Below are 71,711 nucleotides of genomic sequence, written 5' to 3'. Positions count from 1 at the left end.
CGTTCATCCACGGTCAATCAGCTGCTGGGTGAAGGCCACCCCAAGTGCCGCCACCGCCTCTCGCGATCCCGCGATGCGACGCGCGACGTAGCCACTCGCACGTGGGCTGATGTCATTGCCCTGTAGCTTCAATCTCTTCATCATCACCGTCATCATCGTCATTATCGTCATCATCGTCATCATCGCCACCTTCAGGTTAATATTTACATAGCGCAATACGTCTCACCTCGCTCTTGTGGGTGTCCATGCCGCCACTTTGTTTCCCCGCCGTATTTATCTCATTTGTTTGTTTATTTATTATGTATTTATTAAGAAATCGGCCTTTCAGATGGTGAAATCATCCGATCCGATGTTGGCTCTGGAATTGCGGTCCAAAGGGTGGGTCCACGACTTCACTTTGCGCCGTGAAATTGTGGGAATGTGATAACTCCGTTTTGGTGAGTTGTCACGTGTTGTGTTGTACGTTGAATTTCTTTCGCAAGGACGAACAAACAAAACGCAGAAAGCAGAGTTCACAACTCGAAACGTTGATCTTTTTTTTTCTTGCCATCGCGGTTCCTCAGGGTAGCGTCTGCAGTGATGTGTTCCGGACCGATGTTTTGAATATTGGGGCTATTAATCGTTATGGACCTCGACAATTTCCAAAATCATCGGGATTCGCCCTCAATCATGACACACCCCCTCAGTGAAGATGTCAGAAGCTAAGCAGGGCCACGTGGATTCTACACCAGGCCCTCCGGTTTCCCCCTCCACGTTTAGAATCAGCATCACACGTTTAGAGTGTTTGGCTGCTATTCATGTCCACGTGGTGATGATGATGATGATCCACTCCATTGAGCCATCGTTTGTGGGTTTTTTTTTTGTGATAGGTCGCTTCTGAGAAAGAGCTACATAGCTCAGTGGGGCCTTACCTGATCAAATAAAATGAATCAAATCAAACTATAGAGTCGTTTTCTCTTTTCAAGAGCGAGCGAATACCATGTGCGGCGGCGTATTTCAAGTTTAAATTCTAATTGTCATTATTATATCATCTGTTAAACTCCGTAGCATTTCTGATGAGACCCAGAAGGTGAAAACCTGTCCAGAAGTGTGCCTGCCAAACAAATGCTGCTGCTGCTGCTGCTGAATAACATTGGTCTAGGAAACCAAAATGCCGGTGGACTTCAAATATTCTTGTTTTATTTACACCTGGCGAGACGAGAGAACGCAACGTAGGTCAGACGACGACGCCCTTGGCGCGTTCAGGAAAGTCGGCGCCGTGGGCTCGGGGCAGGACGGGGGCGCTGGCCGATTGCTGGAAGGGGACGATGCCCTGCGGTCAAGATTTGACAGCGGAGCGACGGCCAAGGAGCGGAGCGACGCGCGACGAGGGAGTCGCCCGTTCGTCCGGGGAGACGGAGCGACGAAATCGGCTCGTCTGCACGTGCTGGGGGCAGCCGTGGTCCCACAGCGGATGATTAGCACGTGGTGCTACGCTCGCTGTCGCGCAGGACCGCGTCGGAGTCTTAAATGGCTCACTCTCGGGGTGGGGGGGGGGGGGCTCCCACGGGTTTTTTTTTATTTTGCAGGAGCTTGCCGATGTTTTTCGACCCCCGTGCGTGATCTCGCTTGGCTGCAGTTGCGGGTGACGTTTCAGCAATTGTGGGATGTTTGGCCAAGTGCCGCTGACATTTTGTGTAGACTTTTGTTTTTTTACGTAACATTATCTACGGGGAAGAAAGTGGAGAACGCAGGAGGGGGAATCTCTGCAAGAGGCGTCCGAGTCTGGTGTTGAACCCTGGGCTCTCTTGCTGCGAGGTACGAGTTTTACCACTGCCCCCTCCCCACCACACCAGTGACGTGCGGTGAGGTCAATGGCTGGGGAGGCACTGGCTCGTGTCAGAGCCAGATTCACACACTGAGGGGGTGTGTCTTCACTGAGGGGGTGTGTCTTCACTGAGGGGGCGTGTCATCACTGAGGGGGGCGTGGTCTCGCCGAGGGGGCGTGTCATCACTGAGGGGGCGTGTCTTCACTGAGGGGGCGTGTCATCACTGAGGGGGCGTGTCATCACTGAGGGGGGCGTGGTCTCGCCGAGGGGGCGTGTCATCACTGAGGGGGCGTGTCATCACTGAGGGGGGCGTGTCCTCACTGAGGGGGCGTGTCCTCACTGAGGGGGCGTGTCATCACTGAGGGGGGCGTGGTCTCGCCGAGGGGGCGTGTCCTCACTTAGGGGGCGTGGTCTCCCTGAGGGGGCGTGGCCTCACTGAGGGGCGTGTCCTCGCTGAGGGGGGCGTGTTAGAGACGTCCCCCTCAGTGAGGCAGATGTGATCGCTGCCTCCCCTAGTGATTTTTTATTTCAGTTTCATGAGACCAGCGAGCCTAAATATCTTTATACACATACGTGAATTAAGTTACCTGGAGTATGGAACGCGAGGACATGTAATTAAGAGCTCTACAAACATTACATTGGTGACATACTGAGATAGTAACAGGCACGCGCTTATTGCCCGCTCTCCATCCAGTTACTGAGGGGTTGCGCAATCAGAGGGGAGGCTGAGCTCGTCGCTGCCTCACCTCTCGTCTCTTCCTGTATTTGCAGCGGAGCTCCGCAAATTTGGCGATTTTGACTAAAAAAATGATTGGAATCGTACAGAAATAACATTTATTACACAGATCAGTGGAAAAATCACAATTTTCAGTTTCTAATGTTTTACTTATCGTAACAGCTATTTTCATTGAAGTATGACAGATGAGGCTGTGCCTCCCCTGCCTCCCCTGACCGCACGTCCCTGCACCACACACACAATGGCCGACTCTCTCCTTCGAGTGACATCGCGGATCTTTAACGTCCACCGTGATGCAGGCGGCGTGTATAATTACTATATGGTTGATACACCCGCAGTATTAACCAGGGCGTCTGTAACAAGCCTGGCTTTAACCGTGAGGTCACCGGGGTCAGAGCCAGTGCCTTAATCGGCCAATGACGGTAGCCGATTGTGACGACGTCGACGACGTTGATGTCACGTGGTGGTGGATGAACGTTTATTTACTCTAACGAACGTGTGGAACCTGTTAAGAAAGTTTGCGATTTCGCCACCGTCCCACTCTCTTGGGAAGTTTCTAGATTTGCTCCGCGGGTGACGCGGAGGGACCAACTCCTGTGCCTGGTTACGAAACGTTGCGGTGAAAACCCGGTCGGCCGCGGGGAGCCGTGCTCGTACTCGGTCCGGCCTGGTGTGATCTGGTCTGGTCCGGTCCGGCCTAGTTCAATCCAGCCCGATCCGGCCCGATCCGGCCTGGTCTGGTCCGATCCGGTCCACTCAGGTCCACTTAGGTCCGGTCCGGCCTGGTCCCGTCCGGCCCGATCCGGTCCGGTCTGGTCCGGGAGGGGGGCCAGAGAGTTCCTCGGTTAGCCGGAGATTTTGTTGCGGCCAAAAAGCTTTTGCCCCCTTTTACGGTAGTGAGATGCAGCAACAGGACACCACCACCGCCACCGCCGTGTGCCGTGTCTCGCCGAGTGAGCGAGGAGCGAGCGATCGGGCTACTCGGCTTTGTCGTCGTTGTTAATGCGCACGGAACGTCGTGGCGACGTCTTCATTAGGCCCGTGGCTATTTTTTTAGCTCGCTCGGTCGTCGCGACGTTTGTTTTCAAGATCGTCGACGGACGCTCGTTTCTTTTTTTATTTAGTGCGTTATTCTGTTCGTCGGGTTATTTATTGATTCATTTGTTCGTTATTTTGACGAGTCCGTTTTCTTCATCACGTTATTTGTTTACCCCCCACCCTCCCTCCAATTGCATGACGACCGGTGCTTGCGCCAAGTTCGGCCGTACACATTTAATAAACATCCCTCACTTTTCCCCTTGGCGTTTGTGCCACGACGATGATGATGATGACGTAATGATGCATTCGACGACGTATCGGCTGCCCGTCCACCACCACCACCACGCGTTCGTGAGGTTCATCTGGGATGGTGGGGGGTGAAGGTGAAGGCGCAGCCCCGCAATTGCCCGCTCACCTCCGCTGCTGGTGGAAGAACCTCCCGCCCCCCACTTCAACCCCCGCCCCGTAGAGGATACTATCTTGGCCTACTCTTCCACAACGGAGGTCCGGACGTCTCTGTTGTAGAGGAGAGACACTTACCAACGCCTTACCCCCCCCCCCCGGCCGCAACCGCACACTCCGAGATCTACCGCTCGACTCGCCGCCGTGGTGACATCACGCGCGTGGTGACACGTGGTGACACGTGGTGACACCACGCGCGTGGTGACACCACGCGCGTTCTGTGTCCACCGCAGCGTGGACGGAGGTTTGGGTTGGGTGCCGGGTGGGTGTGGGGGGGCGGGGGGGAAGGGGGGCATTCTTGATGAGTTCGTTTCAGCTGCATGTGAGGGCGCGGGGGGCGGAGGGGGGGCAGGGGGCGTGGGGGGGTGCAGTCGAATTGGGCCCGACCGTTGAATCGCGAGGTGCCCGGTGCGCTTCGAAGCCACGTGACGCCCAAACGGGGCAGCACCCAAAGCCACTGGCCTCAACAGCCAATCCGCAACAATCAAACAATAGTTGTAACACCTCCTCGTCGTAGTGGTGGGAGGCGGAGGCTTTTGTCACCAAGATTATCCATCATCGAGGGGGGTGTTTTTTGGGGGGGGGAGGTGGATGTTTAGATCGCGTAAATATAAATGTGTCGTTCAACCTGCCACCACCCGACACGGCCAATTAGTAAGGTTTGTCGCGCCTGGTTACGAAACGTTGCGGTGAAAACCCAAAACATTCCAATCAGTAACTAATTGGCAATGCTAACTAATTGCCATGCTAATTAGTTACTAATTTAGTTACTAATAATTGGCACGTTTTGTTCACGTGACAAACCCTTAGTAATTGGCTGTGTCGGGTGGCGGCGGGCTTAACGACACATTAATCTTCACGTGATCCAACCCAACAAATAAACTCCTATTGTAAACAATAATAATAATGATGATCACCACAATCCATGGATGTGCGCGCCCTCCCGCGTTGTGCGTCCGTGCGCAAAATACTCAATAAATAAAGAGCGGCCTCCGCTAATGAACCAAGAAGCGGCGCTCTTATTTAACAAGATCTCCTGCCGCGCAAATCGATAAATTACCATGTGCACCCCCTCCCCCTGCCCCCCCAGAATAGCCGAGCTAAACACGGGGGGGGGGAGAGTGCAGTACCGGATTATCCGATTCTTAGGTGTTTTCGGTAAAGTCACGTAGGTAAAACATTAAAATTAATAAAAGTAAAATAAAATAAAAATCACGACGTTTCGGAGGCAACACAAGTCTCCGTCATCAGAAACGTCGTGATTTTTATTTTATTTTACTTTTATTAATTTTAATGTTTTACCTACGTGACTTTACCGAAAACACCTAAGAATATGAATCCTTGCAGTCACGAAAGCTTCAAATCTAGAACGGTTTATCCTAGTCGCAAAAGTAGCTACATATGCTATGACTACGGGCCCCGCACCTTCAAGGGCCCCGCGCTAAATACTTTCAAACTATCAATTCCGGTTTCAGTGATTCTGCACTTGCGCTATTGCTATAGTACTATACCATCTTAAACTTTTATGAATGACTGTTTAAGGTTAGGGATTTGTCGTATTATTTGGATGTATAGCAAATGAAAAAATACAATTACTTTACTATGCAAGTAAAAAATGTGTGTTTTAATGTGTCTTTTTTAATTTAGGTCCCCTTTATAAAATACTAGCGGGAAGTACCCGGCATTGCCAGGGGGGGAAATATATTTCAAAACTTCTCTTAAAAACATAACATATACATGCACAAATACTAAGCTTTTGTGAAAGCCCGGCATGCCGTTTGTCCATTTGTTCGTCAACAAAATTATAAGAGGCTTGCAGAACTCCAAAAAGTTGTTAAAAAAAGGGGGGTAAATAGTTGATTTAAAAGGTTTCCGAAAATTGTCTACCTCCCCCCCCCCGCCCAATTTATTTTTTACCCCCGCGTAGGTATATATACCTAAACATGCTACATACAATAGTGCTAACATAGGCAGGTAGGAAGGGAACACACAGACAGTTATGACCTAAACTGGTTAAAAACATCCTTCCAATGATTGCTTAGTTTGTACCCATCTTCTCGGTTGAAATCGTGTCTGTGTCTATATATATCTGGATGGCTTCATGAACGAATCTTTGCTGATAGCAAGTGGGTTTGCAGAGTACCTCCGTCTTAGCAAACTCAATTTCGTGTGAGCCCACCGCGTTAAAACAATGATCAGCTACGGCCGAGGTATTGGTCCTACCGTGTTTTAGATCTGCCTTGTGTTCACGAACACGGTCCGAGGCACGTGTAAATTTAACTACTTTAAAGTTGACGGATGGGAAATACGAATAGCGCTGGTTCACCCCCGGGCTTATCACGTGGTATCTGGGTCCTTTTTGTGAACCGTAGACCCCAAGGTTTGTGAGTTAGATCCGTCGCAAGTTGCGTCCACACACAGGCAGACACACAGACAGACAAATATGACTTTCATAATTCTAGATTTGAAGCTTTCATGACTGCAAGGATTCATACTCTTAGTTATTTCGGTAAAGTCACGTAGGTAAAAAAATGAAATTAAATTAATACAAATAAAATAATAAAAAAATCACGACGTTTCCCACCTGATGACGGAGACTTGTGTTGCCTCCGAAACGTCGTGATTTGTTATTATTTAATTTTTATTAATTTTAATTTAGTTTTTTTACCTACGTGACTTTACCGAAAGAACTAAGAGTATGACTTTCATAGCTTAATCCGGCACTTGGGGGGGGCGGGTTGGGTTTTGGTTTGGGGGGGTGGGGGGGAGTCCGCTTCACTCTGGCGCTGACAACGCCGCTCATGCCGAGGGTGCCAGGGAATGTCTTGGTCTTGAAGTCCACCCGCACCCCTCTCTTCCCCCACCTCCGCGCAATGTAAATCGGTCTCGGCTGCGTTCATCTGCGTTGCCCGCAGACCGTTGCATCGGTGGCTATCGGCGGCGGGGGATGGAGGCGGGGGGGGGAGGTCACAGATGTATGAGCCCCTCTGCGGAGACAACGCCCGCTCGAGCCGCCGTGTGAGCCGCTCTCTCACCCGCCCGTGGCACGCGAGACCTTTTGACTCCCGTGGGGACATTTCGTGCTCCATTATTCCGGGTGAGCGAGACCCGCGGTGTAAATCCGCCATCGCCTATCGGTTTATTTTGAGGTTTGTTTTCTTATTATTATTATTATTATTTTGGCTTGCAGTAGGGAAATGTATGTTTTTAGAATCGCAGCAATTTTTCTGTTCGCGATGAGAATCCCTTCCGCAGCAAGGAATGGCGGGGGGGGGGGGGGATGCGTAAATGCCCAAAGGATTAGAAACGCAAACGTGAGCAATGAACTACATTTTTATTTGTATTTTACCAGGTAAGGCCCCACTGAGCTGGATAGCTCCTCCCCAGAAGCGAGATGGCCATCACAAATGACCGCGCAACGAAATGGCTTATCGCGTGGACATTGTTAGCAGTCAAATTAACTATACAAGCGTGATGTTGATTCTAAATGTGGAGGGGAAAACTGGAGGACGCGACCACGGGGAGAGAGATAGAGACCTCTAAATGCCCAAATGTACAGCAGGCGTCAGGGTTGGGATCAAACCCACGACCTCTTGTGTACCAGGTGAGGTAGTTAACGTCTCCTAGCCACCGTGCTGATGATGAGAGAGAGAGAGAGAACATGCCAACACCAAATATACAGCAGGCGTCAGGGTCGGGAGACAACCCACGACCTCCTGTAGACCAGGCGAGGTAGTTAACGTCTCCTAGCCACTGTGCTGATGATGAGAGAGAGACGCAAACTCCAAATATACAGCAGGCATCAGGGTCGGGATCGAACCCACGACCACCTGTATATCCGGCGAGGGAGTCAACATCTCGCCACCGCAGCGTGTCGTCCTGGCAGAGAGGAAGATTTGAACGACTCCTATCCATCCGCACGCCGTGCTCACGTTGTAATACGATGTGGTGGTCACATGTCAGGACGCCGCGTTGTGGTGTAGACGTCAACTACCTCGCCTGGTATACAGGATGTCGTGACGCCTGTATACAGGGTGCTTCAAAAAAATGTTTTTACATTTATATGGGACTATCGTTTTGAATGGAAAAATTCAAAGAGTCTCCATCTTGTCAACGCGTGCTTGGAATCTTTTCCAGGTGGTCTCCAGAGCCCGGAGGCACATTTCTCGTGGTGTTGTTGAAAATTCTAACGAGGGTTAACATTTTTTTTAAGCACCCTCGATTTTGCATGGTCTCCCCGTGGTCGTGTGGGTTTTTCTTGCGGGATCCTCCGGTTTCCCCCTCCACATCACGCGTCGAGAGTGTTTGTCTGCTCTACATTTCCACGCGTGATGATGATGATAAGCCGCCTGTGTTGGTCTATCATTTGTGAGAGCAAGGTCGCTTCTGAAAAAATTAACTCGTAAAAACAAAGTTTTTCACTATAAATTCTTTATATGCGTGGCATCGGTTTTATTTTATTATTCATTTCTGTTTTTCTTGAGTAAGAGTTTCATTTTTATCACATTGGTATTTTAAATTAAATACGAAAAAAAAAATCCTAAAAAGTGGAAAATTTTGGAAAAAATTTTTCACGAAAATAAATTGTCACGCACAACGAGTCTGTGTGCAAAATGTCAGCTCGATTGGATCACGGGAAGTGGGTTAAAAAACGACCGAAAGATTTGCACGGTCGTAAGCGCGCAAGCAAGCAAGCAAGTGAACTTAATATAAAGGATTTTAAAAAGAGCAACAGTATATAAGCTCAGTGGACCTTACATAGTTTAGTTTTTTTAGACACGCATTCAAGACGTGATGGGTTAGGGTCGTGCATTAAAGATGTTTGTGAGCAGATCGCCTTCGTGTTCTTGTTGTTCAAGCCTGCGTACTTTACTACGCGTTCTTCGTACTCATGGACATGTAAATTTTTTCTATAACCCCTCCCTCTCTCTGCCTCCGCCCCCTCGGTCTATTTAAGGCCTCGCTACAGAGACAATCTCCCTCTCTGTGTCTGTGTTACTCTCTCTCTATGTATCTTGGTGATATCTGTCTGCTTATATGTCTGCCTATAGTTTTCTGGTTAGGTTTTTTGTTGCTATTTCATTTATACCTGATGATGATTGCTTGTGTTGCAATCGAAACGTCGTATGCTATTATTTAATTTATTATTTTATCTTCATACGTGACTTTACCGAAAGATCCAAAGAATAATTACTGCAGTCACGAAAGCTCCAAAATTAAGATAGAAGCAACTCGTTTATCTTGCCTTTCGTTGAGTTATTTGCGACGTTTTGCTTCGCTCAACCAAACCAAATTGGCATTATTGTTTGTTGGTGGTGATTTCTCGGGCGGCCATGGCTACTCCGCTGCACGTGACTGCCGCGTAATCCGCCAGCGTCGTGGGGGCAGCAGCAGCAGGGGTTGGTGGTTCACCGCACAGATGGCTGTGCAACTCCTGTCGCACGCGGGCGTCGAGGATGATCCGTAACCCCATGGCTCGCCGGGAGATGGCGGTACAGCAAAGGGTGGCCTCCACCCGTTCCGTCTGGGTGGGATAGAGCGTTGCACCCTCGCACGCGTGGGTTTTCTCACGATGCTGTGCCCCCCCCCCCCCCCCCACATCTAAGCACTCATCACCCCGTTCGTATTGAGTTCACGTGTTCTCTGCAGGCACTGGTGGCCGCTACGTTCAACACATTGCAAAACAAATTAAACAACAACAACAAAACAATTCTTGAATTGTGGCCCCTGAATGGCAACTATTGCATCGCCGGGGTAGTGAACGTCATTTCATCGTTACAGCACCGAATCACCGCACACGAAGTGCTCGCCACAAATGAACCACAATTCCTCGCTGATCTCGTCAAGGACCGTGAACCATCATCACGCGAGCTCAGCTCATCCTCGCAGCAGCAACAGCAGCAACAGCAGCAACAGCAACAGCAGCAACAGCAGCAGCAGCAACAGCAGCAGCAACAGCAGCAGCAGCAGCAACAGCAGCAGCAGCAACAACAGCAGCAGCAACAGCAGCAGCGGCGGCAGCAGCAGCAGCAACAGCAGCGGCAGCAGCAGCAGCAACAGCAGCAGCAACAGCAACAACAGCAGCAGCAGCAACAGCAGCAACAGCAGCGGCAACAGCAACAACAGCAGCAGCAGCAACAGCAGCAACAGCAGCGGCAGCAGCAGCGGCAGCAGCAGAAACAACAGCAGCAGCAACAGCAGCAGCAACGGCAGCAGCAGCGGCAGCAGCAGCAGCAGCAGCAGCATCAGCAACAGCAGCGGCAGCAGCAGCGGCAACAGCAGCAACAACAGCAGCAGCAACAGCAGCAACAACAGCAGCAACAGCAAAAACAGCAGCAGCAGCGGCTTTTTGCTCAGCCATCGAACAAAGGCGGAGGTCACCGCGTCGAGCGGCGCTTTCAAACGCGCTTCTGTGACCGTCCGGAACGCTCTTCCGTCCGACACGAGGAAGCCGCTGAGGGCTATGCGCGCTTTGAAATCGTCATCTTGATTCAAAACTCATTTGTTTACAACTGCTGTTTGCTTTTAGTTTGCTGTTCTTCCCCCGCACCCCCAATTAGCACGGTTGGCTACGTACGTTCCGAACGAAGTTGAACATACACGCAAGTGATGAAATGTGAGTTTCCGAAAATTTCGTTGAGCCGGGTGAGAGCTCAAGCGACCGGGATGAATTGTTCAAGAGGGATCTGGCTCGCGAACGCGACAATAAGGAAAAGGGGAAAAAATACGTCCGAGCAAAGCAACGGCGCCACAGGAGAGAGAGAGAGAGAGCGAGAGACTGGAATGACGCTGAATGCTGGACGTGGGTTTGGAAGGAGTGGTTTAGTCACCGTTTCAGAAGCATTGCCCAATGCAGTGTGTTGGTAGTGTTGGTATCTTTTGCGATTTAAAACGGGTGGCAACTGCCGCGGCAGGAAAGTGGCGTTGGACACAAGCTGCGAATTGTGTTGGGAAATCCTCGCGACGTTTCTGTTTTATTCGCAATTAATTTGCCATCCTAAAGTGTCCAGTCCTCTTTCGCGGATTCATCCCCAATTTTCGTTTCGGACATCTCGTCGCGAGACGCACGTTCCGTTTTGTAACTCCGGCAAAGGAGTGCATCGTCAGCATTATCGTCGTCACCCCTTGCGTTAGACAACCGCATGTGGAAGTCGATATCACATAAACTACTTTCCGAGATCCCTTAAAAACATGGCCAAGATCACCACGGCTTCATTTCTCACCAAACAATGTTGCGGATCGCCGTTAAAGTTCAGTAGGCGGCGCGTTAACTCGCAATGAAGCCACAGACGCAGGCGAGAGGTACCACAACGATGCGCTCTGCTGCTGGGGGCGCAGAAAACATCCCCCGGGGTCACCCGACAAGGGAGCAAAACCCTACACGACTTTAATTCCTACCAAACCTTTCGCTAATTATTTCGCTAATTATCGCTGATAATTATCGCTGATAATTAGCGAAAGGGTTGCTGCAGAAGCTTGCACCGGTGCCGAATGAGGTTGGTAATGGGCAATTATGACCTCCCCCCCCCACCGTAGCCCCCCCCCTCCACGGCCCCCCTCCCCCCCCCCCCCCCCCGTGTTGGGTGGGAGTCTCGGGAGAGGGGCGGCGAGGGGTCGAGGGGGGGGGCATTGAAAGTGGCGACGCCGTCGAAGACGCCCCCATTCTCTGCGCTGGCGAATACCTCTCGAGTCGTGGCTATTTCGAGACTCTTCCGTGGCTCTCAGCGAGGGTTAACCCTACATAGCCATGCCGAAGGGGCGGTGAAACTCGAGAAAGTGAAACAGCTGACGCCCCACTCGCACCCCCTCCGCCGCCCCCCCCCTCTCCGCCACCTCTTCTGATTGTTGACCGTGTGGAGGGGCAGAGGATCTTCACGCCGTGACGTTTGGGGCCGTTCCCTCCGGCTTGCTTTGGAGAAGACGCGGCGCGGTTCGATCCCGGCGGCCGCCCTGACTAATGCTGCCACCCTGTGGTCGTATGAACCCAGCGAGTGTCGTCCGCATTACAACAGTCGCTGTTGAACAAATTAAAGAGTGGGCCGTGCACGCTGGCATCGCGGTGACGATGTGGCACGCACACCCAACACATTTTTTTTTAAATTGCACGTACAAATTACCGAATTGTTTTCGCTCATTACTGCGAAGCTACCGCAGACCGCACCGCGCACCACACATCAGTGAAACGCCGCGCCTTCGCGATGGCCTTGTCGCCAGCTGGTGTGGCGCGAACGCGAAACGTGCTCAATCCGCTCGGTTCGATTCCGCTTACGAATGCCGGATTGCATTTGTTAAAAAAAATATTTATAAAAAAATCACCGCTCGGGTCCACCGACTCCTCTTCAAGGTTCGTTCAACCCTGGGCGAACCGTCGGGACGCGTCCACGTTAGCAACTTAGAGGCCGTGGAAGGGGCAGGTTGTTACTTACTGCCCGCGGGAGGAATGTGAATGCGCCTTTCACTTCCTGATGGGTTTTTTTCTCTCTCTCTCTCCAAGGGGTGGCTTAAATTGGCCAAAATTAGCTTCTCGTGGGGTGGAGAGGGCGGCGGGGGTGGGGGGCAAACCAGGCACCCCACATTTTTTGTTTATTTATATCTAAATCAATTCGATACGCCGAATTTGTTTTACTTGAATCACTTAAATGTGCCGCTTCGTGAGAAGTGATGCCGTCCACGGGTGTGAGTGACCCAGTCACGTGAGGGCATCTCGGATGTAGCTCTGCTGTATCTGCTTCTGCGGACCATTATCTCACGCCGAGAGGGGGTGGGTTGCACTGCTCTGTGATCTCACCACACGGATTCCGCGTTAGCGCAGTCGCAATAGAATCGCAATCGACTGGGATACAGCGTTGCCCCCTCACACGCGTAGGATTTCTCAGGACGCTGCGGTTTCCCCCCATGTGAGCACTCGTCATTAATTGGCGGATAAATAACCTCGACACATTTACCAAAAAAGGCCGAAGCGATGGTATTAGTCGTGCGATGAGTCACTTAACATGCAAATAAATTTATAACATTTTTGACATGCGTTTTTCTGGATTTTGTTGTTGTTATTCTGTCTCTCACTGTTCAAATAAACCTACCATTAAAATTATAGACTGATCATTTCTTTGTCAGTGGGCAAACGTACAAAATCAGCAGGGGATCAAACACTTTGTTCCCTCACTGTACCTTCTCCCACCCATCAACTACGTATGGCGCTTCAGATCAGCAACTGATCGCCCCCTACACCTCCTCCACGAGTGGGGGAACTAAAGGCGACCCACGCAGGGTGACTACGGCCACCCGGACCGGACGATGGACCACCACCGCGTCGCGAACAACTTTGCACCCTCTTCTTGCTTCTTTCGGTAAAGTCACGTAGAAGGAAAATAATAAAATAATAAAAGTAAAACATAATAAAATAATTCTCACCTCAGGCGAGGACGGCTGCTTGCGTTGTGGCCGAAACGTCGTGAGAATTATTTTATTATGTTTTATTTTTATTATTTTATTATTTCCCTTCTACGTGACTTTACCGAAAGAACCAAGAAGATGAATCCCTGCAGTCACGAAAGCTTTAAATCGGAGCTTTGCTCCGCTCCGCCCGCTCTCCGGCGGGCTGAGCGGCGTGGCTCGCGGCAACTCCCGGGGGCTATCGCATGGTGGCTCACGGACTCAAACTCGGACGCGTGCGATGTGCAACGTAGTTCCCATGCGCTAGAGAGAGACATTCATATATGTAGAGGACCGCAGAGCCTGGGGGAGATGCAATGATAACGGTGGAGGGAATTTGCCATCCTCGTCACGGAGGAATGCGCTCGAGGATGGCACTCTGTCGATCAGGTGATGACGATGACACGTTTTTGATAGAGGCACCCTCCTTCAGACCGGCGGTGTCGCAGAGCAAGTGCTTGCACGCGATCAGCGGCCAACGTCGCCATCTCGTCTCGGCACGTCTGAAAGGGGGCACCCCCCCCCCCAGTGGCAGCTGTCTCTGTGCGACACGAGGCGACTCAGGAGCGCGTGGCCTGCAAGCGGGCAGCAGTCACCCAGTAGAGTGCGATGGTCTGCGAAACGTCATCCCCAAAAAGTCATTTGCGGGTCATTTTATTAATATAATTTCGCCATATTTGTGCAGTGATGCCAGCTCACAGTGGCCTGGCTTGCAAATGACGACACAATCTCGAACATCCACTGTGAATCAGCCCGTGAGGTTTGTTTTACGGTTCATCCACCAGCAGTATTAACTATGGTGACGAGATGTTAACTACCTCGGCTGGTGTACAGGAGGTCGTGGGTTCAATCCCGACCCTGGCACCTGCTGTATAATTGTAGTTTGCGTCTCTCTCTCTCATCATCATCACGGTGGCTATGAGATGTTAACTACCTCGGCTGGTATGCAGGAGGACGTGGGTTCAATCCCGACCCTGGCGCCTGCTGTATATTTAGAGTTTGCGTCTCTCTCTCTCTGATCATCATCACGGTGGCTATGATATGTTAACTACCTCGGCTGGTATACAGGAGGTCGTAGGTTCGATCCCGGCCCTGACGCCTGTTGTATATTTGGAGTTTGTGTGTCTTTCTCCCCGTGGTCGCATGGATTTTTCTCCGGGTCCTCCAGTTTTTCCCTTCACATTTAGAATCAACATCACGCGTTTAGAGTATGTGGCTGCTGCTATAAAATGCCACGTGATGATGAGCCACTTCGTTGAGCTGTAATTCGTGATGTCCAGGTCGCTTTTGAGTGGTAAATTACCTGGTAAAATAAATAAAATAGTTTAGTTTTCGTTCCCGACCTTGGCGCCTGCTGTATATTTGGAGTTTGCGTGTCTCTCTCTCTCCCCGCGGTCGCGTGGATTTTCTCCGGTTCCTCCGGGTATTTCCTCCACATTTAGAATCAACATCACGCGTTTAAAATATGTGGCTGCTATAAATTGCCACGTGATGATAAGCCACTTCGTTGAGCTATAATTTGTGTTTGCCAGGTCGCTTCTGAAAAAGAGCTCCCCATAGGTCAGTGGGTCTTACCCGGTAAAATAAAAGTTAATATTCTCAACTTACATAAACAAGGATGTCCGAGTCCTCACGATTACCCAGGGCGGCTTGCCAAAGTCGACCAAACAATCGTGCCACTGATGGGGGCCGTGTCACCGCCCCTCGAGACTTGAAACCCTCTGCCAACCCTCAGTGATGATGGCACGAGATGAGTTGGCAAGGCAGTGGGGCTTGCGTGTACGTTGACCCCCGGAACTGGGCGAGCCATCAAGAGGTCAATCAGACAAAGTCCAATCTCGGATGCCGCCGTGGGGGTGACCTGGACCTGACCTCACCCGTTCGTGTCCAAACAAAAGATTCGTCACGCACCCTCCGACGAGCACGGTCGGCCACGTACGGTGCGAAAGAAGTTCAGCACACATACGGATATACGCGCGTTACCGATGCAAACAACTTGCTTCGACCCGTGGGGTCACGTGTTTGGCTTTGGCCCTGGTTCAAGGAATAAAATGCCCCCCCCCCCCCAACCCTTTCCAATCCCCCACCACCCGCAACTCAGACGTCTTAACTTGGGGCACCTGAGCCCTTCCCACGCGCAGTTGCACTGCCTACACACTCGGACAGCTGCGGCAGCGGGCTTCATCGGGTGTGGGACGCGCGCCGGCAACAGCAAACCTTGACCGGCCGGCGGCTATTATTTCACGAGAGGTGAGGGCCCAGTGTAGTTTCATCGCCATCCTCGTCATCATCATCGTTATGGGCTTTGGGTGGTAATGACCGAAATGATGAGGTCGTAGGTACAAGGGGCAGAAGTGAGGTTTTCATCCGCGTGGTTGACGGGTCTCGCCAACTCTCCGTGCTCGGATGAGGAGTTCGGGAATCCGGGAGAGCCGCAGAGTCGAGCCGCTGCTCCTGCGGATCGAGAGGAGCCAGTCGAGGTGGTTCGGGCACCTGGTGAGGATGCCCCCACCCCGGTAGACCCCCCCCCCCCTGGGACTCTACCGGGCAGCAGCAGCAGCGATGTGGCACCGCTGGCGGAGACCCCCAGGGCCGGCCCAGGACCACGCGGCTGCTGCTGGTGGTGTCGGGACGACGTCGCTCGGCTTGCCTGGGGACGCCTGGGAATTCCCCCAGGAAGAGATAGAGTCTGTGTGTAGTAGTGTATAGTGTAATGTATAGTGTAAAGTAGTGTATAGTGTAGTGTATAGTCGTGTATTGTATAGTGTAGTGTATAGTAGTGTATAGCAGTGTATAGTGTATTGTAGTAGTGTATAGTGTAGTAGTGTAGTGTATAGTAGTGTAGTAGTGTATAGTAGTGTAGTAATGTATAGTGTGTAGTAGTGTATAGTGTATAGTAGTGTAGTGTGTATAGTAGTGGAAAGTGGTGTATAGTAATGTATAGTAGTGTATCGTGTAGTGTATAATGTAGTAGTCTATAGTGGAGTCTAGAATGTAGAAGTGTATAGTGTAGTGTATAGTGTAGTGTATAGTATAGTCTACAGTCTAATAGTGTATAGTGTAGTGTATAGTCGTGTGTAGTAGTGTATAGTAGTGTATAGTATAGTTCTCTATAGCCTCAACAGACTGTTGGGACAAGTGCTGTTAGCGAGTAGCACCTATGAAGGCCGGCACGGCACACGAGGGGGAGGGTGGCCAGCATCACGCCCGGCCCGGCCGTCTTTGTCTCCCCAGTGGCGTGATGTTTACACACCGCACCAGGTACTCATTTGAGGCTGAGCCGACCTAGGCGAAGGCCCATGACCGGCTCGGATATTCCGTCGCCGGTGTTTGCGGCCGTGAGCGAGAATCGAACTCGGCTCTCTGCCGGGTTCGTAGCGCAGCCGCGCTGACCGCGGCACCACCGCTCCGCACGCGCGCGTGCATGCACACACGGGTATAGTGGGGGTGCTGAGCACGGCTTGACATTTTTCCCACCAAATATTTTTTTTTAAAACATTTTGGGGGGGGGGGGGTAGCTGACAAATCCACGAGGTCGCGCTGTGACTCGTGAGCCACAGCCGAGGTTAGATGTATCCTGGACGTGGTGTGCCGGGAGCCTCCATTAATTTTCCCGAGTACCTGTTAAGAGCCACGCGCCGGCACCGTGACTCGTAGCCACAGCAGTCAGAGATACACAGAGACACAGAGAGAGAGAGGAGTATACTTGATGCGGTGTGCCGGGAGCCAGCATTCATGCCCGAGTAGCTGGTAAACCGTGAGCTGGCATCGTGTTCTTCTCTCGTACGGCTGCTGATGTCGTCGACGCAGAGCGACAACCACAATTTCACATTCAGGGTGGTCAAGCCGGGTAACAGCAGCGTCAGGAGCAGCGGCGTGCATCGCCTTCGTGTTTGTGGATCGGGGTTACTCCGTCGTTCCACGTTGCCCGGTCTGTTCTGGATGACCACAGTCGCACCACTACAACTGGGGAGTTCATCTTGGTTCTTTCGGTAAAGTCACGTAGAATGGAAATAATAAAATAATACAAATAAAACATAATAAAATAATTCTCACGACGTTTCGGCCACAACGCAAGCAGCCGTCCTCAGGTGGAGAACATGTCTTCACGACAGACCTGTTGTGGCCGAAACGTCGTGAGAATTATTTTATTATGTTTTACTTTTATTATTTTATTATTTCCATTCTACGTTACTTTACCGAAAGAAGCAAGAAGATGAATCCATGCAGTCACGAAAGCTTTAAATCGAAATTTGACTGTAGAGTTTTTAATTTTCTATTTGTGCATCAGGGTGTCCGCATCTATTGCCACGGTTTGTGCAGCGGATGCGGTTTAGGGTGGACCGTGAGCAGCTTCGTGGAAGATCCAACCCCAGGAGATCGCCTGCGTGGGGTCTTTCACGAAGTGTTTATTTGCGAGTTCCTTTGAACTCCATTCAGCTCAGCAAGCTTCTCCGGGTTTTGATTTCGCATTGTGCCGGCAACGCGCACTGCCCGCACCGGGACCACAGCAGTGGCCGCAGCCGAAGAAGCCACGGATATACTCGATGTGGTGTGCCGGCCGACCCGGAAAGACCCGGCTGAAGCGAAGTCCTGGTGGTGAACGCGGCTGCTGGATCCACATTCCTCCGTGCTTATATCAGCGCGTTAAAGCAGAGGGCAGGGACCCTCCCCGGAGGAGCGAAATTCAATTCACAGTCTTGTGGGTCCCACGACTGCTAATGGACCAACACGGAGATAAACGTTACCTAAACACTTCTCAATGTGTGGATATATATATATACATGTGCGTATATAAATATTGGGCCTAATTTTAGCTGTGCTCCGTAACCCAGAAAAATATTTATACTCCCGGCACACCACGTCGTTCGTGCATCTCGTTATGGCCATGCCTACTCGCCACCGTGCCACTTTGGCTGAACTATTTTTTATTTTTGCCAGATAAGGCCCACGCAGCGAAACGTGGCTCATTTTCAGAAGCCACCTGGCCACAAATGATGGCTCGACGAAGTGGCTTATCAAGTGGAAATGTATAGCAGCCCGAATACTCTAAACGCGTGGTGATGTTGTTTCGAAACGTGGAGGGAAAAACCGGAGGACCCGGAGAAAAATCTACGCGACCACGGGGAAGAACATAACTGCAAATATACAACAGGCGTCAGGGTCGTGATCGAACCCACGACCTCCTGTATACCAGGCGAGGTAGTTAACATCTCCTAGCCACCGTGATGATGATGAGAGAGAGACGCAAACTCCAAATATACAGCAGGTGTCAGAGTCGGGATCGAACTCACGAACTTCTGTATACCAGGCGAGGTAGTTGACATCTCCTAGCCACCGTGATGATGATGAGAGAGAGAGAGAGACACCGCAAACTCCAAATATACACGTTTTAGGGTCGTGATCGAACCCACGACCTCCTGTATACCAGGCGAGGTAGTTAACATCTCCTAGCCACTGTGATGATGATGAGAGAGAGAGAGACACCGCAAACTCTAAATATACAACAAGTGTCAGGGTCGTGATCGAACCCACGACCTCCTGTATACCAGGCGAGGTAGTTAACATCTCGACACCGTGTCGCCCCGACTCCGATCTACCGGGCGACCCATATGCAGCATATCCATTGAAAATCAAGCACCGTGTATGTTTATTTATACGTTTTTATAATCTCTCTGTGTGTACGTCTTCACGTTGAGCATATATTTAGGTGGCCGTATACTCAGCCTATCGATCCAATTAAAAGTAGCGTAGGTTTCAGACATTGCGAGGATTTTCTTTCATTACGAGAGGACATTGGGGAATTTGCGGTTAATGTCCAATAATAATCTTGTGTATATCTTACACGATGGCTGTGTGCCGGCACGAACGACGGCGTTCCAGGGTTCGCATCTAATGCGCAAAGTGGTTGCTTTCGCCTCCGACAGCCAAACTAAGCTCAGACAAATCCACCGCCCCCAGCCACCCAACATAATATCGCCGCCCGCCTTATTCGTTCCGCGCCGTGTGTTCCGTTCTACTGGGCCTGGGTGGTAACATTTTGTATTTCGGATGAGTGTTTGTGTGTCTCTGTGTGTGTGTGTCTGTGTGTGTGTGGAGCGGTGGTGTAGCGGTTAGCGCGCTGCGCTAAGAACCCCGCGACCCGAGTTCGATTCCCGCTCACGGTCAACGCCAGTGACGATTATCCGAACCGGTCCTGGGTCTCCCCTAGGTCGACTCGGCCTCAAACGAGTACCTGGAGCTGTGTGTAAACATCGCCACTGGGGAGACAAAGACGGCCGGGCGTGGTTGCTGGCCACCACACCCCCCTCGTGTGCCGTGCCGGCCTTCATAGGTGCTCGCTAACAGCACTTGCCCCAACAGTCTGTTAAGGCTACACGGGGGATCTTTGTCTTTTTGGGTATGTCACGAACTCTAGCTGGGTGGGGGGTGGTGGTGGTGTCTTGCGGTGGGGGTGGGGGTTGGGGTGGGGGGTGGGGGTTGGGGGTTGGGGGTGGGGGTTAATCTCCAAAATAAATTAGATGTCACAAGTGGAAGGCTTGACGTTTCTCTCTCTATCTCTGTGTGTGCCGGACCCGCAAGATTGGCGTAGCGTTACACGGCCACGATTACACGGCCGCAGTAACACAGACGGGACTCCCTGTGCACGCCGAGGGTCACGGTGCCCCCCCGGGGGGGCGGGGGGGGTCGAGGTAGCGGCCGTCGTGGGGTGGGGATCGGGTGGGGTCGGAACGGTCGGCCGGTTGATTTTGTTGGTTGGGTGGTGGTGCTGGTGGTGTTGGTGCTGGTGGTGGTGCTGTTGGTGGGTTGGCCTCTTGTGCCCGTCAATCAGGACGCACCCACACCCCCCTCCGTTCCGTTTACGGGCACCGCAGCGTCCACTCGCCGACGAAATAGCGCGCAACGCGACCCCGGACGGCGCTCGGGCCCTTTGCCGCATTCCCATAGGCCGGCAGGGCCACTGACGCGGCCACTTCCAAAAATGTCCTTTAGATTTAGGAAGGTGGTGATGGTGGTGGGGGGGGGGCGGTCAGATCAGAGGTCCCCGCCTCCCCACCCTCCCTGCCCTGCGCTTATCTGCACGGCACCTTGGCTTGCTCCGTTCACTCGCCTCGCTGAGCCGCAGCCGGCCAAGTCACGGTCCGAAGCCGTCAATCGTCCCTCATCCTCCTCACTTTCGTCGCGTGAGCACATTGCCCACCATCACCAGCCGCAGCCATGGACGCCATCAAGAAGAAGATGCAGATGCTGAAGCTGGACAAGGAGAACGCCATCGACAGAGCCGAGCAGGCCGAGTCGGACAAGAAGGCGGCGGAGGAGAAGACCAAGCAGGTAGAGTCTCACCTCTTCCCGTCGGGTCGAGCGATCATTTGTGCCAGACCCCCCCACCATTCTTCCAGCTCGTGAGTTGTCTTCATGGTTTCATGCGCTCCGAGCAGAGCCATCGCCCACGTGTTGCGTGAGACCAAAGACGCTGCTCTTTTGGGCCATGATCGTCGACTCTTAGTTATGTATTTGCCGGCAGAGTTGTGCTCGCTTATTGTGCATTGTGTGTGCGTGTGTGTGTACGTGTGTGCGCGTGCGTGTGTGTGCATGTGTGCGTGTGTGTGCGCGTGCGTGTGTGTGTGCGTCTGTGTGCGTGTGTGTGTGCGTGCGTGTGTGCGTGTGTGTGCATGTGTGCGTGTGTGTGCGCGTGCGTGTGTGTGCGTGTGTGTGAGTGTGCGTGTGTGCATGTGTGTGCGTGTGCATGTGTGTGCGTGTGCATGTGTGTGAGTGTGTGTGTGTTTTAAGATATCTTATTACACAGCTATCGGTTGTGATTTCGGGTTTTGTCGCTCAAACGTCGTTCGGGCACGAAATGTTTCCCTCCGCGTGCTGGGGAGCTTGGCGGACTTGAGGTGGGGGGGGAGGTCCTGAAGAAGCTCCCAGCGCGCGTGGAACGAAACGTCGGACACCGTGCCCCGAACGCCGCGCGGTGCAACCTGAAAACACCGCCGGAGGGTCGCGGACGCAAATTTTCAAGGCGAAAGAATCGCAAGCGATTCAAAACGTGGGGACATTTATGTTTTCTCTTCGTCGACTTCTTCTTGCTGAAGAAGTGAAAACAGTGGGCGGTGTAACGCGTACGACGCTGCGTGTCATATTTGCGAAACGATCCTTATTTTATCGCACGCAATTACTTGTTTGCACGTTTATAAATAACCCATCCGTGTGTGTAAGAGTGAATTAGATCGCACAGAGGCCCCTTAGCGTAGGCACATCTGGTCGTCCAGATGGAAGATTTTGTCGTGATATTTTAATTCCCCCCGAAATAAAATTGCGTTCGTTTAGAATTGCTCAACGCAGTAAATATAGAACGTGGGGAGACACCAAGACTGGGGTTTCCAAACAAATCTATCGCAGCCGTGGGATTTCTAAAGATTCGTTTAGAGTCCCTTTTCCAGCGACACTTTCAGGAGACAACGCAAACATTTATCAACGGCGACACAAATATTTTGTGAAGGTTTTTTTCTTTCATAGTTGAGTGGTCGGCTGTAAAGAAAAAAAAACAATCGAATAAATTTAAAGTGACCCATCGGTTTGTCATTTAACGCGATATAAGTTAACGAGGGGGGGGAAATCATCGATGACATTATTTGCATTGGGATGTTCGGTCAATTCTGCTCAAGATCAATTGGCTTCGCGCGGAAGAAATCCAGAGAACCCGTAGAATACCCCACGATCAGATATCACACTCCAAGCCCCGCACGGATAGATGCAACCCAAACATCGACAATTGTCGGTTTGATTTGATTTCGGAAGCGCAAAATTCGTGGCTTTGTTCCACATCACGCCGGTGTGCGCTGCAAAACAACTTATCTCGTGGTGGTTTTATTCCTGACATTGTCTCCATCCCTCCTCCTTCCCTCGCCCGCCGACACGCAGCTCGAGGATGAGCTGGTGGCTCTGCAGAAGAAGCTCAAGGGGACAGAGGACGAGCTGGACAAGTACTCGGAGGCCCTCAAGGACGCCCAGGAGAAGCTTGAGGTCGCCGAGAAGAAAGCGGCTGACGTGAGTAAAAAAATTAACCCGTAAAAACAAAGTTTTTCACTATAAATCCTTTATATGCGTGGCATCGGTTTTATTTTATTATCCATTTCTGTTTTTCTTGAGTAGGGGTTTCATTTTTATCACATTGGTATTTTAAATTAAATATGAACTCGTTTTTTTCCCCTAAAAAGTGGAAAATTATGGAATTTTTTTTCACGAAAATAAATTGTCACGCACAACGAGTCTGTGTGCAAAATGTCAGCTCGATTGGATCACGGGAAGTGGGTTAAAAAACGACCGAAAGATTTGCACGGTCGTAAGCGCGCAAGCAAGCAGGCAAGTGAACTTAATATAAAGGATTTGAAAAAGAAACATCTCCCGAGACTCAGGGGGTTGGGGGGGCTGGGTGGGGGGCTGGGTGGGGGGCTGGGTGGGGGGCTGGGTGTGGTGGGGGGGGGAGTCTTCGCATTCCCGGCTCGGCTACAGCCTTATTTGTCACCGGGGGGGGCGAAAGGGTAGCGCCCGCCCGCTCGTGGCGGAGGTTTCGCCGGTTCAAGCCCGTACGGCTGCCCTGGTTAATACTGCGGGGAGGGAGGGGGGTGTAAGGGTCCCGTGACGTCATTTGAAATAGAGTGAGGCCCACGTGTTGTGGGTGCTGTATCACGGTCGAAATTTGCCGAATTTCAAGATGTGCTCACGTGTTGCGTAATTGGGTCAAACCAGTTGGCAATATCTCTCCCTACTGGGAAACTACGTTGATTGAGACTTGTAGAAGATTTGAAACAACATTTATTCTTTTCTCTCTCTCTCTTTAATTCCTCTCGATTATTTCCGTGGGGATGTGTACACGTGGCCTGTGTGCAGCACCGCGTTACAGGCTACAGGACGAGCAGGTACAAGAGTTGCAGTGTCGGGCACAGGGCTGCCCGCTCGAGTCACAACTTATGACCGACCGCGTGTCGATTTAAGATGGACCGACAAAGCTGGCTCCGCGAGTTGGTTGTCACTCACCGCTACCCCGGGTCTCGTCAGAGCAACTCAGTTATGGGAAGGCGAGGCGGCCGGTGCGCATGTACCCTGGCAGAACTGAATCGGTGGGGGAAATTCCACATTACTGCGGCAAGGATAATTGCCAAGTCTCTCCGTTGGATAACCGTTACGAGTGTTCGTCTTCACCCTGTCATGAATGAATGCCCTATCATGATTTGGGGGGTGGGGGGGGGGGGGGTCACGATTCCTTTAATGACCAGATTTTTTTCCCGCGTTCTTATTTCCTACGTCTCAATTGTATTATTGTTCGTCTCAGGAGCCCCAAAGGTAAGATTCGCAATATAATTACCGGGCATCGTAAAATAATGGATTGTTATGCAACAGATCTTGAGCGTCGAAATCGCTTGCAATCGACGCAATCGTTGCACCCACCTTTGGCGCAGCCTCATTAGGCGGTGAACGTTTTGAAAATTACGACGACGCTGACGATAATATCATCATCATCATAATTTCAAGACACTTCAGTTAACTCTGGCCAGGATTTGAACTTCGATTCCCATCCATACTGGGAGCCCTCTTTCTCAATCAGCTGGGCTGTCTCCCAGGCAGTGTTCAGTTCACTACGTGACAGACCGAGAAGGGCCGTGCAGGTTTTGTTCATATTTGTGTACTGCCAACGCCGTCGCGCAGAGAAAGCCCTCCCTGTGGCCGGTGGCTCTTGCGTGTGAACGCCACAGGCCACTCGCTCGAGAGTGGCGATTTTAGATTTGAAGCTTTCGTGACTGCAAGGATTCATACTGTTAGTTTTTTCGATAAAGTCACGTAGGTAAAAAATGAAATTTAAATTAATAAATAATTATTTTATTTTATTAATTTTAATTTCAATTTTTACCTGCGTGACTTTACCGAAAAAACTAAGAGTAGTGGCGATTTTGTTCAAACTTCTCATTGGAGGCGCGCACGGCTGGCACACCCCACCGAACCGGAAACTCCGTTGTGAGGATTCACGGGGGCACAATTCGATTTTCGAGAATCGATTCGTTGCCAATCTGGACGAGGGCCTCCCGATGACATGGGAGTTGTTGGTTGAGGGAGGGGGGTGAGGAGGGAGGGGTTGTTTGACCACACTTCGCCACGCTGGGCCAGTGCGAGCTGATGAAGGCGGGGAGCCTAGAAGTGGGAGCATAGAAACACAGTACAACAATGGGGGGGTTTTCCCTGCCCTCTGTGGGGGGTGAGGAGGGAGGGGTTATTTGACCACACTTCGCCACGCTGGGCCAGTGCGAGTTGGTGAACGCGGGGAGACTAGGAGTGGGAGCATAGAAACACAGTACAACGACGCGACGCCCAATCCACAAATACGAAGGGGACATCGCGGGCGATGATACAGTCCGCTGCTCCGGACGCGGTCGTTGTCTGGCTTGACCACCCTCAATGTGAAATTGTAGTTGATGCTCTGCGCCTACATCAGCAGCCGTACGAAAGAAGAAGAACAAGTTGTTGAATCTGTGTGTCACCACGTACAAACTTTAATCATAGCACCGTAGCTTATGCGGCTCATGACCCTCCACATGCCGTCCAGGTTGGTTCAAATTGTTGCGTCTGAATCCAGCTTCGGCGGCTCACCCCTAGGTCTCTTTCTCTTCCGCGCAGCCCGACTTTGGCCCCCCCCCCCCCCACCGTGCCCCCCCCCCCACCGTGCCCCCCCCCCCCCACCGTGCCCCCCAAGCTCTCGCAGCAACCTCACTCGATTCAAGAAACGCGGTTCGACTCGAAATCGAAGTCCCAACTTCGACGTTGCTGTGCCGTCTGGCACGTGGGGGCCTTTAAGTCTGAACTCGGCAACAAAATGTTTTTTAATAACAGAAGAGGCTTCGTAATACAATTTTGTTTTTGGGTGGGATCGATTAAATCTAAATGTGTCGTTAAACCCGCCCACCACCCGACACGGCTAATTAGCAAGGCTGTGTCGCGCAAACGCAACGTGCCAATTCGCTACTAGTCCAGCACTAACCGGCGTGTCGGAGAGTAAACCCACTGCAGCATTTACAATTCGTGTAACGACGTTTCGTCGGTGATCGCAACCAGCATCATCAGGCGGCCGCCGGATGATGAGAAGAGGCAGCAGCTCAACTTCCTTGGCGGCCCCCCCCCCCCCAGCCTCGTGTCCTCCAACTGCAAGGGCTGTAATCGGCGACCCAATCTGAACTCACTGTTGATTTATGGCGGCACCTGCCGCCTATGAAGAGGAAACACACCTGTACGCCGCTGTATAATATATTTAACACGGCTAGGTATACAGGGCCGTGAGTCTCGTGGGGACAACGCCGAGGTACGAGAGTGGTGGTGGGGAGGGGAAATTAGACTCGGGGACTTTTGACAGCCGCTCCGAGTAGAGCAAACGCAGAGCAACCCATGCAGTGGATACGCACGAGGAACTAACATACACACAAAAAATACAAAGACCTCCCGTGTAGCCTGTAACAGACTGTAGGGGCAAGTGCTGTTAGCGAGCACCTACGAAGGCCGGCACGGCACACGAGGGGGTGGGTGGCCAGCACCACGTCCGGCTGCCTTTGTCTCCCAAGTGACAAGGTTTACACACCGCACCAGGTACTCATTTGAGGCTAAGTCGACCTAGGAATAAACACACGCTCACACACACGTAATAGTAATACTGATATAAGGGATTTTTTTTGTTGGGTTAGATCGCGTAAATATAAATGTGTCGTGAAGCCACCACCACCATCACCACCCGACAAAGCCTAATTAGTAAGGTTTGTCACGTAAACAGAACGTGCCGATTAGTTACTTGTACAGCACACCGGTGTGTTGGAGAGTAAACCCACAACATTTACAATTCGAGTACGACGTTTCGCTGGCGATTAAAGCCAGAAAATAAACATTTATTACGAATAATATCGCTCGAGAAAGCCTACCGATGGTTACATTGCATCAACACACAGCTCTAAAGCGTAGTGCCCCAAGTGCCCCAAGTAGCTCAAAGGGGGGGGGGGGGGGGGGCGGGGAGCTGGATTCGTGAAACAAAACGAGGGGTGCATCAAATGTCAACTAAAATCCCAACAAACATAAAAGGCTAATGGACATTACAATCCCATTCACCTCTCACGTCCACGATGTCCGCATCTGGCATTTGCCTTCACCCTATCATCTCAATAGAAGTCTGCATGCCTTCTGTGATCTCACTCGCGAAGGTCTTGGTGATGAAGGTGCAGCTCTGCAATTGACTTTACCATTTCTGCCAATAAAACAGGAGGTTTTTAAATTTTGATTTAAAGCTTTCGTGACTGCAGGGATTCAAATTCTTGTTTCTTTCGGTAAAGTCATGTAGAAGGGAAATAATAATAAAATAATTTGATGATTGCTTGTGTTGCAGTCAAAACGTCGTGAGAATATTTTTTATGATTTCATTATTTCCCTTCTACGTGACTTTACCGAAAGAACCAAGAATATAAAAAACAGGAGGTGTTCAGATGTTCAATCGCCAAACAGGCACATTGCAAGGCATCAAGTCTGCATTAACCACTCGTCCCTGTGGCCAAAACATGCAAACAAAACATGTTCTGATAATAATGTGTGCATTACTCTTTGGTTCTTTCGGTAAAGTCACTTTACCGAAAGCTTCGAGTCAATGTACGCATTGTCTTTGAAACTGATTGGCCTGCACCAGAGACGGCCTTCTTTATGGACTTGTCTCACCACCAGTGTTAGACCATAGCTCGGGTTGAGCAGTTATTCATATGGGACCTCTTTTTTTTCACCAGTATCAAAATGGTGAAAAAATAAGAATAGGCTTTAGCCTCTCCGGCAAAAAAAAAAAAGTTACATAGATAGCCCTGCAATTGATTGATCACGTCACTAGAGGGACCTCTGGATAGTCCATCTCGTGGGTGCGTCATCTCACTCGGATATTGATACGTTGACAGGGAGGGCCCTCCAAATATAACTTCTGTTTAGGGCCCCCCCCCCCACCACCCCCCCAATGGACCATCACCGCTTCCCCTCCTTCTTGTCAGGCCTGCATACATCTGGGCGAGCGGGCGTGATGAAGCGGGCCTGCAGAAAGGCGATACGACTTGAGAATGTTGCCCCTTGCAGGCGCAAGGCTCGTATTTTTAGCGCAAGGCTTTACATGGTAATCCTGTCACTGCTGGTCTCCAAGATGAAACAGAAGGGATGGGCATATTTGTAGTGCGTGCGCGCGTGATTTGTTTTTTTTTTTGCTTAATCCGTAACCGTCGCCGATTACAATGGCTTATCTCGTTTTAAACGGCACGGAGTACAAAGCGAAAATGTCACGCAGATAAAGATGCAAGTTGATGTGAATGATGGCCTATGAGTTTAACAAGGTGACAGACGATGAAGAGGTCATACTAATGGGTTTTTTTATACTTTGGAAATCTAGAGGTATATAGTTGACTTCAAATGTTTGTTAATATATCGTTACAAGTACTCTACAAATAGCACGGTGCAACTGAAGGCAACGTTTCTAACCTGACTCTGGAATACGGAACAGCAGTGCAGCGGTCTGCTTTCGGCAATGTATGTCATCTCAGGTTATTTAAGGTGCACATTATATGCACGCCGAGTACGATATCTTCATCATGTTGAACATGCGCTCGCCAATGCAATGGTATTTTAAATGGCGGCTTCGTGATTTTCCAAACACATTCAAAACAACTTAAAAAAACATTTCATCTAAACGTGGCATATTACAATTTAGATTAATGAAACATCCACATGCAACGGTATCTCAACTAAAGGGCACTGCAATGATTTGTTTGACGTCATTCCTCATAGCCAGCCCACGATTATAAATGCCAGGCATGAATCACGTGGATTAATAATAATTATTGTCTACGGGTGATCAGTCCTTCGTGTACTGGCCGCGGTTAATTGTCAAAGTGAACATTTTGCAAGTGGTAGGTGCAAAAAATCCCTTATTAGGCGAAGTGGCTCGCATTTGCAGCAATTGGGGATTTGGAACCCCTGCCGGGAGATTGGAGCGGGTGGGGGGGAGGTAAATTTGTTATCCAAATTGAAAGTCATCCCTCGATTTTAACCCAACAAGGCCCTCTGGTCCGGCAGATGTCGTTGCGGCGAGCCTCCTCTCAAAATTAACTTTCGCATCTCGTAATTGTTATTTACGGTCTATTGAGTGTGCACGGATTATTTATAGCGGCACTCTCTCGGTTTTCGCTGACCACGATGAGAGAGAGAGAGAGAAAAAAAATTGCCCTCCAAGGGAGTGAGCGAGTGCAGGGGTTCAACTCTGCTGCTATTTAAGACGCGGCAAGTGGGTGTGGGGATGGCCTCCTGAGCCGTGCGCGTGTGTGCGCGCAGAGCCCACAGAGGCTCATCCAACTTGACGCGGCCAAAAAGGGCATGCTTGAGCAAAAACCTGGGCACAGGCCGAGGTATTTATAGGAGTGGGTGCAGCGGTGGGTGATGGAGTGGTTATCGCACCGCGCTATGAACCCGGCCACCTGAGTTGAATTCCCCGGCTACGGCCAACATGGGTGGCGAGTGATACGGCTAAACCAGTGCTGGATAACCCTCGCCAAACCCTTTGCTAAACCTAGGGGTGCCGTGGTGGCGAGATGTTTAACTATCTCGCCTGGTATATATGGAGGTCGTAGGTTCGATCCCAACCCTGGCACCTGCTGTATATTTGGAGTTTGCACGTTCTCCCCGTGGTCGCGTGGATTTGTCTCCAGGCCCTCCAGTGTTTCCCTCCACACTTGGAATCCATGCGTTTAGAGCAGTTGGCTGCAATACATTTCCATGTGATAAGCCACTTTTATGAGCTATCGTTTGTGGCCAGGTTGCTTCTGAAAAAGAGCTATATAGCCCAGTGGGCCTTACCTGGTCAAATAAAATAGTTTAGTTAACTTAAAATGTATTAAACCGTGATAATTGGTTCTTTACCCTTCTATCTGGCAACAAAACTGACACCTTTTTGCAAGGTGTCAGTTTTGTTGCCAGATAGAAGGGTAAAGAACCAATTATCATATTTTTACTGGCAAATGAGGTCCCCATAATGTATTAAACCCTTCACCAAACCGTAGTGGCCAGGGTGGTGAAGTATGGTCAAACAACTCCTACGACTGAAACAGCATGAGTCATGGGGGTCATTCATGCCTGCGAAATATTGTGGGAATTACAAACTGTATCAGAATATGATTATTAATCAGCAGTTGATTAATAAGGGCCTGTACATTTAACGATGCTACTGGAATTATTACAATATTTAATACAGTAAATATCATCTGTTTTCCAAAAGTACTTGTATCTATTTTTTTTCGATTTAAAGTTTTCGTGACTGCAGGGATTCATCTTCTTGGTTCTCTCGGTAAAGTCACGTAGAAGGGAAATAATAAAATAATACCAATAAAACATAATAAAATAATTCTCACGACGTTTCGGCCGCAACGCAAGCAGCCGTCCTCAGGTGAAGACCAGGTCTGAGGGCTGCTTGCGTTGTGGCCGAAACGTCGTGAGAATTATTTTATTATGTTTTATTTTTATTACTTTTATCTAGTTATCTTGGATTGTCGAACGCGTGGCATAGAGCAGCGATTCCCAGCTTGTGGTCCACGGACCCCTGGTGGTGTGCGAGGCTACTACAGGGGGGTACCCGCGGAAAAGAGGAATACAATTATAACACATTTTATTACTTCCCTTCTACGTGACTTCACCGAAAGAACCAAGAAGATAAATTATAACACCCTCGCCGAGGCAATGTACACTTTCATTTATGGACGGCCCCTAACCATGTAATTGAATTACACCCCGACCGAATACCTAAGTGAATGAATAACACATTTACTGAATGCCGAAGTGAATTAATTAATGACACCCAAATTTCATACCTAAGTGAGTAAATTAATTAATTACGCCTTGACTGCGTACCTAAGTGCATGGCTTACACCTCAATTGAATACCCCAGTGATTAATTAGACCTCGTGTGAGTTAGTCCGCGAATTGACAACTCGCTTGTATGTATATAGGGGCCGTCCATAAATGACGTCACGCACCTGGGGGGGGGGGGGTCAGACATTTGTGACGATGTGTGACGAGGGGGGGGGGGGGGTTGAGAAATGTGACGCCACATCAAAATGCGCAACTTTAAATAAATATAGACAACACGTTCTACTTAATTAAATAGACTTTTTAATAAATGTTTTCTCCTACAACATCAGAGTGCAGCGCCACATTAAACACGCACTACAATGACAATAGTTTAAAGCGATTTGAAGCTTGTTTTATTTTGGGGGGGGGGCAGAGCTTTGTGACGTCATATTTGAGGGGGGGTCTGACTTTTTGTGACGCCGTGTGACGATGGGGGGGGGGGGTCAAAAATCGTCAAAAATCGCATGACGTCATTTATGGACGGCCCCATATGTATACCTATGTTGAACTTCTTTCGCGCCGTACGTAGCCAAACCTCGCTTTAAATGAATTGGCAAACCTCACTTCAATACAGCACTGAGGTGTGGCGAGGAGTGAATGAATGAACGAACAGCGCCTCACTTTGAAGACCCCGAACGAATGAATGAATGATACCTTTTCGACTGAATTCCTGAGTGGTGACTAATGAATGGGTGTGTGTGTGTGGCTGCGTGTGGGGAGCGGTGGGATAGCGGTTAGCGCGCTGCACTACGAACCCGGCGGACCCGAGTTCGATTCCCGCTCACGGTGACAACGCCGGTGACGATGTATCTGAACCGGTGCTGGGCTCTCCCCTAGGTCGACTCAGCCTCAAATTAGTAATACCTGGTGTGGTGCGTAAAAAAAAACATTGCCACCTGGGGGAGACAAAGGCGGCCGGGCGTGGTGGTGCTGGCCACCCCCCCCCCCCTCGTGTGCCGTGCGGGCCTTCATAGGTGCTCGCCAACAGCACTTGCCCCTACAGTCTGTGAAGGCTACACGTGGTGGATTCTTTTGTCTTTGTGGGTGATGAGGGTTATAGGGCGGGCCCGTGACGTCACCGCATCGAGGCGTTTCCCCCCCCGCCACCCCTCCCCTCCGTCCCAGGTAGCCGTGAGCCACCACCACCACAACCACAGCCACCACAAGGGCATTCATTGCGTTACAGCTTCAAGACGACAACAACCAAACCACCACCACCACCACCAACAACAACTCTGTTAACTTTTTAAAGCAAAACCTACCGAGAAGACCGCCCCAGCTGCACTATAGTGCTCCTGCGAAGGTTTAAAGTTGAATTCCGGGGTCGCGGTGCTTTTGGCCGTGTGGGTTTCTGCTGCTCCTGCTGTTGGTGGTGGTGGTGGCGGAACGTCGCGGCCATGACTACGGTCGTGAACTGCGTGGAGGTGGTGCGCATGAAGATCCGAGCGCTGCAGGAAAGGGCCGACGAGACAGAAGACAACGTGTCGAGACTGCAGAGTTTGTTGGACTCGGAGATTAACGCCAAAGAGAAAGTAAGAGAGGATGGTGATGGTGGTGGTGGTGATGGTGGTGGTGGGAGAAGGAGGAGGGATTTGATGGTGGGTAGGTGGTATTTTCTAAAACGTAAATAGAAGATATCTTGTCTCGCTTAGGGTTGAAGGTGGTGGATAAGTTGCCTAACCAGCGCCCCCCTCGCCCTCCTCCACCTGAGCTCTGTAATGAAGTCCCGTTTCGGGCTACGGGCTCTCCTCGGCATGGCAGGAATATTGGAAGGGAAGGGGTCGGGGGTGAGGGAGAGTTGAGCGAGGCAGTTTGCCCGAAACGTCGCCTGTTTGTACCGTACGTGTGTGTGTGTGTAGTTTCCTCGTCGTGACGTGTTTTGATTCGTGCCGTTGCAACCAACGCAGCATCACATGTCTCGTCTTTAGCAAATTCATCAGCAGCACCATCAGCCGCGGTCGTGTTATGTGGTAGAAGACAACGTGTGGAGGATTTCTTTAGAGTGGAGGAGGAGGGCGGCCTGCGATAGCTAGCCACTTGCTCACCTGGTCCCCTCATAGCCCCATCACCTGGTCTCATAGCCCCCTCATCTGGTCTCCTCATAGCCCCTCACCTGGTCTCATAGCCCCTCATCTGGTCCCCTCATAGCCACTCACCTGGTCTCCTCATAGCCCCCTCACCTGGTCTCATAGCCCCATCACCTAGTCTCATAGCCCCTCATCTAGTCTCCTCATAGCCCACTCACCTGCTCTCATAGCCCCTCACCTGGTCCCCTCATAGCCCCCTCACCTGGTCTCATAGCCCCCTCACCTGGTCTCATAGCCCCCTCACCTGCTCTCATAGCCCCTCACCTGGTCTCATAGCCCCTCACCTGGTCCCCTCATAGCCCCCTCATCTGGTCTCATAGCCCCCTCACCTGGTCCCCTCATAGCCCCATCACCTGGTCTCATAGCCCCCTCATCTGGTCTCCTCATAGCCCCTCACCTGGTCTCATAGCCCCTCTGGTCCCCTCATAGCCACTCACCTGGTCTCTTCATAGCCCCCTCACCTGGTCTCATAGCCCCATCACCTAGTCTCATAGCCCCTCATCTAGTCTCCTCATAGCCCACTCACCTGCTCTCATAGCCCCTCACCTGGTCCCCTCATAGCCCCCTCACCTGGTCTCATAGCCCCCTCACCTGGTCTCATAGCCCCCTCACCTGCTCTCATATCCCCTCACCTGGTCTCATAGCCCCTCACCTGGTCCCCTCATAGCCCCCTCATCTGGTCTCATAGCCCCCTCACCTGGTCTCCTCATAGCCCCCTCACCTGGTCCCCTCATAGCCCCGTCACCTGGTCTCATAGCCCCCTCACCTGGTCTCCTCATAGCCCCCTCACCTGGTCTCCTCATAGCCCCTCACCTGGTCTCCTCATAGCCCCCTCACCTGGTCTCATAGCCCCCTCACCTGGTCTCCTCATAGCCCCTCACCTGGTCTCCTCATAGCCCCTCACCTGGTCTTCTCATAGCCCCCTCACCTGGTCTCCTCATAGCCCCATCACCTGGTCTCATAGCCCCCTCACCTGGTCTCCTCATAGCCCCCTCATCTGGTCTCCTCATAGCCCCTCACCTGGTCTTCTCATAGCCCCCTCACCTGGTCTCCTCATAGCCCCATCACCTGGTCTCATAGCCCCATCACCTAGTCTCATAGCCCCTCATCTGGTCTCCTCATAGCCCCCTCACCTGGTCTCCTCATAGCCCCATCATCTGGTCTCATAGCCCCATCACCTAGTCTCATAGCCCCTCATCTGGTCTCCTCATAGCCCCCTCACCTGGTCTCCTCATAGCCCCATCACCTGGTCTCATAGCCCCATCACCTAGTCTCATAGCCCCTCACCTGGTCTCCTCATAGCCCCTCACCTGGTCTCCTCATAGCCCCCTCATCTGGTCTCCTCATAACCCCCTTACCTGGTCTCATAGCCCCCTCACCTGGTCTCCTCATAGCCCCCTCACCTGGTCCCCTCATAGCCCCCTCACCTGGTCTCCTCATAGCCCCCTCACCTGGTCTCCTCATAGCCCCTCACCTGGTCTCCTCATAGCCTCCTCACCTGGTCTCCTCATAGCCCCCTCACCTGGTCTCATAGCCCCTCACCTGGTCCCCTCATAGCCCCTCACCTGGTCTCATAGCCCCTCACCTGGTCCCCTCATAGCCCCTCACCTGGTCTCATAGCCCCCTCACCTGGTCCCCTCATAGCCCCTCACCTGGTCTCATAGCCCCCTCACCTGGTCTCGTAGCCCCTCACCTGGTCTCATAGCCCCTCACCTGGTCTCATAGCCCCTCACCTGGTCTCATAGCCCCCTCACCTGGTCTCCTCATAGCCCCCTCACCTGGTCTCCTCATAGCCCCCTCACCTGGTCTCCTCATAGCCCCTCACCTGGTCTCATAGCCCCTCACCTGGTCTCCTCATAGCCCCATCACCTGGTCTCATAGCCCCTTCACCTGGTCTCCTCATAGCCCCTCACCTAGTCTCATAGCCCCTTCACCTAGTCTCATAGCCCCCTCACCTGGTCCCCTCATAGCCCCTCACCTGGTCTCCTCATAGCCCCCTCACCTGGTCTCCTCATAGCCCCCTCACCTGGTCTCCTCATAGCCCCTCACCTGGTCTCATAGCCCCTCACCTGGTCTCCTCATAGCCCCATCACCTGGTCTCATAGCCCCTCACCTGGTCTCCTCATAGCCCCTCACCTGGTCTCATAGTCCCCTCACCTGGTCTCCTCATAGCCCCTCACCTGGTCTCCTCATAGCCCCCTCACCTGGTCCCCTCATAGCCCCTCACCTGGTCTCCTCATAGCCCCTCACCTGGTCTCCTCATAGCCCCTCACCTAGTCTCATAGCCCCTTCACCTGGTCTCATAGCCCCCTCACCTGGTCTCCTCATAGCCCCTCACCTGCTCTCCTCATAGCCCCCTCACCTGGTCCCCTCATAGCCCCTCACCTGGTCTCCTCATAGCCCCTCACCTGGTCTCCTCATAGCCCCTCACCTGGTCTCCTCATAGCCCCCTCACCTGCTCTCCTCATAGCCCCTCACCTGGTCTCCTCATAGCCCCTCACCTGGTCTCCTCATAGCCCCTCACCTGGTCCCCTCATATCCCCCTCACCTGGTCTCCTCATAGCCCCCTCACCTGCTCCCCTCATAGCCCCTCACCTGGTCTCCTCATAGCCCCCTCACCTGGTCTCATAGCCCCTCACCTGGTCTCATAGCCCCTCACCTGGTCTCATAGCCCTACACCTGGCCTCATCATCATCATCAGCAGCCACGGATCGTTCCAGAAGGAGACACAGCGAGCAAAAAAGGCAGTGGGGTAACGCTCACCTGTCCTGCCGTACCTGTACGTGCTTACATATAACCGTGATAGTTCTTTAATGAAGTGTTTCACCAGCACCATCATCATCATCACAATGATCACGAACAGCAGCAGCAGCATAAGCAGTTGATCATTCCAGAAAGGGCAAAAGGTGAATGCGAAGGTGAGGTTAGAACGAGCTCGCTTGTCTTAACTTCACCTGCCGATGCCACTTCACACAGAATCAGCTTTTAACGCCCGTAGTTGACCAAGAGTTCTTGCTTACGCGATGCAAACGGCGAGATTTCCACGTTACTGTGGCGAGGGAGAGTACATCCAGTGGCCATTTGCTCGTTACCTGATCCCCCTTTCTGCAGTAAATTGACCTCACTTTGTGACATTACGACGCGATTGGTATTATTTGTCACCGTGAAGCGGTAGATTGTAAAGGTTAATTGCATCTTAAAGTAACCACTGAACCCGTCCTAATATACTGAACTGAAATCCTCCTGGCATTGTGTCACCACACGAAGTGGGACTTATACTAATTTCCAAACGCTATAATTTTCAACTTGGTGGACAACATGTAATTAACACTAAACAATAAAGTTGGCAGTCTAATTTGGTGCACGCCACTGCAATTAGGAGGTGTGTACGTCACCTATGCCACGTTAAGGGTCCGTGATGGGACCAGCGCACACCCCTGCAGCCAATCTGCAGCCCTGCCGGGTGTGGCGCGCCCCAAGCGGTAGAGGCTTCTAGGAGAGCGGCGTGGCAACGCAGGCTTCTAGGCCCGGGCCTCTGTATTTGGCATTATTTATTGAATTTAGATTATTTTTTTCCTGTAGGCTATTCCTGCTATTTCTTAAAGGTCTAACTCTAATTCTAAGGAAATGAACATCGTTTTTCCTTGTTGCGAATTTAACAAATTCAATGAAAAAATACAATACAACAAAAACTACTTTTATTAGTTGCAATAGCCGAGGTTTTAAATGCTTAATTTTACTATTGTATATACATCTTCATTTCTACTGTATTCTATACTGCATGGGGAGGCCTTCATCCAGCTATCGATTAACAAAACGGCTGAAGGGTCAATACATGACCAGGATTTAACTTTTGACACCAATTTGATTATTCTACGAGTAAGACCATTTTTAGCTGCGGTAGATACTGTAATAAGACGATGTCTGCTTTATAGCATCAAGGTGCAACAGCATGGCCTAACGTAGATGCTGCATATTGTACGTGTAAAGTCCTTTTGTCAATCCACTGCTAGATGAGCCCCCCCATACGATGCAGGTCGTGGTCAGTGGGAGTTTGAATATGAGGAGGCTCATAGATGTGGCCAAAATTACAGCACAATTGATATTCTTAGGTTTTTTCGGTAAAGTCACGTAGGTAAAAACATTAAAAAGTAAAAAAAAAAAAAAATTTTTATTTTATTTTACGTAGGTAAAAACATGAAAAAGTAAAATAAAAAATAAAATAAAAAATGTATTTTTATTTTTTATTTTATTTTACTTTTTTATGTTTTTACCTACGTGACTTTACCGAAAAAACCTAAGAATATGAATCATTGCAGTCACGAAAGCTTCAAATCTAGCACAATTGATTTTACCCCACTGCCCCCTGCTGCCCGAAATCACTTGTGTGTGAGGTGTGGTGGTCGCCTATCCGAATACTCAACCCTTCAAACGCCGAGGTGCGACCAGATCGGGTGCATTCCAGGCGATTTGTCACAAGCAGATGCTGCAAATAAAAAAAACCCACAAAAGACGCTGCAATTTTGCGATTTACCGATAACTCTTTACCACCAGTGGTGTAAATTTCAAATAAACGCCACCGCTTTTTTAAAGGGACTCTTTGTTTACGTTTCGCAGTATTTCAAACATTGCGCCGTGCGTTTATTAACAAAGGGCTCCATAACTCGGTTCTTCGTGTCTGTGCGTGTCGAACTTCTATCGCACCGTACGTAGCCAACCGTGCTGGCTTTGGCAGCATTTCCCTTAAGGAAGTTGCTGTAGACGGCAGCAATACCTGTATTGCAAGTATTGTTGGTTACATTTCAGAGATGAGGAGGGTGGGCTAACATTTAGTTTTTGACAAAGATGTCAAAAATGCACTTTCAAAACTTCGTGCCAAAAAATGTGGTCTTCCTCTCTGTCTCACGCTGTCAGTTCAGTGTAATAATTCACTCCAGTGCATCTGCCGATGAGCCTTTAATTTCACAAGATAGACTTGGCATGCATCTCTCCAGTTGAACATTGTTTTCATTCCACACACACACTGGCACTTCGGTTATTGCATGTTCACAAGGCTTAATTGCATTTCTGAGTCATTGGCTTTGTGGCAAAGCAGATGTTAATACTAATAGGGGTTTTCCCCTTTTTTCTGGCAACAAAACTGACACCTTTTTGGCGTCATCTGGTCGAACACAATATGAGACTAGGCTCTAAGCAAAGCTGTCTCTGGTGTGGACCAATCAGTTTCAAGGACAATGCATAAATTATCAGAGTATTGTTTTTTGTCTGCATTTGACTGCAAGTATTGCGGTTAATGTTGTCATGATTCCTTGCAAAAGGTGTCAGTTTTGTTGCCAGAAAAAAAAGGGGAAAAGCCCTATTAGTATATTTTGCTTCTGGCAAAGGAGGCCTCATGATACAGCAGATGTTGTTGGGTTTTGTTTCAGTAAGTGATTGGTGTCGAAAGAATGCGGTGCGGATAATGGCATAGTTTTGACCTCACACTTCAGAGTAAAATTTATGGTTATTGGTGACTAGGCTTTCTGACACTTTGAGTAACGTACTGATTTATTTGCTGATAATTTCCTACAGTGCCATGTAATGGTGACAGTACCTTGGCCTTTGGCCGTATCACCCAGAATGTGCCCTTTCTCAGAAGCGGAGCAGCGTTGAGCCTAGCTCAGGGGTCGGCAACCTACGGCTCTGGAGCCGCATGCGGCTCTTTACGGGCTGCTTCTTGACGATGAGTACGTATGTACTCAGATGCATTGCGGCTCTTGAAATACTGAATTTTGTACCGAATTGGAAAGAAATGGCTCTTCTTGTTATTTTGGTTGCCGACCCCTGGCCTAGATAGACTGCGTTGTATGTAGGCAGCATAGTGCAGAACAGCAAGATCCATTGTGTAATTTTAGGTCTGCATCTAAACCTCCCCCCCCAGCACCAATTACCCACACCAGTGTTTAAAGTCCAGCACCGTTTATATTCAAAGAACCCTTACGGCCGACATGGCATGGGAGAGGAATTATTTTAACAGTGGCTTTAGATTTAGGCATTACGTGCACAATCAGAAGAGGAGGAATACGATACCCGTGGTTATGTTCAGTAATTTACTTTAAGTATGGTTATTTTTTTTAATAATGCGTGGTGTGATCTTCTTGGTTCTTTCGGTAAAGTCACGTAGAAGGGAAGTAATAAAATAATAAAAATAAAACATAATAAAATAATTCTCACGACGTTTCGGCCACAACGCAAGCAGCCGTCCTCAGGTGAAGACCAGGTCTGTCGGGGAAACAGCGTCTGGTTTTCACCTGAGGACGGCTGCTTGCGTTGTGGCCGAAACGTCGTGAGAATTATTTTATTATGTTTTATTTTTATAATTGTATTACTTCCCTTCTACGTGACTTTACCGAAAGAACCAAGAAGATGAATCCCTGCAGTCACGAAAGCTTTAAAGCGTGGTGTGATTTTTAGAAGACAGAGAATGATGACGTTGCTTCACACACACTTTTGTGTAAAGCATGGGGGGTGAGGGGGGGGCTGAGGTTTGCACTAATCGCCACACTTGCCTGTGGAAGCAGGTAACAACCTGGCAGAGGAATTATTAGTAGTATGTATTAGGGGTATTTAGACAAACAAGGTTAGCTTATTTTGTTAGTTAATATGTTGACTTGTATTGTGTCTCCCCTACTGTGTGGGTAGTTGATTTTTCTTTACCCTTCAGTCTCACTGAACGATGTTCATCGTGGATGCCAATGTGAATGAAATATACAGTATATACTTCACATCACGCAGTTTGCGAGCTTACAATCGCGCGGTCACAAATACTGCATGGGATCTCACTTGCCAGTATCAAAATATAAGAAAAGGTTTTTACTCTTTCTGGCAATAAAACATTTTACATCTTAACACCCTAACATGTATTCGGTTGTCTTGCCATGTGCGAATTCATCAGTATGAGTTGTGTGATTATTTATTTTACATCCCCTGGCTCTCCCAACGTTACACAATTCAATGAATTGCCACAATGAATTGTCGCAATTATATTCCCCATTCGTACCCAATTAGTGTGGCTAAGATGCACGCAGTGAAAGATGAGGATCATTCAAAGTGCTATGCCTCATGGTTGTACATGGAAGAAGATGCAGGCAGTGATGAGAAGGAAACTGGCACTGTATGGACACATGTAGGATGGACAACAACAGGAAGCACCATGGGAACCTCATTTGCCAGTAAAAATATGATAATTGTTTTTTTTTACCCTTGTATCTGGCAACATAACTTTTTACAAAGAGTCATGTTTGCATAGACCACAATACCTGCAGTCATAATGCAAACAAAATACATAACTCTGATAGGACAGTGCACATTATCAGAGTTATGTTTTTTGTTTGCATTATGACTGCAGGTATTGTGGTCTATGCAAACATGACTCCTTGTAAAAAGGTGTCAGTTTTGTTGCCAGATAGAAGGGTAAAAAAACAATTATCAACAACAGGAAGATTAAAAGTGTGTTCGGGTAAAAATGGAAGGAACCGGCAAGCGAGGAAGACCTCATGGAGATTGTCTTTACGATGACATAAGAGGTTGGTGCCAGAAAGATGTGCCACGACTTGAGCATATATTAGCAAAAGACGAAACGTGCAGTGGACACCAACGGGTGATCTGCCCCTGGATCGTGATGATGCCTCATGTGACTGGCTCATTTCAAACAAAGTCGGCTATGGCCCTGGGATAAATTGACATCTTAACTGGAATTTGTGCTCGACCATCTCTCTCGTTTTCTTGGTTCTTTTGGTGAAGTCACATAGAAGGGAAATAATAAAAATAAAACATGATAAAATAATGCTCACGACGTTTCGGCCACAACGCAAGCAGCCGGCCGAAACGTCGTGAGAATTATTTTATAATGTTTTATTTTTATTATTTTATTATTTCCCTTCCACATGACTTTACCGAAAGAACCAAGAAGATGAATCTCCCTGCAGTCACGAAAGCTTTACATCGAAATCTCTCTCGTCGTTGCGAGTCTTGTCGCTCCGACCAACGACGATCGTTTTTGTTCCGCAGGCCGAGGCTGATGTGGCGTCGCTGAACAGGCGCATCCAGCTGGTTGAGGAGGAGCTGGACAGAGCGCAAGAGCGTCTCACCACCGCCCTGCAGAAGCTGGAGGATGCCGAGAAGGCGGCCGACGAGAGCGAAAGGTGAGAACCAACCGTCTGTCTCCTTGTGGATATTTTGTTGCTGCTGTGGGTGCCGCTGTGGAGAGATGTTAGCTACGTCGCCTGGTGTACAGGAGGATGTGGGTTTGATCTCGACCCTTGACACCTGCTGTATATTTTTAGTTTTCATGTTCTCCTCGTGGTCGTGTGGATTTTTCTCCGGGTCCTCCCGATTTCTTTCCACCACATTTAGAATCAACATGCATTTCGAGCTGTTATACATTTTCACATGATAAGCCACTTCAGCTATCATTTGTGGCTAAGTTGCTTCTGAAAAAGAGCGAAATAATAGCTCCAGTGGGTCTCACCTGGAAAAAGAAAAAATAGTTTAGTTATTAGTTTAGTTTCTATTTAGTGACCACGAGCAACCACATTGCTTGCTGTTAAACCCTGCACATGGCCAAATCACCTGCAATGCTGCCATTTCGATCATATCTCAAAAACAAAGCAAGGGTTGGTTGAGCCTGGATATTACTTGGATGGGTCACCATCGTACAAGACGCAGGTGTTGTAGATTGCTGTGGGGATACATTGTAAGCAATAAGGCAGTGCAGCAGATTACATCCACCCAGCCAGTTAACCTGTTGGGCTTCACTATGGGAACCTCATTTGCCATAGTGAAGTCCAACAGGTTCCCATAGTGTAGATGCTTGCCCCGAGCTCTCATACTCTGATGGTGCATTGTCTTTGAGTTGTGCGCCTTTTGGCGTCATCTGGTCCAACCCATGTGAGACTAGGGCTCTAAGGAAAGCTGTCTCGGGTGTGGACCAATCAACTTCAAGGACAGTGCACATTATCAGAATTATGTCTTTTGTTTGTATTATGACTGCAGGTATTGCGGTCTATGCAAACATGACTCCTTGTAAAAATGTGTCCGTTTTGTTGCCAGATAGAAGGGTAAAAAATCAATTATCTGTTGGGCTTCATTAATTTTACAAGCCTTACATTTAAAAAAAAGAATACCAAACATGGTTTGGTTTCTCTGAAAGTTGTGAAGGCAGCCTTGTTGTGCCTTTTCCACGTAGCGAAAGGCGGTTATTTAATGAACGCAGGCTGCAGGTCGCTCCCGAGCAGGTTTTTGAGGCATGGTGATCACAACGTGTTTGCTGCATGACGCCACCACCGCACCCCTTTGTGATTCAGGCACTTGGTCATGGCCGGGGGGCATCGACAGCGATGTGGGGCCCGTAGTACGCACACCCAGGATCAATTAAAATTACAATTACAAAAGCAACGTTAACCAAAATTACCTTTACAATCACACTGTGATTGCAATTCATAACGAATTGCACGACTACAAACGTACTTGGCCCCCGATCTGCCTGAACCTAATATGCTGGCTCAGGTGGGCTCCCGTTATGTAAATACAAAAAATATATTTTTTGCAATGGTGGGGGGGGGGGGGCTACTGATCTTCAGGGACCTGCTACAGATGTATCGCCTTCTCCCTCCTGCTGTTGTTAGGCCTTGTTACAGCAGAGAAGCAATACATGCCATTTACTTGAAGATCCACTTAGAGAGCTGAATGGAGTTCAAAAGAACTCGCAAACAAACACCTTGCGAAAGACCCAACGCAGAAGATGCCTGGGTTTGATCTTCCACGAAGCTGCTCATGGTCCACCCTGAATCCCATTCACTGCACAAACCATGGCAGCAGATGCAGATACCTGATGCACAAACGGAAAATTTAAAATCTCCAGTAGTAGTATGCGACTGTGATCATCCAGAACAGAGACGTCCGGTCCACAAATACGAAGAAGACATCGCAGCAGATACAGTCCGGTGCTCCTGACGCGGTTATCTGGCTTGACCACCCCGAATGTGAAATTGTAGTTGTTGGTCTGCATCGACTACATCAGCAGCCGTACGAAAGAAGAAAAAGAAGACTTGTTTTAAAAAGTTGAACACGAATAATTTCCATGGCGAACAAACCGGCACGGGTTACACGATGTATCGTTTGTGTGATGGTATGGGCATAATATGACTTTGAAACCCCCCCCGCCCACCTCCTACGCATTTTCCATGAATATGCTAAATTCCTCTTGATATGCACATTCTTTTGTTAAGGCGCTCTTCTTCCACCTCCAACTCAGCTTATATATAAGCTCCTAGCTTGGCAGTGTCTCATTCTTCACCTGAAGACGGCTGCTTGCGTTGTAGCCGAAACGTCGTGAGAATTATTTTATTATGTTTTATTTTTATTATTTTATTACTTCCCCTCTACGTGACTTTACCGAAAAAAACCAAGAAGATGGTATGTTCTGTACGGTATTTATTTTACGCTGCCTATAACCGAAGCACACGGAATGCACCCGCCCGATCTCGTCACACCATGGAAGCAGAGCAGGGTAGAGCCCAGATGGTGGCTGGATTAGAGACCGCTTTGCACAACAACGTTGTTATAGGCTCCCGCCGGCTGTGTCATGGGCAGCAGAGGATAGTGCAGCGAAGCCCGTTGTTGTATTGTACTGCTGTTCTCTCAAGTAATTTCTCCTCGCCATGCCGCACTGACGAGTGTGGTGAAGTATGACCAAATAACCCCCAAGACCCATATGATGTATTGATCAAAGGGCTTTACATGTAATGTTTTTTTCTTCTTGGTTCTTTCGGTAAAGTCACGTAGAAGGGAAATAATAAAATAATAAAAATAAAACATAATATTTTATTATGTTTGATTATGTTTTATTTTTATTATTTTATTACTTCCCTTCTACGTGACTTTACCGAAAGAACCAAGAAGATGAATCCCTGCAGTCACGAAAGCTTTAAATCGAAATGTAATGTTTTGTTTCCTCTGGAAGGCATGTACTCTGCAGGTTAGCATTGATGTTGGCAATTTTTAAGCGGTGCTTACAGGTGAGACACAATGTTAGGATTCCTCCACTTGACCCTTGCAGGAACAATTGCTCACGTTAGAGGTGTAACCCGTCGTTAAACGAATAGCTGCGGTGGATTGGTGCGTGTAAAAAAAGCCACTTAGAACATGAGACGTCGCTTCAGAGACAAGAAGTTTTTTTTTGAGCTGGCCAGGCAGTTGAGAGGCCAGGGTACTTGAGCAAGTTCCCCTGAGAACCGCCGAGTTCCAATCCAGACACTCGCCCAGTTTACATTACATTGGGGAGTTTACATTTTGATTTAAAGCTTTTCGTGACTGCAGGGATTCATATTCTTGGTTCTTTCGATAAAGTCGCGTAGAAGGGAAATAATAAAATATTAAAAATATAAAACAAAAAAAAATTCTCACGACATTTCGACTGCGACACAAGCAACACAACCAAGAATATATTGGGGAGTTTGTTGTTGTTGCTGCTGCAAACTCTTTATCTCGTGAATGGGATGCAGATCACACAATCAGGGTAACATTGTGGGTGGGGGAACACAAAAGTCGAGAGATTTGTATGTGTATGCAAATTCGAATCTGTGGACTTATTACTAAGTGGTACAAATATTGCGTTTGTATGAAAATGGAAATGCGTTATCTTTTTCCCTTAAATGACCCTCAGGTTGAAAAATGTGGTTAGACCAGTGGTTATTGCACTTGTTAAAAGCAGTTGGGTCAAAAACGATGTTGCAGTGTATCATTCTCACATGGATTGTAATACACTCACCTTTAAAGTGGTTCATTCATCACTAGCAAAATGAAAAATGCATTTTAAAAGCATTAATATAAGCCTAGAAAGAAAAAAAATAATCAATATTGCCATTGGGCACGTGACCAAACTTTTTTTTCATCAACATTGTGGTCTTTTGAGCTGTTAAACTGAATTGCATAATTGATAATTGTCTTCAGAAAGGTTGATTGTTAGTAATACATTCATCAATATACAACGGGCATCGATGCACTTGTCCTGTGTTCAGTCACCATTAACACGCGGGATGGTGAATTGCGCCAAGTCGCCGATTGGGCCGCACTTTGGCAGGCGAACACCGACCCCCAACGTCGAGTCAAAGGGGGGGTAAAACTCCCCGGGGTTATCGGTGTGGCAAGTGACCGAGATTCATTTGTTCTTGAAGAATGCGGTCCGCTGGGCTCGATCGTTAGCTTCAAATGCGTGAATAGTTTTCAAGGAAAGTTTGCTGCAAAGTCTGGACGACATCGTGACGTTGAAGCCTCCAATATCAAAATAATTTGGAATCGGCACCCTGAAATTAGTCTAAAGCAGCTGCAAAAGTCCAGGCCAGAAAAAAATGTTTTTTTTTTGTTGACCAGTGTAATAACAATAATTAATCAATAATATGAATGCGGTTCCTGACTTGTGTTTCCACAGAGGCATGAAGGTGATTGAGAACCGGGCTGGTAAGGATGAGGAGAAGATGGAACTTCAGGAGATTCAGCTCAAAGAGGCCAAGCACATCGCTGAGGAGGCTGATCGCAAGTACGAGGAGGTGAGTCCGCTTGCCGACTTGGTGTGGCTCGCTCACTCGCTCACTTCAAGACTAACTCCATTCAAGATCTTCTTGGTCTGTTGGAAAGACAGCGTTCAGACGCTGTCTTTCCGACAGACCTGTTCTTCACCTGAGGACAGCTGCTTGCGTTGTGGGCGAAACGTCGTGAGAATTGTATTTTATAATGTTTTATTTTTATTATTTTATTATTTCCCTCCTACGTGACTTTACCGAAAGAACCAAGAAGATGAATCCCTGCAGTCACGAAAGCTTTAAATCCATTCAAGATGTTGATGTGACCGCAACGAAAGTCACTCATTCATAGAATTACTCAAACATTGTCGTGAGTGCCGGGTGGTGGTGGTGATGATACTTTGTGGCGCTGCCATAATTAATGTGGTATTTAAAGATAAGTTGCAATTTAGTACGATACAATGCAACCATTAAAGCCATTCATTCACAAGCGACAAAAGTCATTCCATTATTGAAATTTATGTTAATGAAAAAGAATATGAGCACAGGATTATAATAATTACTTTTATCGGCCCATCAATGATGTGGTATGAGGGTATATTTAGATTAAAAAGGGTAAGTACGACGATTTGTATTTTTATGGCAATTTAAATATTTGTATTCATGTCTGAACTGTCCAAAATTAGATTTTCATGCAAATACAAACGCTGCAACCTTTCTCCTTCAGTGACCCTCGTTAAATGGCCCACGTTAAGACGGTCATTATTGCGCTCATTACAAAAAGGGGTTGTCGGGGAGAAAAAAAAACCTCTGTATTATTTTCACACGGATAATGATGATACATTAGCCTCTTAAAGTTGTCATGCATAATTACTCGGAGTAGGCCGAGTTCGTTTTAAAAGCATTAGACACACGTCCAGAAAAATTTCAAGTCCGTATACGCAATTCGTTTCGTATGCAGAGCACAACACAATTGCAGCCGTACATTCGACAAAAAACTAAAAGTCATTCTGTTGCAGAACTTCACATTTATGACATCATCAACACAGGATAATAATAATACTTATACCACCCCAATGTTGACGTGGTAATCCGCAAAGTTAATTACCCATGGGCAGATTATCCAGATAGAAAACCCGCAATCGGTTATGTTATGTGTGTACGGTAGAATTCCTCTTAATGACCACCGCTGTTAACAACTAATGGCTTACAGACGGGCTTCCGAAAAGCCCAGTGTGTTTCTTACTGACCATTCCCTTGTTAACGGCGGGCTGTTGTAGATAGAGTACATATTAATAAATGCATTGATTAACCATGTTTCTTTTAATATTATGTGTTTAGAATTTTCTTAGTATCTTTAAAGTACGTTCATTGGATGAAAAAGGGTAACTTTCGATGCTATTGGAACGAATTAAACCTGTAACGTGTATTTCCGATCTTGATTTGAAGCTTTCGTGACTGCAGGAATCCATACTCTTTGGTTCTTTCGGTAACGTCACGTAGTTAGTTATTTATAACGTAGAAAGAACCAAAGAGTACGTATTTTCTATACTTGCTTAACGACCAAATCACTTATCGACCGGTTTTGTGGAACCATTTACCGTCGTTAAGAGGGGTTCGACTCTATGTTGAAATTGTTTTGCACCGTACATAGGCAACCGTGCCTAACCGGATGTGCGGGGGCAGGAACAACAAACTGAACACAAAAAACACTTCTAAAAAAATGAGGTTTCAATTTCGCAAAGAAACACAGCCCTGGCTGTAACGTCGCTGGTGGTTGCGTGCGCGTTGCCCTTCACGTACTCTAGGTCGCCCGTAAGCTGGTCATCATCGAGGGGGAGCTGGAGCGCACAGAGGAGCGCGCGGAGATCTCAGAAACGTGAGTGCGGCCCGCGGGACATCACGGCGGCCGCGTGCGGCACGGGCGAGCGCGCAGCGATTGTCGGCGGCACCCGCCGCCTTCTATTCCTCGCGTTGAATGCGCGCACGGCCACGGGACGCGTTGGCAACGGCTACCGAAGCATGTGTTATAACACCCTTAAGTATTGTTGGATGGCTTGTACCGTGTAGTTTGTATGCTCTTCTACATTTTTGGCTCGTGCCTAAAATAGATAAATATCTGACCTTTATAACCAGGTAAGAGCCCTGTTGAGATCAGGTTTTTTGGATGCCTTTGACCAAATAACCCGAGATATACCAGATCTCATTACATGTTGGAAACTTAAACTAAACTAAAAACTTAAACTAAACTAAAAACACCACTGAACTATAAAGCTCTTTTTCAGAAGCACCTGGCCACAAATGATAGTTCAATGAAGTGGCTAATTAGGTGGTAATTTATAGCAGCCAAATACTCTAAATGCATGCCGATTCCATATGTGGATGGAAAAACCAGAGGACGCTGAGTAAAATCCACGCGACCCTGGGGATAACATGCAAACTCTAAATATGCAGGCGTCAGGGTCGGGATCGAACCGACAACCTCCTGTATACCAGGCGAGGTAGTTAACATTTCGCCACCGCGGCGAGTTGAGCCTGATTCAGTATTTGGATCGGTGAACCACCACGAGGTCTTGCCAGGTATTTTAGACGTGGGGCTAGACAGGAGATGCTCGTTTTCATTGTCTACCCCTTGTGGGATTGGCCAACTCCTCTCATTGCACAGTACGCTCCTGAAGAAAGTATCTTGAGACTCGGCGAGGCTTTCCTGGGTAAAACTTTTGGCAATAAATACATAATTAGCAAGTAAACGGCAATATTTTAATCTAGGAATGTTTAAAATTGAATGTTACATGCAATGATTGCAGGCGATCCATTGTTTTGTTTCAGTTGGTGGATTCGCTTGAATAAATTCCCACTGTGTACAAAAGACTGTCTAAAAATACCCTCGTAAATAATTTGCGGCGTGAAGGACAGATGCGCCCCCATGTATTTTTAAACAGTGCAAACGGTGTACTAACCCGCATGGCTTGACGCGCTGCTCACTAACTAACGCGTGTGTGTTGGTCGCACGCTTAACCCGCCTGGCTGCCTGTCAATCGTTCGTCAATCAGCCGGGTCCGGCAAATGGAAGACGAACTAAGGCACGTGCAGGAGGAACTGAGGTCCCTATTCGCGTCGGAAGAACAGGTAAATAAATTAATTGTCTTAACACGACGTCAGGCAGTTCTGGCTCTCACGCCCTCTGCAGCCGTGCAATTACCCTTGCGCATGCAATGGCTTCATTCTATTTTTCAAGTTCCAACTTTCTGGCTTGGTATTTTTTTGTCGCTCCGCTTTTATGACTGTCAAAGTTCTTGCTCGGGTATAACCTTATACGCGGTAAAATGTAATTGTGGCCGCTCCACGCTCTTCGTACCAGTATCTTGTCGTAACGGCCGTAAAGAAAACATACCCACCAAGAGGTTCTTAGGCCACTTGTGTGTGCATGCTGAAAAAATGTAAACACGCTGTGAACAATTTTTAATCACAAGTTTTTCAAATACTTTTACGCTTGCGGTAAAATGTCGACTTTGCTTCCGTCCACTTTCAACTTTAAGTGAGGACAACACAAACACATTTGTCGTAACAGTTTAAAATAAAAATAATTTTACGGTCCGTACTTCTTGCTTCTCACACTTGATTCTTTTCCGCTCTGTCCTGGCTGTGTTTATTTCCTTTCCTCTCCCATTTTCCTTCGGCCCTTTGTGCCTCTTCCTCGCCGCACCCAACCTGCGGTCGAACAGCAAATGTTCCGAGCTGGAGGAAGAATTGAAAACGGTCTCCAACAACCTCAAGTCTCTGGAGGCTCAGTCCGATAAGGTGTGGGTCCCTCAGAGGCACTCCTCTAGCATGAGGCAGCGTAGACCAGCAACTATGGCAATGGGATCTGCAGCCATTGAAGGGAATCAACGACGGTGTTAGTTGGGGTAAAGGGAACATTTTGCTTACCGAGCGCCGAATTGGACTTCCAAATCTATTCTGTGGGCCGAGAAGCTCTTTAGAGCGCCCTCTAGCAGACGACCCTTCCACCCGCAGTGACTTCAGCGAGAAATTGCAGGGCTGCCCCTTTTTACCATCGTGGGATGCACATCAACACAGTCCTTAAGCGTTGAGCAATGAATAGCGTGAAGAATTACGCGCGTGTCTCTGCAAGTCCTTGCAGTGACAGGAGCGTCTTGACCATGCGTAAATTAGCAACACGGACCAAGGTATTCACCGCTGGTACCTGACTAGTGCCTGACTAGTGCTGCTAAGATTCCCATCGCGATGGGTAAAGATTGTCTGTATCGTGGCGTTCAGAAGTATTAGGCCTCGTGTTGTCACGGCCCATTTAAAATGTCATCACAGGCACTATCTGACCCACCCGCCAAACTTTCCCCACCCCTGGTCTCAGTGCATGACCTCAGCTGTTACTGCAATCGTTATGCGGCAACACCTGAGGTATTCAGTGGTGCGAGGGCATTGGCCAATAGCGGTGACACAATTCATCGAGGCATTCTGTCTCAAGTTGTTGTGGCATCACTGCCTAATCTGATGCATCAGCAGCAGCACTGCCCAATTACATACATCTTTCTTCTGAATACATATGCTCTCTATTTACGTAAGCACCATTTACAGCCGAAGTGGATGCTCTGACCTAGTAAAGATGTCATCAACATTTGTTTAAAAGGGTTTGAAACAATAAAAAAAAAGCGATACTCCCGTGGTATAACTGGCAAGCACGTTGGATTCGCGATCCAGAGGTCGCCGATTCGATTCCACCTCCCGGCGCAGAAGTTGAAACAATGGGAGCAAGTTTCATGAATCCCCCCCCCCATCTCTACGCAGCAGCATGAATGGATACGACAGAGTCGATCGGCGGGGTAAAATGTGGGTAGTTGCATCCTTTTCCAAGAGGGCTCTGACCAGCGTGACAGAGTAGGCCAAAATAGAACTCTGCAGAGTGGCTGTCTTTTGAGCTCCTTGTCGTGGAGACCCTTGCCGCCAGCACTTTAAGCCACCGGTTCTGGATGATGCAGAATTGTGTTTTCACACCTCAGTCTGATTGGCAGGAGGAATTTAACTATCTTAGTAACGTCTTAACTTGGACCTCGTATTGTAAGGGGAGAGGAACCCTTACCTAAAAGATCGGTAGTTCACCAGCGTTGATTCAAGCAAGCCTGTCTCTGCTGATGAAACACTGTCGAAAACCATTGCATAGTTTAATTGTCTTGAAATCAAAGCTCGCTGAAATTATGCACTCCCAGAAGCACGGCCTTAGGACTGATGCGTTGTGCAAAAAATCCTCAATTTTTTTTCAAAGTTGAGAGACGGATTTATATATATACGTGAAGGAGACGTACCAGAAAGCAAGGGCTTACGGCCAATGGGTTGTGCAAGAATTCCTTTTGACGAAAAATGTTAACGTGGACAGGCGGGTACATGAAGGAGAAGTCTTGTCTGACGGTTTGTTGCGTTATGTTGTCGTGATGCCCGATGGGCCCCACCCCTTCTTCTGTTTGTGCTCAGTACTCGCAAAAAGAGGACAAGTATGAGGAGGAGATCAAGGTGCTCACGGACAAGCTGAAGGAGGTGAGGCAGCGCTCTGCGTTTCCCCTGCGCGTACGCTCACCGGCGCAGCAGCACTCGCTGCGGACATTAGCTCACTTGCGGTAACCTACCCGGGCAAGTCAAAGCTGGCCCAGTCGATGTTACAGCTCCCAACTTACTCCAAACCGGTTCAAGGCGGCTATTTAAAACACGTCCTTCTGAGAAATTATTGATATTAATTCTTTATGCCCATAGATGGAAAGCTCTTTACTTTTGCATGTTTAGTCATGTTGTCATCGCCCATGGTCAAGCCACTGCTCACTCTCTCTCGATTCCGCAAGGCAATGATCCACCCAGCACGTGCATGTGAGCCGATTCCATCGCTCCGTGGGGTGCCACGGTGGCGAGATGTTAACTACCTCGCCGGGTACGCAGGAGGACATGGGTTCGACTCCGACCCTGATGCCTGTATAGTTGGAGTTTGCGTGTCTCTCTTCCCGTGGTCGCGTGGATTTTTCTCCACATCCTCCGTTTTTAGAAACGTGCGATTTGATAAGCCACTTTTTCGCTGAGCTATCATTTGTGATAACCAGGTCACTTCTAAAAAAGAGAGTAATAGTTCAATAGGCCTCACCTGGTAAAATAAAAATTGTAAATAGTAAAAAGGGTACATCTACCCTGGTGGACCTTTCCTCGGACGCCTTTTATTCACTGGCTGATGTTCTCTCATGATTTATTCACTTGCCAATTATTTTTACATTGGAGGAGCGATGCTGTCCAGAAGCTTCGAAGAAAACTTCCCTTGGAAAACGATTGGTGCGTTTGCTCCCTTCCAGGCTGAGACCCGTGCCGAGTTTGCCGAGAGGTCCGTGGCGAAGCTGGAGAAGACCATCGACGATCTGGAAGGTACGTCCAGGGGTTTCTGACCCATCCATCAAGCCTTCCGCCAGTCACTCTCTTTAGTCAGGGTCGGGGCTTCTACAAGCACAGCGGATCTTAACCATTACTGCAGCCTTGCTGCTGCACCCCTTTGGTTCTAAATCATAAAAAAACAAGTATAATGTTCAGAAACAAATAGGGTTTGATGAAACAAAGTAAGTTGATTTCGATTTAAAGCTTTCGTGACTGCAGGGATTTATCTTCTTGGTTCTTTCGGTAAAGTCACGTAGAAGGGAAGTAATAAAATAATAATAAAAATAAAACCTAATAAAATAATTCTCACGACTGTTTCGGCCACAACGCAAGCAGCCATCCTCAGGTGAAGACCAGGTCTGTCGGGGAGACAGCATCTGAATGAAACACCACCACGCTTGGAGCGTATATTTAAGCTGGGTTGGAAGGGGGGAAGGGTGCCTTGACAAAAATAATGTGCATATCAAGAGGAATTTAGCATATTTATGGGAAATGCAGGTATTTCCTTCTTCGCAGTAAGTTGATGTTACGTGCGCGTGCTTACTTTGTGTTTTCGCTGATTTACCTTCGAAAAACATCTGGCCGTGTCTGGCACCCCCAGAAAGGGCATCTCGCGCTCTCAGAGGGTGCGTGTAGCCCCAGGTTAAGAGCCACTGTGCTAGCTTATTCAGTGCCTAGTAATTCTATCATTCATGGTTTTTGTTCAGTAACATGTCAGAGGAACACACGTAATACTCGAACGTTATGAACAGACCAATAACTGCCGCATGGAGATTATTTCGATTATTTTGGTGCTATAAATGTCCAACACGATGGGCCACTTTGTTGCGGTATCATTTGTGGCCAGGTCGCTTTGGAAAAGTAATTTAAAATCTCCGTGGGCTTTGCGTGGTAGGATGGTGATGGTTTAGTTTTACTTGTTTGCGTTTGGGTTATTTGTTTACTTTTCTTGTACTTGGCATTCCTATCGTGTTTTTGTTTTGTTTGTCGTTGTTGTAACGTGCCGACTCCGTGCCCCTACTGCGCATTTGCGAAATAGAGCTTCATAGCTCATCGGATTCCTCCAGAATAAATAAATATTCTGATTCTTTTAGATTTGAAGTTTTCGTGACTGCAAGGATCCATACTCTTTGGTTCTTTCGGTAAAGTCACGTGGGTGAAAATGAAAATAATAATAAAATTAATAAAATAAAATTAAAAATTAAAACAACTCAATTAAATCACGACGTTTCGGGCACAACACAAGCGTCCGTCATCAGGTGGGGACAACCACAGCGAAAAACACTGTTGCTTTGACAAGGGTTTACACCCTTGCTCATTTTTATTTTACTTATTTTATTTTTTTATTTAGTTTTCACCTACGTGACTTTACCGAAAGAACCAAAGACGTATTCCGATTCTGTGTACAATAGTGGACGTTTCGGGCAGCAGCCCTTCTTCGACATAGCACAGCCCCATTTAAGATTATTATTTTTTTCGTCCTTGGCGTACGCTCCCTACGCTGGTCTTTCCCGTGCTCCGCTGCACGCACTTTCCTTTTCCCCACGCTGCACCCCCCCGCCCCCCCCCCCCGACCTTGGCCTTTCTTTCCGTCTTCTCCTGACCCGTCTGCGGCGGCGGCTGTCCCGTACAGACGAGCTGTACAACCAGAAACTGAAGTACAAGGCGGTCAGCGAGGAGCTGGACCACACCCTCAACGACATGACCTCCATGTAAATTAGATTTCTCTCCTTTGCTCTCTGCCTCTCTGCGTTGCCGTCTTGCATGCCCCCCCACCTCTCCCCAGTGTTCTCTGCTGCCTGCAACTTCCTCTGTAACAGCCCTGCTGTTGGACAAATCATACGCATTGCAGGGACCCAGACTTGTTACTGGTCCCCCCCCGCTGGTTTAGTTCACGACACCAGCGTTCTGAGTTCGATTTCCAGCCACTGCTAAACGTCAGTGGTGAGTGGAATCTGAACCGGTCCTGGGTCGCCGGCTTCATCAAATCCACGCTGGCCAGTGTGGTGAAGTATGGTCAAACATCCCCCGTGACTGACACGCGTCATTGGAAGAAGCCTTTAATCCAGCAGTGGACTGACAAATGGCTGTAAATTATTATTGTAATGATTTTTATACTTTTATAATAATATACTGTTTGCAACTTGCATACTGCTTTACTTACCATATACATTGGTAATGCCCTGCTTGTCTCTTCAACACACAGTGAAAAGACATTTGCTTTTAATTAGCCTAACATTTATTATCAGTATCACCTTTAGCGTCGGAGAACTACAACAAGTGTATTGGTTAACTCACTGGAATAAAAAGTATAAATTAAACCCGTAAGTTTGCTGACATGCACTCAACTAATCCACTCCAGTGGCATGCGCACGCCTTGTGTGTTTGAGTTTTCGTAAACCTACTCGGGCTAACACCTCTCTCTGCCTCTGCACGCGTTTGGCCTCTCTGTGGCTGCCGTATATTCCGCCGGGTGCCTAATCATCGGCTGACCCACGCGCCCGCCCGTCCGTCCGTGTCTCCCGTACGCCGCAGCTAAATTTCCCACGACCGGAATTGGCCCGCGTCGTCGACGGCGCGCGCTGCAGTCGGCCGCGAGGTTGATTCCTCTTCACTCCTGCCATGGCTCCGGGGCCCCTTCTTTCCACGTCCCCTCCCCCCCGAGTCGCCACCACTTCTTCTTCTCCTGCTGCTGCTGCCCCCACCTTGCCTCCTTCACAGTGGTCAACTTGTAGGGAGAGCCTTCGTCGAGCGTAGCTGCTGTGGCTGCGGTGTCAATGTGTAATAAACCTGATCTCTGTCCGGTTGGGCCGACGATGGTGTTGTTGGGTTGGTTTTTTTGTTGTTAGCAAGCCGTCTCGGAAGAGAAAGACCGATAATACCCCCATGCGTGTCAATCTGCGCATCGGTGTGCTCCTTTACACCACTCGCGCGCGCACACGCGACGTTGTGCTCCACCGAGAGATGAGAGATGATGATTTGTTGCAGGCACGCGCAGCGCTGCGCGCCAAGCCGAGAGCTCTCGCGGTGATTTCGCCACTGCCGCTTATTTATTTGTACATCCACTCCTGTAATTCACTCTTTTCATATCTAATGCTCTTCTTACCTCTAATTCTCTCCTGTTCTTACCTCTAATTCTCTTCTGTCGCCTCTTGCCGTTTTCTTCATGAGCTGCCTGCGCTTAGAAACTTTGCTTTTACCTTTTCGCCTTCCTTTCATCTTTTTTTTCCTCCTCCGATTTCCTAGACTTCATTTTTCTCACTTGCTTCTCGCTTTTCCTGTCCTTTCTTCTACTTACCTGAACTCTATCTCTCTCATCCTGTCCTTTTGCTTCACCTTCTCTCTTTTCAACTCCTTTCCCCACCTATCTATCGCTACAACTCCTTTCCTCACTTTTTCTCTATCACTTTGCTTCCCAACTATCTTTCTCCCCACCTTTAGCCGCCTCTCCTTCGCTCTGCCTTTCCCTTCTAGCACTTTCTTACTTTCTTCTTCTGCCCTGAACTATTTCTTATTCCCTTTCCTCTCTTTCTCTCACTCACCCCTTTCACCATCCTGAATTGTAATTAAATGGCTTGGGGGAGCGTCTTTTTTTTGCCAGGTTGCGTCTGTATTGTTCAAATCAGAAGTGGTGTCTGCGACCTTACCCGTTTCAGAAACCACAGCATTTAGCTGCCTCTTAGGGTCATCTCCCCACACACACCCTCCCTCTCCCCCTCCCAATGTAGACAATAAACCTGGAATTTACAATCGCCTCTCGCCTTCGTTTCTCTTTGGTTGTTTCGGTTGTCTTCTCTACCCTTGTGCGTGCTTTCGACTTTTCTCGACTGCGTGGTTTTCTCGACCGCGTGGTTTTCTCGACCGCGTGGTTTTCTCGACCGCGTGGTTTTCTCGACCGCGTGGTTTTCTCGACCGCGTGGTTTTCTCGACCGCGTGGTTTTCTCGACCGCGTGGTTTTCTCGACCGCGTGGTTTTCTCGACCGCGTGGTTTTCTCGACCGCGTGCTTTTCTCGACCGCGTGCTTTTCTCGACCGCGTGCTTTTCTCGACCGCGTGGTTTTCTCGACCGCGTGGTTTTCTCGACCGCGTGGTTTTCTCGACCGCGTGGTTTTCTCGACCGCGTGGTTTTCTCGACCGCGTGCTTTTCTCGACCGCGTGGTTTTCCGCCCGCGAACGCCCGCGCTCTTCGCTCGCGCCCTCGCCATCCGGGGCCCCGCTCACGTTGGCGTTATTTCTTGCCGACGCCCACAATTCCCGTGTTCCTAAGGTTCGTTTGGCTTCTGAATTCTCTGTCCTAAATCCTTTCCTTCATTCATTTTGCGGTTTTCGATGACTTGTCCGCCCCGTTTTTAATTTAGCCAACGCCCGTCCACTGTCGTTGCACCCTCTCCAATGCGACGCAATTGTAAACGGTAACATCCCATTTAGTAAGTTTACTTACAGCTGTTTCGGCCTGTTACTTGTGTACAAGATGCAGCCCTGCAGTTTCATGCCCGGTCCACTGCCGGTTGAAGGGCCATCACCATGGGAAGCTCTAGACCAGGGGTGGGGAACGTCCGGCCCGTGGGCCGTATAAGGCCCACGAAATCATTTGGTGTGGCCCTGCCAAGGCAACTGCAGGCGGGACTCGAAATTCAATAAATCTCGGAGCAAACCTGGAAAAGCAGTTGCGAGTAGCAGCAACATCATCAACACCAGCTAACATCACACGCCTCGCCAAAGAGAAGCAGTTCCAGCCATCACTTAAGGGGCGAGTTAATTAAATGTTTGACCAAATATAACGGGCTAATTTTTACGTTGATAATTTAGTATGGCTCGCGAATGATGTTATAATATCCAAATGGCCCTTGTCAGAAAAAAAGTTCCCCACCCCTGCTCTCGAGGGAGGCCAAAGGAAGAAACGCACCCTCAAAAACGATTTATATTTTGCCAGTTAAGGCCCCAATGAGCTGCGATGTAGCTCTTTTTCACAAACGAGCAGGCTATCACAAACGATGGCTCAACGACGTGGCTGAACATCGCGAGGAAATGTATGGCAGTAGCCAAACACTCTAAACGCGTGATTGTAAATGTAGAGGCAAAACCGGATGACCCGGAGAAAAGTCCAAACGACCACGGGGAGGGAGAGACACGCAAACTCCAAATATACAGCAGGCGTCACGGTAAGGAATCAAACCCATGGGCTCCTGTATACCAGGCGAGGTAGTTAACATCTCATTATCGTGGCACCCGAGAGGGCGATCACCATGGAGATGGAGCGTTCAAGATCGGTTCATAAGCGCGGGATGAGATGGGTTGTGATATCGCTGTACTGTGAGGGATAGGAAAGGTGTGGGAAGGCCTTTATCAATCAGTGGGTAGAATGATGATAATAACTCTTCAGGATGAATAAACCTTGAATGTTAAAGTATTTTATCACAACTAAGTATTACATTTCGATTAAAAGCTTTCGTGACTGCAGGGAATCTTCTTCTTGGTTCTTTCGGTAAAGTCACGTAGAAGGGAAATAATAAAATAATAAAAATAAAACATAATAAAATAATTCTCACGACGTTTCGGCCACAACGCAAGCAGCCGTCCTCAGGTGAAGAACAGGTCTGTCGAGAAGACAGAGTCTGAATGACACGTCCTAGGCTTGGAGCGTCTATTTAAACTGGGATGGAGGGGGAAGAGCGCCTTGACAAAATAATTTGCATATCAAGAGGAATTTAGCATATTTATGGGAAATGCAGATTTGCGGTTAGTACTACTTGTGAAATGCGTAGGAGGTGGGCGGGGGATTTAAAGTCATATTATACCCGTGCATTATGCAGGATTAGCAGCATCAAAGGCTTGCCAAAGATACATAAAGAAGATACACCTCTTCGTCCCATTGTCTCTACTATCAACTCCCCCACCTACAAACTGGCTCGTTTTTTGTCTGAAATCCTGCGGCCTTTCACTGGAAAAACCACCTCTGCGGTACTAAACTCTACTGACCTGGTATCGACAATCAAGGGGATTTCCCTGTCCCCAGACGACCTGCTTGTCAGTTTTGATGTAGTTTCCTTATTCACCAAAGTTCCTGTACCTGACACCATCGCAGTCATTGAAGACTTGGTTAATCAAGGACTGAATACTGGGGTACCCCCCTGGTGAGACACTGCTTAAACAATACATACTTCATTACATTACAACATAATACACATACAGTACATTTGAATACATCAGTTGGAAGAAAAAACAAGGTAATTAACGTGCATGATTCATTGCGCATTCTATACATTTTCACATGTGTAAAGTGCAAATAGATATCAGAGTTTTAGGAAGTTGCCTATGTTGCTTACCGTGCACCACTGGCTGTCGAGATGTTAACTACCTCGCCAAGTATACAGGAGGTCGTGGGTTCGATTGCGTGTTCTCTCCGTGGTCGTGTGGATTTTTCTCCAGGTCCTCTATTTTTTCCCCTCCACATTTGGAAGCGTGCATTTAAAGTATTTGGCGGCGATACATTTCCACGTGATAAGTCACTTGGTTCAGCTATTATTTGTGGCCAGGTCGCTGTTGAAAACTAGTTATATAACTCAGTCGGGCCTTACCTGGTAGAATAAGTTTGTTTTAGCTTGGTTTCGGTAAATGTTCTTGTTATGTCGTAGCTGTGCAGTCATATGTTTTTAAATGTATGCTAACACAATACAAAATATACTGCTGGACATCTTTCGATTTAAAGCTTTCGTGGCTGCAGGGATTAATATTTTTGGTTCTTTCGGTAAAGTCACGTAGAAGGGAAATAATAAAATAATACAAATAAAATAACATTCTCACGACGTTTCGATTGCAACACAAGCAATCATCATCAGGTGTGAAAACCACCGCCACTTTTTTCAAATGTTCTTGCTGTGGGTTTCACACCTGATGATGATTGCTTGTGTTGCAATCGAAACGTCGTGAGAATTGTATTTTTATTATTTTATTATTTCCCTTCTACGTGACTTTACACAAAAAAACAAGAATACTGGATATCTGTCAAAAAAATATTCACAACTCATCAGATACCTCCGGTATAAATCAATATTCTGAGATATATGCTTAAATTTTTTACCGCATTTTGTATGTGGACATTTCAGGAAATATATGTTCTAAAATATTAAAATATATACAGGAAGTCCTCGCTGAATGCATGTTCAGTGAGGCCTTTACCTGTTAAAACAAAACATGTTCATTTGTGCAGTCCGCCGCTGGATAGTCGCTCCCTCGCCATGCAGATGTTTGTCAGAATGATTTGACCATATTTCACCTTTCGTGTCAGCGTGGGTTCGTGAAGATGGGCAGCATCAAAGTGTTGGAAGCGGAGTTCGGTGTGACGATGGAATTTTCCGCACTGCCTGCAGCGTATGTTAGACTTGTGTGCCCAGACCACTTCTCTGTACCACCAGAGGTGGCATAACTTCAGCATTTCAATGTTTCTTTGTATGTGGCCAATTACCGTGAGTTATGTTCTAACCACGTTAACTAAAATAAACTTTTTTTTAATTTTACCACCAAGGCCCACCGAGATATATAGATCTTTTTTAGATGCGACCTCGCCACAAATGATAGCTCAACGAAGTGGCTTATCGTGTATGTATGTTGAACATCTTTGGCACTGTACTTAGCCAAACGTGCTAATCGTGTACATTTATAGCAGCCAAACTGAGTGGGGTTATCAAGTGATTCACAAATTAGTTACATAAATACGTTGGGTACGACTCCAGTTTTATTACCTTAAGCGGTACCAATTTCTGCTTTGGCCCATGAGTCAAAACACCTTTTTTCCCCCATGGTAGTTGACCCATCCAATCGCTATCATCCAGACTCAGAGAAAAACGAGATGGGGCACATTCTTTTGTAGTGTGGTCCTAGGTATTTTTCTTACGTAGCACTTCAAAGCAAGCGTTGTTCATCATTTTGTTAAGTGCGCATAGTTTCACATGCACGCCTTGCATGGTTTCACGAGTTGGAAAGACAAAGTGACTTTTACCACGATCCTATGTTGCCTCTGCATCGCCCCACGGCCGGCTACGTAGAGCTGCAAAAGAAGTTTGACGTACATGCTCTCAGCATATCGCAAAAGCGTGTCGCAGTCATTTTCACTTCCACCTCAATGGAGTTTATTGGACATTGCTTTGGCGAATGTCACCCTGTAAAATGCACCATTGCAACGTGCCGTGCGTCACTCAAATTTCACAATAGTGTCACTTCCCTGAATGTATATCCAGTGTCCGTGTGCGCGTGGCACATGGAGTTTATTGTCCTGCTGCACCAGCGGCTTGTGCTGTGACGAGGGTTGTCTAACGATTTTGCAATTTTTACGATGATCTTTTTCAGAGTCAGAATTATCCACGGTGGCTAGGAGATGTTAACTACCTCGCCTGGTATACAGGAGTCGTGGGTTCGACCCCTACCCTGACGCCTGCTGTATATTTGTAGTTTGCATGTTCTCCTCGTGGTTGCATTGATTTTTCTCCGGGTCCTCCCCGTTTTCCCTCAACATTTAGAATAAACGTCACGCGTTTAGAGTATTTGGCCGCTATAAATTTCCACGCCACTTCGCTGAGCTATCAATTGTGGCCAGGTCCCTTGTGAAAAAGAGCTACGGCGCTCAGTGGGCCTTACCTGGTAAAATAAAATTTTTTTTAAAATAGTTTACTCCCTTATCGATTCCCAAAGACATACACTTGCCAATGAGATGCGGTTAAATGTGAATAACCGTTGAACGGATTTGGCGACCGCGAACGTTCAAACCGCACGGTTGGCGCGCGAACGCCATTGGTCAGCGCGGTAGCCTTAGTAAGGCGCCGGCGGCTGGACTAGGCGGTTCCGTGGTATGTTCGAGCAGACGCCAACGACACACGAGCAGCGCCGCAATCTTTATTTATTTTGTTAGACGTGCAGATTTGTGTGCTAAATCGATAATCGATTTTTTTTCAATATTTGTTTTGCATGCGATGATCGATAACGCAAAAAAGCAACCCCTACTAAATTAACAAACTCAGTTGTGACTCCCGTGTATAGTCGTCTGGCTTGGGCGATGTGTTGAGCATATCTCTCATTCAAGCTTTCACCTCGCACTACTGTGGGCATATTTTTCGATTTAAAGCTTTCGTGACTGCAGGGATTCATCTTCTTGGTTCTTTCGGTAAGTCACGTAGAATGGAAATAATAAAATAATAAAAATAAAACATTATTAAATAATTCTCACGACGTTTCGGCCACAACGCAAGCAGCCGTCCTCAGGTGAAGAACAGGTCTGTCATTCAGACTGTCTTCTCGACAGACCTGTTCTTCACCTGAGGACGGCTACTTGTGTTGTGGCCGAAACGTCGTGAGAATAATTTTATAATGTTTTATTATTTTATTATTTCCATTCTACGTGACTTTACTGTGGGCATCTTCATGCGTCTTTAACGTGAGGAATCTCACCCCGATTATTACGCCTGCTCTGGTTGTCCGATCGGTTGCTTGCACTGGGCGTGTCCAGAAATTCTCAGATTCTTGGCTGGGACTTTCGCGGGCACAACCAGTTGCGTTTGGTGACAGTGTTCTGGGCACAGGATAGCCGCGTCCAAGTTCAACTTCAGTTTCAAGCTGGGCGGCGGTGGCGGTGCGCGTCTGTAATCCAACACTGTCACGGCGAGGGATGGTTGGTGGATCGCACGCGCGCACGTTGCGCAACTCCTTTCCCGTGGACGTCGAGGTGCCGTACACTGGCTGGCCAGGAGCGGGTGGTGCAGCAAGTGGACTCACCGCCATCTGTCTCCATATGTATGGGGATACAGCAGGGGTCCTCAAACTTCTTAAACAGGGGGCCAGTACCCGCCACCGCAGCCCAATCAGTGCCCACCACCGCAGCCCAATTAGTGCTCACCAGCGCAGCCCAATGAGTGCTCACCACCGCAGCCCAATGAGTGCTCACCAGCGCAGCCCAATCAGTGCCCACCACCGCAGCCCAATGAGTGCTCACCAGCGCAGCCCAATGAGTGCTCACTAGCGCAGCCCAAAGAGTGCTCACCACCGCAGCCCAATCGGTGCCCACCACCGCAGCCCAATGAGTGCTCACCAGCGCAGCCCAATGAGTGCTCACCACCGCAGCCCAATTAGTGCTCACCACCGCAGCCCAAAGAGTGCTCACCAGCGCAGCCCAATGAGTGCTCACCAGCGCAGCCCAATGAGTGCTCACCACCGCAGCCCAATCAGTGCCCACCACCGCAGCCCAATGAGTGCTCACCAGCGCAGCCCAAAGAGTGCCCACCACCGCAGCCCAATTAGTGCTCACCACCGCAGCCCAATCAGTGCCCACCACCGCAGCCCAATTAGTGCCCACCAGCGCAGCCCAATTAGTGCTCACAAGCGCAGCCCAATTAGTGCTCACAAGCGCAGCCCAATGAGTGCTCACAAGCGCAGCCCAATTAGTGCTCACCACCGCAGCCCAATTAGTGCTCACAAGCGCAGCCCAATTAGTGCTCACAAGCGCAGCCCAATTAGTGCTCACAAGCGCAGCCCAATTAGTGCTCACAAGCGCAGCCCAATTAGTGCTCACAAGCGCAGCCCAATTAGTGCTCACCAGCGCAGCCCAAAGAGTGCTCACCACCGCAGCCCAATGAGTGCTCACCACCGCAGCCCAATCAGTGCCCACCACCGCAGCCCAATCAGTGCCCACCACCGCAGCCCAATGAGTGCTCACCAGCGCAGCCCAATGAGTGCTCACCAGCGCAGCCCAATGAGTGCTCACCAGCGCAGCCCAATGAGTGCTCACCAGCGCAGCCCAATTAGTGCTCACAAGCGCAGCCCAATTAGTGCTCACAAGCGCAGCCCAATTAGTGCTCACAAGCGCAGCCCAATTAGTGCTCACAAGCGCAGCCCAATGAGTGCTCACCAGCGCAGCCCAATGAGTGCTCACCACCGCAGCCCAATTAGTGCTCACAAGCGCAGCCCAATTAGTGCTCACAAGCGCAGCCCAATTAGTGCTCACAAGCGCAGCCCAATTAGTGCTCACAAGCGCAGCCCAATTAGTGCTCACCAGCGCAGCCCAATTAGTGCTCACCAGCGCAGCCCAATCAGTGCTCACCAGCGCAGCCCAATGAGTGCTCACCACCGCAGCCCAATGAGTGCTCACCAGCGCAGCCCAATTAGTGCTCACCACCGCAGCCCAATGAGTGCTCACCAGCGCAGCCCAATTAGTGCTCACCAGCGCAGCCCAATGAGTGCTCACCACCGCAGCCCAATGAGTGCTCACCAGCGCAGCCCAATTAGTGCTCACCACCGCAGCCCAATCAGTGCTCACCACCGCAGCCCAATGAGTGCTCACCAGCGCAGCCCAATCAGTGCTCACCAGCGCAGCCCAATTAGTGACCATGGGCCGGATAAATGTCCTCGGCGGGCCGCATGTGGCCCGCGGGCCGTAGTTTGAGGACCCCTGGGATACAGTGTTGCCCCCTCGCTCACGCGTGGGTTTTTCTCAAGGTACTCTGGCTTCCTCCCACACGTATGATGATAATAAACACAACTCGTCATTAATTTGCTGAAAACATTCTCAAATAGAACGGCAATGCAGGACCCTCCTGAAACAGAAGTCCTATGACTCCGTGTGGCTTTCCCTGATAAATAAATAACTTGATATATTCTTATCTAAGGGACCTTTTTACCGGTATCAAAATGAAAATATAAGAATAGGCTTTACCATCTCTGGCAATAAAACATGTTTACACTATGAGACCTCCTTTACCAGTGGCAAAATATAGTAGTAGGTTTTTACCCTTTAAACTGGTACAAAACTGACATCTTTATACAAGGCATCATGTTTGCAATAACCACAACACAAGCAGTCAAAATGCAAACAAAAAGAAACAACTCTGATAATGATAATGATATGCACTGTCCTTGAAGTTGATTGGTCCACACCCGAGACAGATTTTCTTAGAGCCTAGTCTCCATTGGTGTTGAACCAGATGACGCCAAAAGGCTACAACTCAGCCTTTTGGCGTCATCTGGTCCAATACCAATGGAGACTAGGCTCTAAGGAAAGCTGTCTCGGGTGTGGACCAATCAACTTCAAGGACAGTGCATATCATTATCAGAGTTGTTTTTTTGTTGTTTGCATTTTGAATGCTTGTGTTGTGATTATTGCAAACATGATGCCTTGTATAAAGGTGTCAGTTTTGTACCAGTTTAAAGGGTAAAACCCTATTACTATAATAAAACATGTGTTAAGGGTTGAGCAGCGAGTTCAGGCAGAGCTAGTAACGCTTTGCTTGAATTGTCTGTGCACCGTTCGCCTTTTGGCGTTCTCTCGTCTTCACACGGGTGGTGAGACAGGGCTGAGAAGGCTGTCTCTGGTGTAGGCCAATCAGCTTCAAAGACAATGAGTGCGTTATCAGAGCATGTTTTTTTCTAGATTTGAAGTTTTCGTGACTGCAAGGATTCATACTCTTTGTTTTTTTTCTTTATCAATATGCTAAATTCCTCTGTTGATATGTAAACTCCTTTGTCAAGGCGCTCTCCTCCTCCCACCCAGCTTAAAATACGCTGCCAAGCTTAGCAGTGTTCTGTTTCTTCACCTGAGGACGGCTGCTTGCGTTGTGGCCGAAACGTCGTGATTTCATTTATTTTAATTTTTTACCAAGAGCATGTTTTGCCACAAGTATGTCAGAATCAGAATGTTTATTTATACTGGAGGAATCCGATGAGCTATAAAGCTCTTTTTCAGATGCCCAGTGGGGGCGGGTAAGAACATTACAACAACAAACAATACACAACAACACGACAGGAATGCAAAGTACAAGAAAAGGTCAACAAATCACCAAAACACAAACAAATACAACAACAAGCCATCCCCATCCTACCAGGCAAAGCCCACTGAGGCATCAACTTATTTTTCAGAAGCGACCTGGCTATCACAAACGATAGCTCAACAAAGTGGCCCATCATTTGGAAATGTTTTCAGCTATCTAAATCATCTCAATGCCTGATTCTTAATGTGGAGGGAAATGGCAGAGGATCCGGAGAAGAATCCACGTGGCCACGGGGAGAATCAAATTCGAGCTACAAATATACAGCAGCAGGCGTCAGGGTCGGGATTGAACCCCTGACCCCCTGATCCCCCTACATACCGGGCAAGGAAGATGACATCTCACCACCGTGGTGTGTGGTTAATGCAGACTTTTGATGCCTTGCGGTAGGCATCTGTAGAGTGTCTGAACATCATAACATCTGTTTTATTGCCAGAAAGCAAGGCTGGCAGCATCAGGGTTTTTTTCCATCGGGTTTTTCATGGTTTTAATTTAAAAAAAATGATCATCTCAGATGGCCAAAAAGCCGGTTTTATTCGGTTTTATTGCCTGTTAATCCCTATAAGTATAGCCCCCACCAAAGAGAAGACCAACAACACGTTCCGCTACAAGATGGTCAAAGGTTGCAAGACGCCCGATGGAGTCTTGGCTGTCCGATGGCAGTGAGTGGCAAAAGATTGCCGTCAAGCTGTCCAGCATCGCCACGTCCAGTGCCGCATCCGAGAGGAATTTCTGCACCGCGGCCTTCGTTCACTCCGAGCTGAGGGGGAGGAGCAGTCCGAGCGTGAAGTCGGTGGAGAAGGTCGTCGTCATCATCAAGAGGGCAATGTTCCCGCCGCCTTCGACGGCGCGGTCGAGATGATCGAAGAGGACAGCGAATCCGATGACTCTGGCGCCGATTGACGACGACTTGACTTGCCGGTTTAAAACCATGGTTCTTTTCGACAAAGTCTTTTTTTTAATGAAACCAATAACCTGATCAAATTTGCAAAAAAAAACCAGTTTTTTTCCACCCTTGCCAGAAAGGATAAGCCTATTCTTATTATGTTTTCATTATCATTATATAATTCTTATATTTTATCTGTCTTCCCTTTTGAAACTTGCTTGCTCTTTCTGGTTTCACAATCTTTTTGACCAGTGACAGAATGGGGACTAAAAATCGGCCCAGGCATTTGTAAACACACCGGCCCCAAATTCGGGCTCTGGGCATTTTTATTTTATTTAAATGGGTTTTTTTTTACTGCGTCGACAAACTGTGTAGTAGTCTTCGTGCCAGTCGCTAGAGTTGTGACGTGACGATATATTCGCGTGATTTTTTTCTGTCCGACCCTCATTGGGCCCCCATCGGGAGCTGGGTCCGAAAATCAAATGGACGGGGCGGGGGGGTGAGGAAGAATCTTTGGGGGCTGCCGAATGTGGGGACTTAATGAAGCAACCGAGGGCGTAAATAAGCAATGAAGGGGGTACACATTGGAGGTAATGAAATATATCAATAAAAAAATTAGAAGGCTAAAAAATTCCTCTGGTCGCATTTGCCATTTCCCTACACAGACCCGGCCCCCAGCGGCCTTCAGGAATAGACCGGCCCTCCCGGGAATTTGCCCTTTGGACTGCCGCCCCTGTGGGCCCTGTCCGGCGGGCCTGGCTTGCGACCCGTCTCTGTGGCTGAGCCGGTTTGTGTGTGTGGTCCTGTACCCCACGTGTGCGTGCGTGCGTGCAGACAAGCTGGAACACGCGCAAGAGCAAAACGTCAGCATCCAGAGGGCGCTGGAGCAGACCATCAGGGAGATCCACGACCTCTGAGACGTGTCGGCCTTCTCAGGGTCGGGGGGAGGGAGAGGTGGGGCCCCTCATCACACGTGGCTCGGGGTGGGGATATTCGTCGCCTATAGCTGGGGCCAAAAACTTATTTGCTGCCAATGATCCGGTGATATTTGTTTTATATTGTTATTGTTTTAGTGCAAAACAAAAATCGTAATTTTCACGATACTACCATTCCATATTTTTGACAAGCAGGGGGTGCAAATACACAGTGGTGTCTGGCCAACAAGTGAAATGTGTTGTGCACTATCAACAGCACAGTTATGCGCTACCAACCAGAAAGGTTCTAAGATCTAGAGTTTTTACAAAGCTGTCGAGTGTGAAACCCAGTATTTGCCATAGACTGTTCGTAGAAAATCTATAATTTAAGCCGTCAACTTTTAAAATATGCCATCTGTGTACACATTTCCGTTGCGCTTGCATCCATTTCATGTTTTGTACGGGGGTATTTAATTATTTTGTTTAAATATTAACTGGCAGCTGAAGGTAGGGGGAGAAAAACCAATGATCTGATACTTTGTTGGGTATAAATGGTCAGCAGGGACTAATTTAGATGTGTTTTTAATTGCTGAACCAAAATAATACATATCATGTTTGGCATTCCACTTCTTTGTAAAGAGCTTTTTCTTTATAAACCCTAATCTACTATTTCATACTTTAGGTCTTCAAATCGCTGCACAATCTAAGCCGGCAAATCTCTCCAATCGTGTCCTCTTTCCATAATCTATTATATACATGTAGCCAAAGCGGTCTCATGTGCAGATGAGCAAACATTTTGGCATGGATTTTTCTGTACAATTTTGAAAGCCCCCACCCCCCGCCGCCGCCTGCGTAAATTAAGCAGTGTCGCTCAGTGTGTCTGCCTGTAATCCTACGCTGGAGAATGAAACGTCCTCTGTACGAAAGCAATATTCTGGGTAGATTGAGTCATTCAATGACTCATTCAATTACTTAATGTACTAAGGTGCCACGGTGGCGAGATGTTGACTACATCGCCTGGTATACAGGAGGTCGTGGGATCGATCCCGACCCTGACGCCTGCTGTGTATTTGGAGTTTGCGGTGTCTCTCTCTCTCATCATCATCACGGTGGCTCGGAGATGTTAACTACCTCGCCTGGTATACAGGAGGTCGTGGGTTCGATCCCGATCCTGCCACTTGCTGTATATTTGGAGTTTGTGCGTTCTCCCCGTGGTTGCATGGATTTTTCTCCAGGTCCTCCGGATTTTCCCTCCACATTAATTTGGCTGCTATAAATTTCCACGCGCTGATAAGCCACTTCGTTGAGCTATCACTTGTGGCCAGGCCGCTTGTGAAAACGAGCGATGTAGCTCAGTGGTGACTTACCTGGTAAAATAAAATCGTTTAGTTTGTCTTTTTTCATTCCTGTGCATCAGCTCCTTCACACCACGAGCTGCGCATTTTCAAGCGTGGTCTTTAAATTGCTTGCGATTGTTTCTGAAAGCGTCATGCCAAGGGCTAAAACGATTTGCCTGGTCTGGTCATCTATGTGTATTCTGCATTTTGAAATAAAATTGAAAAAAAACCTCTTCAAATGTAGTTCTTATTAGTCTCGCTGACGTTTCAGTCAATGCACAAATAGTATTATCTGCTATGCCGCGAGCTTCAGAAAGAACGGAAAGTAGAGGAACACAAAACTGAAATGCCAACACAAGTGTGGAGAGACGCGCGCTTGCAATTACACTTGAGAGACGGAACGCGTGGATCAGAGGGCATACGCAGGTTATTTTACATATTTAAAACCGAACAAACGTCAACGGGCTTGGGCCAGGATGTCTCGTTTGGAAGGGATTGGTGGCCGATGATTGCCAAGAATAATACTGGTAGGAACCACCTGGTTCCACCAGCCCACAGTGGATTATTGTGTCCGTCCGTCCGTCTGTCGTGCATCCAAAAATGGGAGGGATAGGGCTGGGTGGGGAGGGTGGGGAGGGGCTGGGTGGGGACGGGAGGGTGGGGAGGGGTTGGGTGGGGCTGGGTGGGGAGGGTGGGGCGGGGAGGGACTGGGTCGGGAGGGGCTGGGTTGGGAGGGAGGGTGAGGCTGGGTGGGGGTGGGAGGGATGGGGCTGGATGGGGAGGGGCTGGGTGGGGAGGGAGGGTGGGGCTGGGTGGGGGGTGAGAGGGGTGGGGCTGGGTGGGGAGGGGCTGGTCACCCCGTGGTGCCCTTATAAAACTCAACATTTAACCGACTCACGCCGGCTTGTGCCCGCCATCACAGTCGGGCATATTTGCGGAATACACCACGCCGCCGTTGACCCTGGCCATTGACCGAGCAACCCAACGTTCCTACCAGCTCCCTCCGCAGGAATGTGTTAACGGTGGCAGCCAATAAGTGGAATCCGTCTGAGAGCATTGCAGTGAGGAGATGGAGCCCATGAAATCGGTTCGAGCGTGTGTGCCGGGTGGATTATTTACGTCCCAGGATTATTGTGAATGTCCGTTGCTTGGTGATGCCTTCAACAGTGGATGATGATCCCATCGCTGATGATGATACAATAATTAATAATTCGGTATATAATCGCCCAACGCCCTCCATTATTTCACCAACCTTAAATGCGAATTTTGTGATGAAAAACTTTGATCGCCAAAACCGGAAGCAAGTCCTTAAAACGTGGATGCGAAACATTTGCAACGGACGCTCGGCGAACACGTGACCGATTGCAGCCTCGTCCGCTCGGTGTTTAAAAGTTTGACGACTGGGGGCGTCACATTTCACGAGCCAGGGCAGAAATTGGCGCAGTCCAACGGAGTGTGTGGGGGGAAACATTTGTGGTAACAAACTTTGTTTTTATGTGGCCAACAAAACGTTAATTTACATGGGAACAACGTTCACAACCTCGGAGGGTTATCAGTCGGGGTGTGTAGATATACTCTTATCGTCCTCCGGCGCTTTTTGATGGCTTTTTCGTGATGCAAGGGACAGCAATTTGACCCACGAATCGATTCTGGCCCAATCGTTGAGATCTTCTCAGTGGCTATGGAGGAAAACAAAATCAAACTGATGACTCAGTGCACTTCAGTTGTGACGATTGTCTCTCGCCACCCCACAGCTGTTTACTGCAATATCTCGCTTCGGCTGATGGACGTTGGGATTTTGTAATGAGTGAATTATAATGACTGGATAACCTCTCTGATGTTAATAATAATAGGGGTTTTCCCCTTTTTTCTGGCAATAAAACTGAAACCTTTTTACAAGGATTCATGTCTGCATCAACCACAATACTTGCAGTCAAATGCAAACAAAAAACACACTATGATAATATATGCATTGTCTTTGAAACTGTTGTAAACGCTATCCCACGTAAATTCATTTTTGTTGGCCGTATAAATAAAGTGATGTCCACAAACGTTTTCCCGCACTTTGTGGCACCACATTCTGCCCTGGCTCGTGATTTGTGATGACCGAATCACTCGGAACACGCCCAATCTTGTCAAATCCCGTAAACTCATCTGGTTTTCCACAAAAGCAGTGCCGGATTATCCGAGTAGCACAAGTAGCTACATATGCAGTAGCTACTACGGGCCCCGCATTTTCAAGGGCCCCGCGCTAAATGCTTTCAAGTTATCAATTCCGGTTCAGTGATTTTGTAATTGCTCTATTACTATAGTACTATACTGCCTTTAACTTTTATGAACGACTGTGTGTTTAAGGTTAGCGATTTGTCGTATTTGGCTGTATAGCAAATGAAAAAAATACAATAACTTTACAATGCAATTTAAATTTCGATTTAAAGCTTTCGTGACTGCAGGGATTCATCTTCTTGGTTCTTTCGGTAAAGTCACGTAGAAGGGAAGTAATAAAATAATAAAAATTAAACATACTAAAATAATTCTCACGACGTTTCGGTCACAACGCAAGCAGCCGTCATCAGGTGAAGACCAGGTCTGTCGGGGAGACAGCGTTGTGACCGAAACGTCGTGAGAATTATTTTATTATGTTTTATTTTTATTATTTTATTACTTCCCTTCTACGTGACTTTACCGAAAGAACCAAGAAGATTTACAATGCAAGTAAAAAATGTGTGTTTTAATATTTGTGTGTTTTTTTTTTATTTAAGGCCCTTTTATAACACATGCAACAGGCCCCACACCAGCTTAATCCGGCACTGCACAAGGGGGCAGCAAAAACTTAGGCGTAGCAATATTAGCAGGAAGTGTGGCTACTACGAGTCAATGATTTGGTTCCCCACTCATTTCAATTGGTCATCACAATCATTCACGATCGTTGGCCACGTTGAGAAATTGTAAACTTTCGAAAGTTGTGCTGCCACCTCAGGTGGCACCGTCTGGTCTGATGAGCTCATGGGATAATTGGCCGTCGCCTGTACACTACAGTAGCTGTACACAACATCCATCTCTCTGTGAGCGGGGGAAGGAAACGAGTGGAGCATTATCAGCACGAGACACTCACGGCCTGAGTGTGAACACGTGGCATCCACGACTCACGGACACTGCGGGCAAAGGATCGATACACATCAAAGATGAGTGGGAGTTGAATGTTGTTTTGTGTGTTGTTTGTACGGTACTTGTGTGCACTGACTGCCAACGCAGCAGCAGCAGCAGCATCGCCAAGTAGTTTACTAATATAATATATAATATTATTATATTTTAATTTTATTAATTTTTATTTTTTACCTACGTGACTTTACCGAAACAACCCAAGAATAGGAGCATCTTTTGATTAGGAGTGCACCGGACACGATCGTATTTGGTGTGTTTCAGGAGTGGACCTCGCGGACGCGAACAATTGGCAGCTTAAACAGCGACTGACTGCTGCGCGTCTCGACACCCGAACCTGGGGAGCTCAGAGGGCTGCGGACAATTTTCCGCAGGGCGCGCTCCTGCGGCAAACGAAGCGGCTGAAACGACGAAACGAACGGAGACGCGAAGATTCGGCAGAGAAACTGAGGCGCAGAAAGGGCTCCCAGCACCACGGACACGTCACCCCCCCCCGCCCCCACTCAGGCTCTGGACTGTTCAGAAGTAAAAAATTAACCCGTAAAAACTAAGTTTTTCACTATAAATCCTTTATATGCGTGGCGGCTATAGTCCTCTCGTCCTCTGGCTTGAGATGGCTGCCACCTATGGGTCAGATGATTGCCTGCCACCATTAAGCAATTGGTAATTAAATATAAAAAAAATCCTAAAAAGTGTAAAGTTGTGGAAAAAATGTTCACGAAAATAAATTGTCACGCACAACGAGTCTGTGTGCAAAATGTCAGCTCGATTGGATCACGGGTAGTGGGTTAAAAAACGACCGAAAGATTTGCACGGTCGTAAGCGCGCATGCAAGCAAGCAAGTGAACTTAATATAAAGGATTTAAAAATTAGGGCTGAACGATTTGGGGAAAATATCTAATTGCGATTTTTCTGACACATTGCGATTTGATTTGCGATAAAAATTTTTTGAAGTCAAGCTTCAGTTCAATATTCACTGTGTAATAGATTTAAACATGTGATGGGGCATTACCACGTGATACCATCCAAATATGAAATGCTCTATATATATTCTAATGCAAGGATGAGAACTTAAAATATATGAATTGCTTCAAACATGTATTTATTA

The 71,711-nt window shown here is 48.4% G+C and overlaps 2 protein-coding genes across 7 annotated transcripts in view; both read left to right on the top strand.

Moving 5' to 3' along the window:
- LOC133355220 (vasodilator-stimulated phosphoprotein-like) overlaps nt 1-179 on the top strand; it is a 1,314-nt gene extending 1,135 nt beyond the window's left edge. The window contains exon 2 of the mRNA XM_061572590.1: nt 1-179. This exon is cut by the window's left edge and continues 245 nt beyond it. The gene's annotated coding sequence lies outside the window, so the exon portion shown is untranslated.
- Nucleotides 180-20,566: 20,387 nt separating this feature from the next.
- On the top strand, nt 20,567-67,674 carry LOC133355217 (tropomyosin alpha-1 chain). 6 transcript variants are annotated; one of them, XM_061572581.1, is made up of 10 exons: nt 20,570-20,808; nt 22,402-22,527; nt 40,566-40,699; nt 44,986-45,103; nt 46,885-46,955; nt 48,130-48,205; nt 50,567-50,629; nt 51,424-51,493; nt 53,133-53,211; nt 54,035-55,253. In XM_061572581.1, the coding sequence occupies exons 1-10, from the start codon at nt 20,695-20,697 to the stop codon at nt 54,036-54,038; spliced, it is 855 nt and encodes a 284-aa protein (XP_061428565.1). In that variant the 5' UTR covers nt 20,570-20,694; the 3' UTR covers nt 54,039-55,253. The 6 variants fall into 6 exon arrangements, with proteins under 6 accessions (XP_061428567.1, XP_061428565.1, XP_061428566.1 ...); XM_061572580.1 differs by lacking the exon at nt 48,130-48,205 and adding an exon at nt 48,802-48,877 and having other exon boundaries at nt 20,572-20,808; XM_061572583.1 differs by lacking the exons at nt 53,133-53,211; nt 54,035-55,253 and adding an exon at nt 66,025-67,674 and having other exon boundaries at nt 20,567-20,808.
- Nucleotides 67,675-71,711: the final 4,037 nt, after the last annotated feature.

The sequence above is a fragment of the Lethenteron reissneri genome, chromosome 50, assembly GCF_015708825.2.
Source record: "Lethenteron reissneri isolate LAM-NWPU_2019-01 chromosome 50, ASM1570882v1, whole genome shotgun sequence".
Taxonomy (NCBI): domain Eukaryota; kingdom Metazoa; phylum Chordata; class Hyperoartia; order Petromyzontiformes; family Petromyzontidae; genus Lethenteron; species Lethenteron reissneri.
Note: the sequence above shows the minus strand (reverse complement) of the source record. Positions and strands in the feature narration are given on the sequence as shown.

Excerpts from the sequence above, each read along its gene's own strand:
- LOC133355217 (XM_061572583.1), top strand. The coding sequence starts at position 20,695 with ATGGACGCCATCAAGAAGAAGATGCAGATGCTGAAGCTGGACAAGGAG. Across the intron at positions 45,104-46,884 it reads CTGATCGCAAGTACGAGGAG|GTCGCCCGTAAGCTGGTCAT; the intron begins GTGAGTCCGCTT and ends CACGTACTCTAG. Across the intron at positions 51,494-66,024 it reads GACCATCGACGATCTGGAAG|ACAAGCTGGAACACGCGCAA; the intron begins GTACGTCCAGGG and ends GCGTGCGTGCAG.